The sequence below is a fragment of the Abrus precatorius genome, unplaced genomic scaffold, assembly GCF_003935025.1.
Source record: "Abrus precatorius isolate BTA unplaced genomic scaffold, Abrus_2018 Scaffold9, whole genome shotgun sequence".
Classification (NCBI taxonomy): domain Eukaryota; kingdom Viridiplantae; phylum Streptophyta; class Magnoliopsida; order Fabales; family Fabaceae; genus Abrus; species Abrus precatorius.
In genome coordinates this window covers 20,001,857-20,073,945 of record NW_020874439.1, presented here as the reverse complement: position 1 = coordinate 20,073,945, position 72,089 = coordinate 20,001,857, and the positions used below count along the sequence as shown (strand labels likewise).

The 72,089-nt window shown below is 28.7% G+C and overlaps 5 protein-coding genes and 1 non-coding gene across 6 annotated transcripts; 1 reads left to right on the top strand and 5 right to left on the bottom strand.

The window, feature by feature from the left end:
• The first annotated feature begins 5,261 nt into the window (after positions 1–5,261).
• On the top strand, positions 5,262–10,588 carry LOC113849387 (GDP-Man:Man(3)GlcNAc(2)-PP-Dol alpha-1,2-mannosyltransferase). Its single transcript, XM_027479275.1, has 7 exons — positions 5,262–5,615; positions 7,385–7,671; positions 8,211–8,397; positions 8,683–8,751; positions 8,858–9,051; positions 10,020–10,129; positions 10,234–10,588. Exons 1-7 carry the CDS (start codon positions 5,328–5,330, stop codon positions 10,494–10,496), a joined length of 1,398 nt encoding a protein of 465 aa, XP_027335076.1. The 5' UTR covers positions 5,262–5,327; the 3' UTR covers positions 10,497–10,588.
• Positions 10,589–12,348: 1,760 nt separating this feature from the next.
• On the bottom strand, positions 12,349–15,421 carry LOC113849388 (patellin-6-like). The gene is made up of 4 exons (XM_027479276.1): positions 14,380–15,421; positions 14,083–14,207; positions 13,672–13,813; positions 12,349–13,228 (listed from the first exon to the last, which is right to left on the bottom strand). Exons 1-4 carry the CDS (start codon positions 15,160–15,162, stop codon positions 12,968–12,970), a joined length of 1,311 nt encoding a protein of 436 aa, XP_027335077.1. The 5' UTR covers positions 15,163–15,421; the 3' UTR covers positions 12,349–12,967.
• Positions 15,422–31,135: 15,714 nt separating this feature from the next.
• LOC113849978 (dirigent protein 22-like) lies at positions 31,136–31,948 on the bottom strand. Its single transcript, XM_027480263.1, has one exon. The coding sequence runs from the start codon at positions 31,835–31,837 to the stop codon at positions 31,262–31,264; it is 576 nt and encodes a 191-aa protein (XP_027336064.1). The 5' UTR covers positions 31,838–31,948; the 3' UTR covers positions 31,136–31,261.
• Positions 31,949–40,202: 8,254 nt separating this feature from the next.
• Positions 40,203–40,778, bottom strand: LOC113851451 (dirigent protein 22-like). Its single transcript, XM_027481938.1, has one exon. The coding sequence runs from the start codon at positions 40,776–40,778 to the stop codon at positions 40,203–40,205; it is 576 nt and encodes a 191-aa protein (XP_027337739.1).
• Positions 40,779–54,273: 13,495 nt separating this feature from the next.
• On the bottom strand, positions 54,274–54,345 carry TRNAC-GCA. The gene has a single exon. It is a non-coding gene; the product is annotated as a tRNA-Cys (tRNA).
• An 883-nt stretch (positions 54,346–55,228) lies between these two features.
• Positions 55,229–55,807, bottom strand: LOC113851497 (dirigent protein 22-like). The gene has a single exon (XM_027481994.1). The coding sequence runs from the start codon at positions 55,790–55,792 to the stop codon at positions 55,229–55,231; it is 564 nt and encodes a 187-aa protein (XP_027337795.1). The 5' UTR covers positions 55,793–55,807.
• Positions 55,808–72,089: the final 16,282 nt, after the last annotated feature.

Genomic DNA, 72,089 nt, shown 5'->3' with positions numbered 1-72,089 from the left:
TAGGTTTATTTCTTCATTTCTTTTGTACTCGTCCTTCAAACAAGGCGAGATGGGTGTCGTTAATAAGGCAGCCTGAACTGCTATTATTCAAACCCTATATATACTTCATCTTTCAAGGGTTTCAAGATCGGTTATTTTAAGGTAACCGTGCACCCTGTAGGTAGGAGATATTTTTAGTAGCGAAGACAATCCTCTTTTCCCTTTTCACTGGACCCGGGTACCTTGTCACTACAATGTTTGTCCTGAGGACATGTTATCGGCTGAAGAGTTGTCGGCCCTGGAATACTTGAAGTCTTTTCCTAGAGAGCTTCCTGCCCAGCACCTCATCCTCCTATTGAAGTCCCCTCATCCTCGTTTGGATATGGATGGTATGTTTTGATTTTTTACTTGTACTCTGAATATTGGTTTATATTGATTTAACTTCTTATTTTCATTGTAGGTACAATGGCACAGAGAGGATCCGGCTTGGGCTACCGAAAGGGTCTTAAGTTGAAAACTCTTGAGGGCACTTCTGCTGCTGATCACCGACACCTGGTTATAGATCGAATTCTGTCTATAACCAAAGCCCGCTCCCCTCCTCAGTATCTCTCCCTTGTCGAAGGCCGACCCAAGAAAAAGAAGGACAAGGGTAAGGAGAAGGAGCCCGAGAACGAAAAGAGGTACAAACATGCTGGTTCAAGTCGTTCGGGGGACTCCTCGGTTCAAACAGTAGTACCCCCTGCTGCTGTGTCCGAGTCCTTCTTTGTTGAGGGATTTCGGGTCAATCGAGTGATTTGTCCTGACTCTTTATCAAAGTCAGGACGAGCTCTTGTAAATAATCAAAATCACCAGACATGTTGGCAGTGGTATTGCGAGTTTCAAACCCAGGCTATGGTGATGGCACACAGTTTTGCCTTGGAACCTTTACAGGAACTGGAAAGGGTTTAAGGTCGACACTCCACCACCAAACAGGCCCTAGCAGAGAGTGAAGAGGTTCGGTCAAACTTTTTTTACTTGTACTTTGAATATTGGTTTATATTGATTTGACTTCTTGTTTTCATTGTAGGTATAATCGCACAGAGAGGATCCGGCTTAGGCTACCGAAAGGGTCTTAAGCTGAAAACTCCTAAGGGCACTTCTGCTGCTGATCACCGACACCTGGTTATAGATCGAATTTCATCTATAACCGAAGCCCGCCCACTCCTCAGGATCTCTCCGTTACCGAAGGCCGACCCAAGAAAAGGAAGGACAAAGGCAAGGAGAAGGAGCCCGAGAAGGAAAAGAGGCACAAACATGCTAGTTCAAGTCGTCCAGGGGACTCCTCAGTTCAAACAGTAGTACCCCCTGCCGCTGTGTCCGAGTCCTTCTTTGTTGAGGGATTTCGAGTCAATCGAGTGATTTGTCCTGACTCTTTATCAGAGTGAGGAGGAGCTCTTGTAAATAATCAAAATCACCGGACACGTTGGCAGTGGTATTGCGAGTTTCAAACCCAGGCCATGGTGATAGCGCGCAGTTTTGCCTTGGAACCTTTACAGGAACTGAAAAAGGTTCAAGGTCGAGTCTCCACCACCGAACAGGCTCTAGCAGAGAGTGAAGAGGTTCGGTCAAACTTGTCCGAAACTAACAAGTTGTTGGAGGGAGAAGTTGCTAAAATGAATGAGCACTTCCATATAGTGAAGAGTCGAATGCGTGCAGTCGAGGAGGCGTTGAAGGCGAAAAACTTGGAGCTGGAAGCCAAAAGTTTGGCGTTAAAGCAAGAGAAGCAAAAGTCTGGAACTGAGTTGAAAGCTTTAACCGACGAGTGTAATATAAAACTTGTAGTGGAGCATGAGGCCGGTTTCAAACATGCCGTCTGTCAGGCTTATGAATTCTGCCGAGTCCCTTCCCACTTCAACTTCGACATGTCCAAGGACTTCTTAGGTGAAAAATTTCTACCATATGAAGAGGTGGATGAGGAAGTATAGCTCGACGCTGAGGCATCGAGCCAAGCACAAGGTGCAATCGAGGAGGATGCCCCTGCGCAGCATGGTCCCAAAGGGGGATATTAGTTTTTTCTTTTTCACTTTTTGTATTTCACTTTTTGTAATTCATAGGCCAATAATGCCTAATTTTTGTACACCGCTCGGCTTTTCAATACAATTTCTCTTCGTTTAACTTGTGTCTTTGCAATTTTAATTATATTATGATGCCAGTATCCGTAATGTAACTTGAACATGTCGTTGTTATAATGTAAGCCAGATAGGGGGTCATCGAATAGAATCATATCATCCTTAGCCGAATGGGGGTATTCGAGAGGGTACAGTAATTTATGCATCCTTGGCCAAGTAAGGGTACTTGGGAGGGAATAATATGATTAATTCATCCTTAGCTGAGTGGGGGTAATCAGGAGGATACAGTAATTTATGCATCATTGGTCACGTATGTGTACTTGTGAGGGAATAATATGATTAATTCATCCTTAGCCGAGTAGAGGTACTCGGGAGGGTACAGTAATTTATGCATCATTGGCCAAGTATAGGTACTTGGGAGGGAATAATATGATTAATTCATCCTTAGCCGAGTGAGGGTACTCAGAAGGGTACAGTCATCCCAATGTTGGCGTGATAACTGTTGTACTTGAACTCTATCAACGACAGACATTCTTCCCAAGTCTCCTGCTACTCAATCACACAAACACTCAACAAGTCTTCTAGGGACTAGATGGTCCTCTCTATCTGAACGTCAGTTTGTGGATGGTAAACTAAACTAAGCTTCAACTTAGTTCCTAACGCCCTGTGCAGACTCTTCCAAAACCTTGAGGTAAACCTTGGATCTCTATCAGATATCACATTAGTTTATATGTAAAATTGACTGCTACTATTTATTATTGTATACATTTACAACAAAATTTATCATTACTAAACTTTAGAATACTTATAGTTACTTATAATATTGATAACTGCAACTACTTATTACTCTGTATATTTATATCAAATTTTATGATTATAAAGATTTATAATATTTAGAATCAGTTATATTATTAGTGATATAAATGTTACATTATTAGAAATAAAATATTACCTCCCACCTACTTATTGCTATATATATTTATAACGAATATTATAATTATTAAGATTTGAAATGTTTAGATTTATTTACATGGTTAATGATATGAATGGTCACAACAAATGTTGGTAATGCCAGAAACGAAATTAACATATTGACTATAAATTATATTTAATAATCATTTATTAAAATTAATTATAATATTTTACATAATTTATGAATTAAAATTATCGTTGATTAATAATTATTATCTTTAAATTATATTTAAAAAAATTCTATTAGAATTGATTTTATATAAATATTTTATATGGATAGTTATACACTTTTAAAAAAGACAATAATAAATTTGCTATAAGTGTTATTTAATAAAAATTATTTAAATTTATTAAATATTTAAAAAATAAAATTTATTGTAAAATATTAAAAAAGAAATATTAATTAAATTACATAAAAAAATTTCATAAAAATGAAATGAAGCTCTTAAGTGATATGTTCTTTTTTTTTTCTCTAACCCCTGAACCGATATGTTAATAGAAAATGAAATTGTATCTTATTTTTAAATTTAAATATATTAATTTAAATGATCATCTTATATTGTATATTATAAATTATTAAATTATATTTATCATAAAAAGATAAATAAATTATAATATAAATAAATTTTATTATTATATACAGCTTTTGAACTTTTTAAAAGTTCTTTCTACCATTTTATTTTATTTATGTATTTTATAATTATGTTAACATTAAAAGTTTTCTATTTAATTAAACACATATATTGTTAATATTGATAATTTTTTATTTTTTTATTAAATTATATTCATATATTTTATTTAATTTATTAAGTACGCATAAAACTATATTATTTTTAAGTGATATTAAGTATTAAATTTTATTTTTAATCAATTAAATTATATCAAATCCATCAATATTTCTTTAACTTAATTAATCTACAATAGTATAATTTTACATTATCTAAAATTATATCAAAATTGACATATCATATATATCATATTTTAAAATTTATAAATAAAAATATTTATAAATAATTATAAAAAATAATAAAATCTTATGTTATAAATATAGTTCTTAAATAAATTTTAAACATATTAATAATAAATAAAATTTAATTAATAAAATATAATATTATTTAATTTTGATTATCTTTATAGTACTCATAAAATATTTTTTATAATTAATATTTTATAATTAAATTTAATTAAAATATATAAATTAATTTATATAAAATTGACTGCACCTACTTATTACTAGATATATTTATAACAAAATTTATACTTATTAAACTTTAGAATACTCAAAGTTACATAGAATATTGGTAATATGAATAATCAATTTAGATAATTGGACATGTCAATATTTATTTCAATTCTTAAAAAATAAAAATTAAACTTAATTTAAATAAATCTTACTTGATTAGTTGAGCATAATACTAATCTTCAATGTTTATTAAAATATTTTATTTTATATTTCTACTCATTGGTATATACCTTTTTTTATGTATTTTTATTTTTAATTTATTTTAAAAAAATTATTTTTTATGTTTATATCAACTAAAAATAATAATAATTTTTATTATTAAGAGGATGAAAAATATATAAAAAAATTTATATATAAAAATTTATTTATCATATTTTTTTTAATATAATTATATTTGATATTATTTAATATAATAAAATTTTATTACTAGATATTTTTATATGTAAATTATAAATTTTTTGTTTATTTTAAAATAATTTAATAAAAATATAAATAAATTTGTATAATACACAAATATATTTATTAATTTATAATTAAATTATTATTATTTAAATTAAAATGTTTAAAATTACATATAAATTAAATTTAACTGTTATAGTTATTTTTTATATATAATGTATTTAAAAAATAATTAAAATTTTTATTTTTTATTTTTCTGTCATATTAAAAATAATTATTATTTAAATTATAATTATTTTTAAATTAAATTAACTAATAAAAATAAAAATATATTTGTATAAATCTGTGTAATGTACGGGTACATTTTTTTAGTTTTTTATGAAAAAATAATACAAGAAATACTGAAATAATAAAACTGCAGAAAAACTTTAGTACCATAAAGAAAGTAAATTTATTAAAAAGATATAATTAAGATTAATTTATAATGTAAAGTTTTGAACATAAATACTATTCACCTTTTAAGTCATTAATATTTTTAACCCGTAAAATGGAGTAGAAGTGTTTGGTTTAATTTCTTGGACAGCGTCAAAGCTTGGTACATCTGAAGGAGCAACGGCATCACTGTGATGTTGATGATGATCATAGTTGCGCTCATCACTGCCATATTGGTGGGGTTCTGCGTTGGCGTAATCAATGGAAGGCGACGGAGGAAGAGAGCGGTGGGGTTCTTCCATCCGTACACGAACGACGGTGGCGGCGGCGAAAGGGTGCTATGGTGCGCCGTAAGAGGAATTCAGGATGAGAACCCTAACCTACACTGCTATGTCTACACCGGAGATCACGATGCTACCCCTCACTCCTTGATGGCTCGTGCCCTCGATCGCTTTGGAGTCACCCTTCTCTCTCCTCCTAAGGTACTCCCTTTTCTTCATTCTCTCATCTTCCTTATCTGTTATTTGAAATCGACTTTTGTTAATTAGATTTGTGTTTATTTATGTAATGTATAAGTCACAAATTTTACCATTTAATATTGTGGAGATTTATAAAATATAGTATAAAGTAATGATATATAATTAATTTTTATTACTTTTAATGAATTTGTGTTTGTTTGTTTTTAATGAATAAGAGTGGAGGTATAATTTGAAATGGGGTTTTGTTGATTAGGTTCTGTTTTTTATTTGAAGAGTGGGATGGAACCCTTTTAAGCTTTGTATTTATCTGTGATTATTGGTTAATTTTATATACACTTCTATTGTGAATTTGGCTTTATCCAGCGTTTACCTGAAGGTGAAGCAGGTTCTTCTACTGCCAAATTATAGTAATGGGCAGAGGATACATAAGGAGAAAGGAACCTGTTAGTGTACTTGTCTATATAGATTCACTGGCGTGTTTAGTACATTTAGAATATTTGTAAAAAACACAGTTGTTGTAGATGTTCATTAGTCCTTGGTTTGTTTCTGTGCTTTATCTATTCATATCGTGGTATAAATGAGTGTATGCTAGACATGGAATATATTTAAATGCTTTGTGATTTTGTTAGAATTTTGTTCAGTTGAGGTTTACTGAGTTCTGTGGTTTTTGTTTTATGTTAAACAAGTCCATTAGGATCCAAGGAACATATTGTCCTTCAATAAGCTCCAGTGAAGTGCTGAGTTGACAGGGTCTGGATGTTATAAAGGTCCTGACTGGCCCATTGATGAGTTATCCCATTCTATTCTTAGTATGCTATGGATCAAACAATAGGACTTCACCAAATATCATGAGCGCAGTCTATGATTCTACATAAATTTTTGGTTTCGATTGTAAGGAAAATTATGGGAATAGTTTGGGTAGGTATATGGATAAAAAGTTTGGGTCAGAGGGAGTGCACCTCCTTGGATTAAAAATATATGGAAATCTAATCAGAAAAGAAAGGGTATAGAAGGTACCATTTTTGCACAATGGTGAAGCAGAAGTTATATTCTGAATAAACTGAATCATGTTGAAATTACATAGACTTGCTGATTATAGACCCACCCCATCTGATTCTAGAACTGACTGGAACTTTATGTGGCTTAATCAAATGACTTTAACCCTAATTATGTGATTGAATTTCTAGACTGAATTAACTCACCGAAGACATGAACAATGACTCTTAATTTACACTCACATAAATGATACAGAATTAAGGCTCAAGTATTCAAACTCTTAATTTACACGTAAGGGTATAATCAATTTGGAAAGGAAAAATGGTGATTCCATAATGCTTGCCTTGTTGGCATAGACCACTACTAGATAGCAATATTCAAAGGTGAAGAAAGCCAATAACTTTTTATTTATTACCATAAGTAGCAAAAGACTGGTCTGGGGCTTTTGGCTCCTGAATTGGATTCCCCACTCCAAGTGAAGTGAGCCAAAGAAGGGCAGTAGAACATGACATTGTTTGCTTAGTTGATGGACTTGATGGGAGTGTTAATAGGATGGACGAGATGAGGAATGTTGAATGCTATGGCCTGGTGTAGAACAAGAATTTGGATGACATTTACCCTTGTGTCAAGATAAATATGATGATTATTTGCTTATATGAAGTAATGAATACTGTTCCAAGGGTGAATAGATCTTCTTTTATCACCTATTTGCTAGAATCTATTAAATTTGTTAAGAAGCCTGATAACCTGTGTCTTCTGTTTTCCACAATTCTCAGGTGGTGCATTTGTACAAGAGAAATTGGATAGAAGAAGCCACATATCCGCACTTAACGATGATTGGTCAAAGTTTGGGTTCAATGTATCTTGCTTGGGAAGCGTTGTACAAGTTTACCCCTTTGTATTACTTTGATACGAGTGGATATGCTTTTACGTATCCACTTGCTCGGTTGTTTGGATGCAAAGTTATTTGCTATACACACTATCCTACTATCAGCTCAGACATGTTATCTCGTGTTCGTCAACGCAATTTGATGTATAATAATGATACCTTAATTGCAAAAAGGTTTGATTTCTAATTAATGGATTTATTCTTTTGCCTCTTGGTTTAGTCATACTTCATTAGTTTTCCTCGCCTGTTAATGATGGCATTGGTTCTTTCTTTTCTATATTTCATAAATTTGAATATTATAGCTTATCCAAATTGTTTTGAGGGTGAGGGTAGATTGGAAGTGAGTTTCTCTAAAAGTAGTTGCACCATATATCTGGTTTACATTTGATTTTGTTTTTTAAATAATCTTTTCGTATAGAAATTACCAAAGGCCTAGCTCGATATACTTCTCAACAAGTTCTTGTAAGTGAAGAAAATATTAAGGTAAAATGAATTAAACTTTTTTCTCCTTATTTTATTCTTCTATTAGTGCCGTTGAGAAGTTTATTTAAACTGAATTCAAAGTCAACGTTTTTATATGTGAAAGTTCACATTTCACATACTTCCCTTTACCCCTCAATGCATGTGCACTTCTGTTCTATACTATGCAATAAATTCACGCTACATTTTACTTCTTTTCTATTTTAGGGAATTTGACATTTATTTTCCTGCAGTGCTTGGCTTTCTAGGTGCAAAATAATCTATTATACATTCTTCAGCTACTTGTATGGGATTGTAGGATCTTTTACACACCTAGCTATGGTCAATTCATCTTGGACCAAATCCCATATTGAAAAGCTCTGGAGAGTTCCAGATCGTATAAAGCGAGTCTATCCTCCATGTGATACTTCAGGACTCCAGGTATGCAATTTGTTCTTTGCAGTCCTACAATTGTTGTATTCTCAAGTTTCTCTCTTCCGTATTCTGCAGTCAGGTGGATAACTATCCTGTATTGCATGTTGGTTTGTGGCATTGAAGGCTCTCATGGCCTGTTTCTCCTATGTTTCCTCCTGGCGTAGTATATTTGCCAAATTTTTTAAAACTTTAATTTAATGTGACCACTCAATATGAGGATGGTGCTTTGTGTGTGCATGTTTTACCTAGTTTGGTAATCATTGATGGATTCTGACTTGGCAATCTGGGCAGGTACTTTCCTTGGAAAGATCAGCTGAAATTCCTATAATGATATCTGTTGCACAATTTCGACCAGAGAAGGTGGGCATACTCCTATCAATCTTGTGAGCAAGAGGTACAATTATTTTTCGTGGCTCATTTGAGCCTTTATTGATTATACCAAGTTGACATTTTTTTTCAATTGTAGGCTCACACTCTCCAACTAGAGGCTTTTTCAGCTGCCGTTAAGAGATTAGATCCTAGCTTGCCAAAACCTAAGTTCCAAATTGTGGGTAGCTGTAGAAATAAATCAGATGAGGAAAGACTTCAAATGTTAAAAAAGAAAGCAATCGAGCTGAATGTCAATGAGCTCGTGGAATTTTACAAGAATGTAACATACAAGTTAGTACCAGTGGCTTTCCAGTTTTGTTGTTCACTCCTAATGATCATAAGTTTCTCTGCAGAATTAAATGTTTAAAAAAAGTTATATTCTGTAGAATGCATATCTTTTATTCCTTAGTTAATGGCAGATGATAGTTGTCAGTCCATCTAGCATTTTAATTTAGTAATCAATTGGATTATGTATTGATTAATTAAAGAAACTTCTGTGAAACTTAAAAGTGTTTCAAATTTCTAATGTTGAAATGACTTGCTTAGCTCCCAAGCCTATGTACACTGGGTTTTGGAACTATTGATTAGTTTAGGTATAAGCATGTACTTGGCATTAATTACTAGTCTAACTTGTGTGTGGCCTGGCTTTTCCTTTTAAGGTGGAAAAAGGCCCAAGAAGATCTGGATCTGGGTCAAACATTACATATGTAGAGATATTATGCTCAAACTGAGGAATTAAAACTTTAGATTAAATACAGAAAGATCAATGACATTATCCAAGTCAAGTGCTCTTATGGTATGTTTTGGTACATTTCTTGAACTTTCTTATGGTGGGGTGTGGCTCTTATAAAGTGTTCTTTTTCACTTATAAAGATCAATAGCTAGTTTGATAGGGATGTGACAACTTTCCCAGTAAGTCCTTTAGTCATGGTGTCAATGGTCCTTTGTAATGCACAAGAATGGATGAATGTTGCAAGAACGCACCTAGATTCAATGAAAGATGCATGTAATATAGCTTGGAGACCACCAGACCAAACAGGGAAAAAAGTTAGTTGCATGGAATGTTAATTGAGATTTGAATTAGTTAAGTCTGGAAAAATGACTAAAAGGTTTTTCACTAAAATTATTTTATTACTTTTATTGCATGAATTCATTTTTGAACTTTGCCAATCAATAGTTCTAGGTTATATTTATACTTCAAAAAACTTAATTTTAAAGGTTATCCTACTAACATATTAGAGCATTGTCTTAACCTGCAGAGATTTAGTCGGACTTCTAGCAGGAGCTGTTGCTGGCATCCATTCCATGACAGATGAGCATTTTGGCATTAGTGTTGTAGAATACATGGCTGCTGGTGCCATCCCAATTGGTGCGTATGATGTGCAATTTTACATTTCAGTAAATATGCTTTTCATTTTCTCTATCGTATTGCTTTTACAAGTATTGATTATTCTTGCAATGTTTGATTGTCAGCTCATAATTCTGCTGGCCCAAAAATGGACATTGTCTTAGATGAAGAGGGACAGCAAACAGGATTTCTTGCTTGTACTGTTGAAGAATATGCAGATGCCATGTTGAGAATTGTAAGGATGCCAAAAGCAGAGAGACTTAAGATGGCTGCTGCTGCCAGGAGACGAGCAAGGAGATTTTCCGAGCAGAGGTTTTATGATGACTTCAAAGCTGTGCTGCGGCCTATTCTGTGTCATATTTCCGGGGATGGTCTGCAAACTAATTAGCATGATTGTAACTTCAAAATATAGACCAAGAATTTTGTTACAGAAATAGGTGTACTTCAAAATAAAACATTACCATTTCTTAGTTGATGTATCTCCATGCTTGTGATATATTGAAATGATGAATAACATTTTTTTTTTAAATTGATATATATATATTTGCTGGTACTGATTATGAGTAAATATTGAAAAATTATTAGATATTGTAAATATTTAAGTTTTGATTTTCCTTTGAAGGATGGTATGTTGTAATTAATTATAGAGGAAGATGGCAGATGGTCTTGGCCTGGTCACTAAGAAAAAATTAAATGAAGGAATGATATATGTATCTATATGCATTCTAGACCATTTAGATCTAGGAATATATAGAGAGAGCGAAAACAAGATGAATGTTGTTGTGTACGAAAAGAGTGTGACCTAGATCTTACCGTTTAGTTCAAAGGTTGCTTCTTAATTTTTGTTAGAAATATCGGACCCCCAAAAACAAAATGTTTGAAACAACATGGACAATACGGGCTCAATTACTCACTTGAATAATATGTTGGAAAAATTGGCAATGTTCCACTAATATGCAACGAATTTGGATGCCACTCTCTACGTTACGAGAAAAGGACACAACAGATTTAATACACACTATACAAATACTGACGAGTCCTATCATAGTTAATTTATCAAATCCATTTCAAAACAGAACGTGATTGATCATAAAGGGCCAGTAGTACCACTTTTTTCAGTGATAGAGGGAAAATTCAACCAAAAATGAAGTTTATAACCCTTGAAAGACGGAGCATTATGCATTGGTGCAGTTGCACATGGGGAAATCGTCAAGGACCATGCATTAGTCTTCCATTCTGGCGAAATATGTGATACTTTCCTTGCTTCTAGAGAATTGTGTGGTACTAGTTAGCAGATACAATGAATGACAATTTTTTATGACTAGCTCCCTTTCCAACATTCATTTGTTAATGCTGCCAATACTGATTTGATTTAAAGTTGTACAATTGTCCCAGCAAAATATAATCAATGCAGTCTATGATGTGAACACATTGTGTACTATTCCTATAGCAAAACTACATGTACAGGCTGCACTACCCAATTTGCATATACATTTTATTATTCAAACTCAGTTTGCATATGGTATTTAGGGTAAAATATGACTTTAATTTTTAAAACCATACTTATACTTAATGTTAATCCACCAAAAAAGTTTATTAATTTTTTTGTCATAAATTTGAAGTTGTTTGCCTAATTTTTAATATCACTGCTAAATAACACACCATACATCTAAATATGTCACATCTCGCATGTCACTTCAAAATTATCACTACCGTGACAAAACTATATATATACTATCTATATGTCACAATATCATTAACAAGATTCATTATTAATAAACTACAGACTAAAAACTAAATTTATTTTTGTTCACGCATGCTAATGCAATCATATTAGGGTCGTCCATTATTTACCTGGATATTTACTCTTTAAGCAAAACCTTTCAGCACTGATACTACACTGGAAGGCAAATGTTTATTGTAACATTGAAAATTAAAGTCTCATTAGGGGGAAGAAGACAACATAACAAACACATTAGTAATACTAACTATTATAACCCTCAGCCTCAGGGCAGACAATGGAATATATGTATAAAAAGTAAATGAAGGGTAGATAAGGGAATCGCAATTTAAAAAGAAAAGGGAAATGCCTAAATGGTTCACTTCACCAAACCACAACAGCCATCACTCTCAAAAAATTAGGAAAGCAAGAAAAGAGGCTCCACTACCTAATTTTAACTCACTGCACACGTTACCAGTTACTGCCCGTGAACTCTTCCCGCTTCTTTCTTTGGAACTCTCGTCACCATCATGGTCCATACATTATCAAATCTATACAAAAGTAAGCAAACCCCTCTTACAATACATAGTCCAGTCATTATCTATCACCCCCACAATTTTTCTTTGCATTTATGTGGACACATCTTAAGTACTTTTTCCTTCACAACACAAAAACAGAAACTTCAAATCATAAAAACTATTGATTGCACCTTCACAAAGCGATCCCTCTATAGATTGCAACATACACAATGCCAAATAGCCACTCTCTCTCCCTAGATTGACACCACAACTATTCCCAACTCTCAATAGCCACGTGTTCCAAAGGTTAACAATGGTCACATTTGAAAGATTCACACCACAAACAAAAGGCCAAACAGTAACATGGTATGCTATATAAGCAAACTTAATTGCCTTTCTTCTATACCAAGCCATATACTACCACCATTTTTCTCTTTTTATACATTACATTAGTAGTACCACTACTAGTTAATATACCTGTATGTAAACAGGCTTTAACAAGTTCAAAAGCATAAATGAGATAAGACCCACTAAAGATTAACCAAAAAAAAAGTAGAATAAAAAAACATCACAAGCAAAATATTAAATAAAAAAGATCCTAAAAACTATTTGATGGTCATCTCAAGTGGTGCTGCTTTTGCGGACAACATAGCGATATGCAGCAACCTTTTTCCTCCTTGAGGCAGTGTTATCAACAGAGAGGACCATTTTGCCAGATTCTTTTGATGTGAATGAGTTGTGGATTGCTTCTTCTGAAGATCCAATCTTCCTTGGCTTTTCAACTGCTATGGTGTAGCTTCCTTGAGCATTTGGGACAAACTCAGCACTGTATTCTAAGTCCCACCCTCCAACCACAATGTCCCACGTGATAGTGGCACCAGCCTAATGCACCCAACAACCAATCTTTCATTGGTATCAAAATCGTTAAGCTTTAAATTGAAATAAAAAAAACAATAAAACCATTTGCATGACATAAGGAGCAAATAGCAATCATAATTTGCATATAAAAGATTAGGACTGTTTGGTTTGAGGAAGCGTTTTCCGTTCTAGTTTTCTATCTTTACTTTTAATTACAAAAATGCAACTTTATTTTCTGTTTCTAAAAGTTTGTACAGATGTGAAAACAATTACATTGTCTCAAACCAAAAAAAAAATCACTTATTTTTAAAAAATACTAGATTTTTAGAACAAATTGAACTAAATATACGGTTGGAATAAATCATTTGGAAAATAATCCTTTTTTTTTCCCAAAAACTCTTACGGAAAAGTTGACAAGAAAAGGTTGTTCTAATCATGCAGTATATAGAAAGGAGGTAAATTATCACCTCAATTCCTTCTATTTGTATGTTCACTCTCTCGCCTCCCTTGACTGTGAACTCAGATGCAGGTTTTGGGGGACCATTCTGCAAATCACTGGGTCGATTCAGTCCTCCATACTGAACAGGAATATCTTCAGGCCTCATAAATCTGAACACAAGAAAACAACACCCTTCAGAAAACAAACCCAAAATGGAAATAGAAAGAAAGATGAAATTATATTTGCTACCATGAAATGAAAGCCAATGAAAGATAAAATTAATGAACAAGATCCCAGACAATAGTAGAAAGCTGATAAGGGATTTCAGAGCCATTTAGAAATCCTGATATAGATAAAAATGGAGAAGAACAAGCTCAACCAAAATATTCCAGAATAGTGGATTCATGAACTCCATAAAGTTAAAAAAAATTAGACTCACTTATAGAGTGTCTCTGCAGCATTTCCTTCCTTAGAGATCACGAACTTGCTCTTAGTTCTTTGAGTCAGAAATGGACTGAACATGGAATACAACATGCTGAAGTACCAAGGCACGTTGATGAAAATCTGAAGCACCCCTCAAACCATCACCACCAAAACAAAAGCAAAATCAAGCAAATCAGAAAAAAAAAGTGAAAATTTGAGTCAGTCACATAAATGACGTGACATTAAGAAACAGCCAACTTCACAGTGATCCTATTTTGAAGAAAACAACAAAATCCCAGAAACAGAAAGATACCTTGCGAGCCACCATTTCAGGGTAGTTGTCTTGGAAGAGTGAGAGGATCTGGTTGGAAGCAACTCTCAGCTCTCTCTTGGGCATGTCTTTGAGGTCGGTGACCTGAATGAGAGAGTTGACCCCACCAGGCTTGAAATGTAAAAGCTTGATGCCTCTTTCAAGGACTTGAACCCTCCACCTAAGGAACTTCTTCAGCTTCTCTTCATCACCGAAGACCCTCTCATACATGTCCTTGTCCCTAAACACACCATAAGCATTGTAACACACAGGGTGTCCCTCTCTATCATACCCTTGCATATAAGCTATAACTCCTTCAAGCTCTTTGAACCCCAAATCCTCTTCCAAAATGCTGTCAGCACCAAACTCCTTCCTCCAAGCCAAGCACTTGAGAAGCATGTTAAGAGCATCACCAACCCTGAAGTCCCTTGCTCTAAGAAACTTCAAGAGAACAACATCCGCTTTATCATCACCTCCAAGGAGAGGAATGCCCCACATGGAGGCATCAGAAGGAGCCTCATCAAATGAAGCTTTGAGCTTGTCTTTCAGCTCCTGAAGGGCTTTTTTCTCTGAAGACTTGAGAAGGGAAACAAAGTAGTTATCTTCTTTGAAAGAAGGGGTTGAAGCTCCCATTAGAGTGGCCACAAAGCCCTTCTTGTAAGGCTTTGGAGAAGCTTCTGGAGGGTCTTGGAAGGGTGTTTTTGGGTTTTGGAGAGACAAATGGGATGAAGCTGAATCCATCATCAAAGGGAGGTTTTGAGAGAGACCCAAATGGAATCTCTGCATGAAATGGAAAATGCAGGTTGGTTTGAGGGATTAGAAGAGGATGGGGTGGTGATTCTATGCAAAAGCACAAAACTTTCTCTCTCTTTCAATGGTTACAAGACAGAGAAAAAGGAAAGAGTGGGGAACAAAGACAAGGGATGTGAAAGAGAGTTTTAAGGCGAGATTTGAGTAGAGTTAAGGTTAAGGTGGCTCGTTTTTTTGCTTCTTGTGTTAGTGTTTGGAGTTTGAATGAGTGAAAGTGGGACGAAGAAAGAGCGAATTTGAATGTGGTTTGAGGGAGTGGAGACAGTGGGGGTCGTGGCAGGGAGTGAGGGCACGCGCTGTTTTGGGGCGAGTGTGGAGTACTCGAGTGCGTTGCTGCACTGCACAGCTTCAGAGTTCAAACCACACCCCCCCCCGCCCCCCCCCCGACAAAATCTCATAGTTTTTACTTTTGGAATTAATAGTTTATATCTAACCTCTATTTACGTAATCTATGTTAATGCTATTAACCGTAACTTCCATTATGTTTTCTATTTTTAATATGAATTTCAATATAAATTTAATCTTAAAAAAATACAGTTTGTTCAAGATAAAAATTATTTTTTCCTAAAAATAAAATTTAATTAATTTAATATTTTTATACTAATTTACGTCTCTATTGATTTATATTTTTATTCTTTAAAAATAAAAAATGGTGATTTTCTTAAAAAATAGATAATTTCATCTCTTTTATTCTTGAATTTCTCTTTCCTTAGGCTACCAAACATTTTCTGTGAGAAAAATAATTGAAGATTGAGATATGGTAGCAGCAACCCACGACACGGGTATGTTGGCTCCGTTACGGGACCACCGTTCCCTCTTTTCACCTTTCAAAAGAACAAAAGGAATGGTTTATCCTTAAGTTCTTCTTTTACAGAAAATTCAGAATTTTGAATTTTATTTTTCTTTTTTACAACAATTTACATTTTACCAAAATAATTGACTTTTCATATTTAAGTTCTAAAATAATTTTACTATTCCTTTTTTCTACAATTTATATTTTACTAACAAAATAATTTTTTATGTTTAAGTTTTATTACGTAAAATCATAAGCCCGCGTCATATTTATGCACTGTTAGACCACTCCACATGGGCTTGGCCTTCCAATTTCAAAATAATACAATTTATTTTTTACTATAGCTATCTCTTGCTTGACATAATTTTATATGTGGTGAATTTAAATATAATATATTTTAATGAATTAATTGACATATGAATACAATAAGTTTTTATAGAACTCCATCTTTGAGTTCCATACATATTTAAATAACTTAATTATTTTTACCTTTTTTTTACAAAATACTTTATTGATGATTTTATAAGTTGGTTTTATTTTTAAAAATAGTGTCATTTATATGATTAAAAATTAAAAATTTATTCTGTGTAAAATTTTATTAGTAGTCATTTTTATTTTAAATTATTAACATAGTCAATATTAATTTTTTTTATTTTTTAACGAATTGATATTTTAAACTTTAATGTGATTGAATTTATTTTAAATTTACTATATTAATATTTTGTATTTTTAACACAAATATCACAAAAATTAAAACTAAAATATAATACTTATAAATGTAACGTATCAAAATGAACTTTTTGTATAAGTAAATATAAAGAGGAAAAAAAACAAAACTTAAATAATTTCATGCAATGGCTATTGAGAGTTTTTAAATAAGAAAGTGAAAGTTTATAAATTTTTTTAGTCTCATGTTAATGGAAATTTTGTATTAACTATTTTTTTCTCTTTCTTTTTTTTTCCCTTACACTTTAAATTTCTTTTTTTTTTCCTTTCATCTCAAAATTTTCAAATAAAACTTTAAATTTTAACTAAGATAAGGTCATCATTCGCATTAGATTAGATTAAATTAGCTTAATTGACCACTCCAAAATAGGTTGAGTTTGTTTTGTGTTAAAAATCACTCCCTCACATTGTGCAATAATAAAATACAAAATTTATTATTAAGAAAAATTTAGACATATAACTATATTTAATAATGTTAAATTAATTTTTATCTATCGTTATAAATAAATATATGTAAGAAATAGTCGAACGAGAAAAACAAATATTAATTATTGTTCATATTATTAACACATATAAATTATGTAATTTTTATAATATATAATTTTTAAAGTGAAAATAAAATTTTAAGAATTTTTAAATTCTAATTATTCATGTAAGTTTAAATTTATTAAGCCTCACTCTCGCACATAAATAATTTTTATTGATTGAATTATATTATTATAAGTTACATCAATAATTATATTATGAATTAATAACTTTATATAGAATATGATTTTCGTCTATTTAATTGTCAAATTATAAATATAGATTATATAAACAATTTCTGCAATATTTTAAAAAAACGAACTAAGAATGTAACTAAATATTGATTTTATTTTTATTGTATACAAAATATTTGTATTTTTATATATTTCAAGAATATCTATTATTATCATTATTTAAGACCTACCTTAAGGTTGCTTAGTTTAAATAAATAGAAAATAAGACAATGTTTTATAATTGTTCAAAAAAAAAATTCAACGTAAACTGATTATTATTTTTCTAATTCTCTGATGTCATCAACCAAGGAATTTGATTTATTTATTGAGAGTGCATGAAAGTGTGAGAGGAAAAGCTTAACAATGATAAAAATACAATGGCAAATGAAAGAAGCATGTGAAATATACCTCATAAAAATGAATAAACTGTCAAAGAAAAAGAAAAAAACATGAATCTTATTTTCAAAGCAACTTTGAAATTGAAACCATATGGAAGAACATTATGTATATCGGGTAGTGTGAGGGTCAAATGCATCATAGTATAATGTATAATCATATGCTTAATGGTCCTAAAATATAGTAGTGAACCAAAAGTCTATGAATGGCATTGGAGGATCTTGCTCTAATTACACTTTGTGAAATGAAGACATGTGTAATGAATAATCTGAAGCATGTATTTCAAAGTGAATTATTTTGGGTATGAAGGAATGCATTAGATAGCATAGTTTGGAAATAAGATTAGTGTAAAATATGTGATGAGAAATGGTAGGAGAGTGGCATAAGCTGGCTTTACAGAGTGTTTGGGTCCATTATCGTATATTTGTCGGAACACTTTTGGCCCACAGTTCTCATGATTTGGATGATATGAGTAATATCAAAGTTGTTGATGGAGGATATATCATATTATCATATATCACTTTCGTTTTATTGTCTTTATCCACCGTTTCTTGTATTACCTCATCTTCAAACCCAATTTCCAAGCCATGCCTTTGTATTTTGTGTTATCAAATGTCATTTTCCCTATCTAAAATAAATATTATATATATATATATAATCAATCCTTTGATATTTGAAGTTTATTTGAAAAGAAGGGTTTAAGACGAAAGAGGAGGGGTTAATTTTTTTATTTTATATAAAAAGATACAAATTAATATATTAATCATGCATTTATATTATAAACTATATGTAATTCTTAAACATACCCTTAAGTATTCAATTTAAACTCTAATAAATTAGAATGATTTATTTAAGGAACTAAATTCTTTTAATATTTTTTATATTTATAAAATTCAATTTGACTTCGTTTAGAAGAAACCTACCAAATTCTGTTCATGGGTCAGACGGGTTTGGTCCAAGATTCAAGAAGCTGCTAGCATAAGCATTTTAGACCGACGGGAAGAGAAAGAAAAAAAAAACAAAAAACAAAAAAAAAGAAGAGAAAGAGAATTCCCTGAGAATTTCTTATGTTTGTTTGTTTTTTAAATAATTTTTTATTTTTAAAACTAAAATATAATATAAATATTTGTTATATTTTATTTTAAAATTAATTTTTTTAAAAAATATACATATTCTTAATTTTTGGGTTTTTTTTATATGAGAAAAAATGAAAAATTTATTAAATATAATATTTTAGAATAAATTGTAAAAATGAGATTTAAAATTTGTTAATGAAAATTTTTAAGAAATTTTATTTATTATTTTTCTAAAAATTTGTATTAGTAATTTATTATTATTTTTTTAAAAGTTGTCAATTGTTACCGGTGACAGCTTTAAAATTTAGTAACTTTTTGTAGTTCTATCAGCCTTTATACCAAAAATTGCAAGCGGTGATTTTAAATTTCTGTAATTTTTTTTAAAAATATCATATTTTGGTATATATTTTTTTAAAATTCTATAAATAAAAAATTAAATTATTTCTTATTTTTTATATGTAGAATTTAGAAATAATATATTAAAAAAATAATATTTTTGAAAAGGTTATGAAAATATATGATTTAAAAATTGCATAGAAAGTAAGAATATAACGAGTAAAATGGGATAGTAAATAAAACATTAGTAAGCTGAATCAGATTATTGACAAAATTAAAAGTATAAAAATATTTATATCCTTAGGAAATGAGAATGACATGGCGAAGGCTTTGACTTTTGAGAAACTTTGCTTGAAAGGAAGAAGCAATAGTAATTGCTCCAAATGAACAAGGTTTTTTAATTGTTTCCTGTGGGGGGATTGGGAACATGGCCTGCTCCTGTGGGCTTCTGATTTGTGCCCCTTAACATATTTAAATTCAATTAATATTAATGTCACTCTCATTTTCTATTTAAAATCCTATAATTATTATTATTTATTTAAATACTTAACTGTTTATGATAAATTTGAGATATAAAATAGTTTTGAAGGTTTCAAATTTAGAAATTTAGTGAACATTGATAGATTTTGATGAGAGTTTTTGTAGAAGAGTTGAAGGGAAATAAAACAAATTTTTTTAAATTTTGGATGAAATTATATATCTTAGAAATAAATAATAAGCAAACCGCTGATAATATAATTCAATATTTTTCAGATAAATAGTTTGAAAAATAAATGGCATCTACTTATTATGAAGAATATCATTTATATATACATATGTATGATTGAAATCAAAATATATTATAAAAATATAATAGTTAATACACTATTATTATTGAACATCTAAATGCTAGTAGAGACAAATTAATTGCTAATATCTCAATATCACTGATATAGACGTTTTAAAAATTATTGTAAAATAGGTTTGCTTTAGGTGATTTGTTTGGTGAATTGTTTTATATGATTTTGTTTTCTTGTTCGAGGTAGGCAACAATTCACGTTTTTTTCCCCTTTAACAAGTTATAAGTGTATGGGAATATTAATTTATTAAAAAAATTCAATTTTAATTCTTATATTTAACCAAAAAAATGTAAATTTATTTTATGATAAGGACAAAAATCAAATACATTTTATTTTTCAAAAAATAAAAATAAAATAAAATAAAATAAAAATGTTACTGAAACCTAAACAAAAAATTATAATATTTGGAGAGATTATTAATTAACTTATTTAAACCTTTTATTTTTCTATGCGTTCACAATTCACATTAACTGTAGGAAAAGGAAAACAAAGGTATGGGGGAAACAAAGTTAAACTTTGGGTCCCACATTTAGACGAAAAGTCAGAATTTGTGTGTGCATTGGATTCTTAAAAAATTAAAAAAGAGAAAGAAAAAAAATGCAGGTGTTCAAGCCAATGAACTAGAGAAATTTGTGGGAATATTTTGGGATCTGATTATTTAACTAAACAAATAGGAAGTGTTAATGCTTTAACATAGTTAATGAATAATGATTTTACCCACATAACCTTCACACTTGAATTTCCTAATTCAAATTGTAAACGTGCATCTATCCTATAAGATAGAGATCAGGTAACTATGATGAGAACAAGTATCAGCTAAAGTACATGCTTGGGAAAAGCAACCCTTAGATTCAAAAAATTATCAATGCCTTTTTCTTTTTGTACCCTTCTTTAGTTAAATCCCAGAATCACTTTTGACTTGCTCACTAGCATCATTCCATCAAATACCCTTTAATCATCGACCTTTCAAAAGGCTTTAGGTGTTCTAATTATCTTTATCTACCTTTTATTTGTTTTCTTTATTTGTTTCATGATATTTCTACTTGAGATAGAGCATTTATCCAACACAACTTGGGTTACAAATATAAAACACTTTCTCTTACATTTTAAAACAAGAAAGCCTCTGCAGGCCACTTAACTATTCTACATTCTTTCAAGTAATGCCTTTTAACATACCATTTAAATCAAAATGAAAAGTGAAAAAAAAAAAATGCACATGGCACATGGAATTTTGCAGCAATCCCTAATATATATTCTCCTAGAAAATTTTGTACCCTTAATTGCCTATAATATCACATTGGTCATGTTCTAACTTTCTTTTGGAATTATAAACAAGTACAGCTTTGAGATCAATGTTAACAAAGTTAGCTTTAATTTCAGGTGTTTAGTCTCTATAATTGAGTTTAACCACATGATCACTCTAACACTTTTCTTTTTTATTATTTTCATCAAAAGGGAAAAGAGAGATTGCTTGTTTTTTCATTTCTTTTGTATCAATTATCAAATAAAGCAATAACTGATAAAAGAACAAAAAACAGTGAGTGGCAGAAAAGAAAAGTCTTATACTAGAAGTGTACATAACAGTATAACACTGTATCCTGAAAAGAGTACCTCCTTAATCAGAGGAAAATTAAGTGACAATCTGTTCAAGATTCTTCCAAGACTAACATCTTTTTGTCCCCACCATAACCACTAAGCCCAGAAACACATGAGGAGTACAGCTTATGCAGAATCGTAGATATAAGAATCTAGACTTTTACAAAAGCAAACAAATTTGAATTCATTGAGTTGTGAAGCATTTTTGTTTTGGCTGATAAGATGTGGAGCATTTAAAAGTTTGGAGTATCTATAATTCCCAGGGCTTTATATAAGGCCAGGCTGTATAGAGCAAGGAAAAATTCACACCAAGAAACAACATGTGAAGTGGCTAAAACCTGTGTAATGTTAACTTACATTTGTTTAAAAAGGTTATTAGGAAATTATGAAAATTTTGAAGGTAACTAGCAAACAAATTAAGGGGTTCTTTCAATTTTTAAGTATCAATCATTGAAAGAGAGTTATGAACTTATGGGTCCATCATTTATTGAGCTTCTCATTTGTCCACATATAACAGAACAGGGTGAATGGAATCACTACCGTAGGAAGCAAAATTCAGAGAGGACAAAGTCTCATGTAGCTTAATCATTAAATATTCACAATAGTTTTGGTTTTGAAACTGATCAGATGTGAACAGAATACAGTCTCCACGTACAATAACAACTTCTTTCCCTCCCAAAAATCCAACGTGCATTTTTGGTCCTTAGTCCAATAAGTCATCAAATGGGTATAACAATTGGACCAAGTTGGACAAAAAAAATGTAGTGTTCCATTGGGTTTCAGTATAGTGATATGGAAGGAGCAGAACCTTGAAAAGTATTTATATTTCTTTGTTTTTTTACTTTTTATTATTTTGTAATTTTCTTAGAAAGTGAATATTGAGTGACATAGTATCTGTTTGGATGAGCAATGGATGATTCTAAAATCACCTTTGAAGGTATAAATAAAGGAATTTGTTAACCTTAATCTTAGGCTGAAGCATCCATAATTAGAATTTTTTTTATAAAAAAAGTATATATTTATTGTATTAAAGTTATAAATTATTTGTAAATAAATTTTTACTATTATTAGTGACTTATTTTTTCTCTAAAAGTTAAACTTAACAAAATCTATAAATATATAATATGTTTAGTTTTACATTTGAATGCAATTAGATTCATGTTTACTTCAATGTTATTAGTTATAGTTACATTGGATCTATGTTGAGGTTTTCTAATCTGTTTTCAAACAACACAATGTAATTCATACTTAATAACTTATTTATATCTCTATAATCACGTTAAATAAATGAAAACATACTTTGATTAACATGTTTATTAGATTTGGGACAAAATTGATTTTAACTTTAAATTCACGTTGGAGTAAACATGATAAATTGTAACTTTTGTATTAAGTTAAAAGTTTTATACTAAATTTTATTATAAACTAATTTAAAAGTTAATTTTTCAAATATAAACATAAGTTTAAATTCACTCTTTAGCTAAATGAATTCTACAAAATCAAGTTAAAGGTGATAAATGATAACTTTTGTGATAATTTAAAAACTCAATACCAAATTTTATTGCAAACTTAATTTTAAAAAAAATTAAACATCTATTATTTTACTTCAAACTCATTTTTAATTTAAATTAATTTTATAGAATTAAGTTAATTCAAAATAAATTTTATATACTTTTACCAAATGCTCACGTAATCCCATAATTAATGATAATATCTAGTGTAATGTCAAGCTATTTGTAGCAACTTGCTCAAATAGAGTTGCAGATTTTGAGCAATTTTAGCACCAAACAAGCAACAAAATTAAAAGGTGTGGAGCAGTGTGCAACACACATCACGATCATGGCGAGTTTGGGTGCATTGTATTTTCTTTCAACAATTACGGTATAAAAAGTTAAATTAATAACTTCTTACAAATTAGTTAATTTCCATACCACTAATTGGTTCGTACTCAGTACTCGAAAAGTTTGAATATCACCTGCATATAATCGCACTTTAAACAAGAGAAAACAACTTTTATCATAAATAAATGTTAACTTGATTTGAGTTTGGATGACATGTAATTAGTGATTACGTTTTGCACCATGTTTTATATATATATATATATATATAGAATTTAAATTTTTAAAGTGTGTTAAATATATTTTAAAAAGTAAATTCTGCAAATCATTTGTAAAGAAATTCTAAAATTTAATTACTTTATTCAATATATTTTTAAAAATTAAATTTTAAAAGTAAAAAAAGAAAAGAAATACTACAAACAAAATAAAGTAATACAAATAGTAATCATTCATGCAATTAGAATTGTCACATTAAAGGATAAATTCAGCGCATTTAGCAAGCAAAACAAAGTTGAAAATTTTATCAGGTACACGTTAAATAGACCTCATTATATTTTTTAAATAATTAATTATGATAACTTGTAAGACTTTGTTTAAGAGTTTAAAGTGAGAGTGATGTAAATGGTTTGAAAGATAAAAGAGAGAAAAGAGGAAGTTAATACAAAATTTCTCAAAATTAAAAAAACTTAAAAATATGTGATTATGAAAATTTATAAATATCTTATTTTTTATTTTAAAATTCTTAAATGTGATTAAATATCATAAAAATTATCTTCTTTTTTACTTCCAAAATAATTAACTCTTAAACAAAGTCTAAAAATAAATAATTCAGCCTTTTGTTTGGGCTAAGCTCCATTTACTAGGAAAAAAACGTTAGCTTTAATCATGATTTATAAATTTAATTCATTGTGAGTTACGGCCAAACTATTAGCCCGTAGACCCACTTCATTTAAAAATTTTAATTCTCATAATATTTTTATGGATAAAAAATAAAAATTTTCATTTTCATTTTTTTTAACGCAAATTCAAGTTTCTAGCTCATGTTTCGTTAGTTTTGTCCCAAATCCAATTCTTAAAAAGGAAAAATCGTTAATTTTCAGTTGTGAATAAATAAAAATAAATAATTATTTTTTGTCACCAAATAAATAAATTAAATCATCATAAAGTAAATAAATAAAATTTGGACCATAAGTTGGCCCAACCCACTATGAGCTAACCCTCATTGGACCAACTAAATTGTTGTTGGTTTAAATTGGGTCAAAATAATGAAAATTTTAAACCCACTTCGTGGAAATGTTTGATGAACTTCCTCAATTTCATTTTTACCTTCACCCGATTTCTCAATTTCTATATCTTCTCTACTACTGTTATTATTATTATTATCCATTGCTATCACTTCAATCTAGACGCTTGACTTCAATACAATTCTTCTTGCCTCCACAATATGTATTATTAAGTGGGTGTTGATCTTTTTGCCTTCACTTCAATATGACCCTTTGAACCTAAAATTATCACTCTTTTGAACATTTATTTTTTCATTTGTTTCATTTTTCATGTTCTACATTCAATTGCGATATTTCTAGTTATCTTCTTTTTCATTCTATAAGCTCTTGGTGAGTAAACTTGAGAAATTGTTTCAGCCTCATAAATTATTTCTTATTAAAACACTTGGGGTGAGTATAGCCAAAACAAACTTAAAGGAAATAAATACTTGAACTTTGAGCCCAAAATAGCTTATAAAATTTATTCGAGGAAGAGTGATCTTGAAAAAGACTTAATTTTAAAGAAGTGTTTTAATTATAATCAAGAACAAGATCTAACCGCTGCTGTTTTAGTGAACTAAGATGCTTTATTTTCTTTTTCAATCTTTACCATATCTCTTAATATTGTCTTCTTATATCATCTAACAGAAGGGTTAAATTGTGTTTTTATAAATCCTTTTAACAAAGGTTTTAAGTGTCATACACATAGGGTATTTTTATTATAGTACAGTAATAGTTTCAACAACTTTTCTTAAAACATCTTAGTACTTTATTTGTGACAAGTTTCGGCCATTTTCACTAATTGTTGAAAAACATAATTCAACCACATTTGATATTTTCTAACCAAACTAGTTTTGTATTCTAGTTATTCCTTGATCTATATAGAGTTCTAAATGTTTGGGCTAGATTTGGATGTTTAATGGGCTTAATTAGGCGGGGACTTCAGAGGTTAGGTTGATTGATTGATAACCAAAGTTATTGAATTGCACTTGAAATCAATGCAAAGTTAAATATAGATTGTAGGTTTAGCTATATTGTCACTTGATGGTCAAAGTTTAGGAAATTATTTACTAATAACTATCAGTTAATTGCACTCAAATTAACCTCTCCTACTCTATGATGAAACTCTCTCATAAAAATTGGAACAAGTGAATTGCCTTGATAATTGAATTCACTTTTCTTTTTTATTGTTTGTGCTTTTTCTGCATCACAAACCCCTCCATTCAATTTCTCTAACCTTATTGGAAGAATTGAATTAGGTTTGCCATATATCACAAGTATTCACATAGTTTAAAGATAGGTTTAAAAGAGTTTACAAATAATTTATAATTTTTTTTTTCATATTTTAATAAGTTTTTTCATAATCTTTTCAGTTTATATCAATAAATTTCATAATAAAATTTGATTTTAACCTTTTATGCAATAAAGTATTATTAAATAAATATTTAATTAAACTAATATCTAAAAATATCCTAAATTTTGTTATCGTAGTAGGGCTCGACACCTTGTAACTAATAAAAAATTGGAGAAACAATGGTTATGAAAGGAACGTAGTGAATAAGTTAAGGCAACAATTGCATTCATTTGAATAGATGGGTTCTGAAGAGTGAGATTCAAGTGGCATCTACCAAAAACTATGATATCAAGCAATAATACTATCCTATCAGATATTACAATAATAATATTCTAGGGTATAACATGCAAGCACATATATTCTTACACTTGAGAAACAAGTCACCCAACCTAAAACCACTCCATATGAGTAGCAAAAAAGCAAGAGCAAGTAAGCATGAACCAGGTAGCACATGGTTCCATCTTTTAGACATACACCACTCAGTCTAAAGTTATGCCAGTTCAATCTCTAACAGGGTATGAAAAGCCTCTTGCACTATACACAGTCAATCTTAAATTTTGTTTGGTACAACTTATTGAAAGCTAATAATTTTATAGCTAGTCACAAAAAATTTATAACTAACTAATTGAATTAGAGTTATTTTGTAAAATTAATTGAAATGTGTTAAATGACTAAAAAGATAAGATAAGGTTATTTTGTGTGCATGTAAAATATTTTAAAAATAAAGAGTAAAAATAGAAGAAAATATTAATAGGTAGCTTTAAATAAGTTGAAAGATACTTGAAATAGCTTTTCATAAACTAACTTTTAAAAGTTACAAACTCTTTATTTTTTATTTACCAAATATTTCTACTAATTTATAAAAAAGTACAAAATCTTAAATAATCTATAACACAATCTTTGAGACTTCGTAACATACACAAACTTTTCAGAGCAAATGTATCATATAACATGCTATAAGCAACTCTCACATGGCACTTCTGCTGCAACCTCATTAGAAAACCCTTCTCTACCTCGAGAATCAATGAGATTCAATGGTCATGCCCAACATTCATTTTCACCCATAACAAGAACAATTGCCTTTCAACTTTCATCTCCCTCTTCTGAAGAACACCATGAATCATGACTCTGCAAGTCACACAAGGCATCATACCATTGTCACTCATTACATCTAGAACCTTTTGCATCCCTCTGCAAACCCTGCAATACCCTTCATAATAGTGGTGTGGTGGTGACACAAATAGTATTTCCGCAGTTTCCTTTACTCATCATATTGAGAAATTTTAAGGAAATTTCAGAGAGATTGGGTTGGGAAAATGAGCATAGCTGATCCATCAAAAGGTTATAATTAATCAAGGAGGGAACTCACTTGTGCTAGACACTAATTAAACATTAAATCACATGCAATGTGCTACATATAGAATGCTAAAATATTAAGTAAGCTAGACAAACACATTGCAAATTCAACAACTTTATTTAGTGAAAATCTACCAATGTCACAAATTGTATTCATGGCAAGTGTGGCTAAAATTATTCTGTGCCTCGTCTCCAATCAATGTGTATAGAACGAATAATTTGCCTGGAACATGAATGTGTAGAAATAACAATTTTTTTAAATGTGTATGTAAGAACATAAAATAATAAATTAATAAATAATATTTTTTATTAAAAATTATAACATTTAATATTATTATTATGTACCCACGTTAAAAAAAATCGGAGAAATAATTAGCATGTGGCTACCATCTTTCTGACTCTCCATCTATTACCAAAAGCAAATAAGAGAATTTCGTTGTACTTGATTTCAGATGGGAATAGTGCAACGAAGTTAAAATGCACCCAGCACATTGATGAAAACTGGAAGGCTATACAAAGTTTAAAGTCAACAATGACTAGCCTTAAAAAAACTTTAAAAGAGCGTGAATGCAATAAATGCTTACTGGTGGAACCTGGAAAGCATGTAGCTTCTGCGTCAAACTTGGAAGCAAAGATTAAAAAACTTACCAAACAAATTTAAAAAATGGTGGATTCTAGAACCTTTGAAAAACGTCATACATGAGCCATGAATATAAAAACATGAATGACAACTTTTAAGAATTACTTACTTTAATTTTGCACTATCACATTAACATTAAAAATTTGAATTGCAATACTCTGGATCACATTAACATTGACAATACCTAATCCACCTTGTAAAGTGACCAAAGTTTGCAATTAAAAACATGAAAAGGCATTGTAAATCAGTCAAACGAAACAATTTAAATGATATATAAGATAACACCAATCTGATGTCAATGATTACATGAGTTTAAATCAAACTAGCCACTTTCCAATTTAACAACCCCACATAACAAGTTGAGATACTAGACATTCATGCATTTGAATGTGTTGCATAGCCTGTGTAAAAGTGATAAAACATTTGAAATTAAAGCATATATACGACACTTAGCAAGAAGAAACTCGTGCCCCCAAAACTAATGAAACCTTCGAGTCTCTGACAACATATAAGATTGAACTCCAAATTTCATTTAACTTGTTAATGAAATGCACTAAATAGGGAAAAAAAAGAAGAAGCTTGAATGAAGCAATTCCTTTTCCTCTCCTTTCCATCAAAGATTAGAACAAAATGTTGTAGGATCCAGTTAGGAAATTTTTGAAAAATACTTACAAGAGAAAGAAACAAAGAGGTAAAATAAATATTTTTTTTTCATGAGTTAAAATCAACTTATTCATCTTAAGTTTGGGGAGAAATTTAATAAAAAAGCTTCTTAAAAAAATAAATGAACATAAATTAATTTAAATTTATAAAAAAAGTATGATTTTATTTTTTTTTATTTTGCCTCCTATAAATAATTAGCAAAAAAAAAAAAAAATTCAAAGTGGGCCTAAGTTTACTTCTCAACTTCCTACAAAGACAAAAAAATATGTATGATCTTGTGTTTGTTACATTTTACTTTCTTTGTATTCCACCTAATATAATTGATATGACAACATAAATTTGGCTACCTCTTGATCTCGTCTCCTCTTACCTATTACAATTTAATGTTCTTACTTGCTCTAGCGGCTGATAATGATTTTCCAACGAAGCTATGGCTTTGTATTTGTAATTGTCATTCTCTTGAAAAAAAATGTTGGAAAGAATTGGCCTCAAGAGCTATAATTTTCAACCCAAAAGCACATTATATGAGCCAGCTAAACCTTAGTAATTTGAGTTCATGTATGGCTAACGTGGGGGCAACCTTATGTTTATTTTTTTCACGTAATTAAAAGAATTTGGATGCGTGAGAAAATAAAGTAAAATAAACAAATATATATATATAATATTCGTAGATCAATGATAAAGGAACCGCAATTATAAAATAGATTTATGAAATGAAGAATATATAAATGAGTTAAATGCACTCTTAATCATCTGAAAAAATTTAATACATAATTGATATTATAAATTAATGTAATATTTCTTTTTCCTAAACTTCTCATCTCTATTTTTTTTTTCCGTGGAAGAAGTACACTAAATGCTCCACGCAAACTCATCGTTTACGTCTTCGTGGGGTTTGCTTTAAAGAAAGAAGCAATTATGGTAGTTTGGTCTTGCAAAAGCTAGGGGCATGTTTCACGTATGTTGGTTTGTGGTGTTCAGACGTTTGTTTTGGAACCTTGTGGCTTGAACGTCTCTCCTGGGCTTGTAACGGCTCTCGTGGACTATAGGGAACTTATTTAGATTTATTTATCAAGTATTTACAGGTTTAGTGGTACATTTAGACACTCAAATTAATTAAACGCTTATTTAATAATTTTGTTTATAAGATGGTTTACGTCATAAATTTAGTGATAACATTTATTAAAATAAGTTAATAAGAGCTTATAAAAATTAATTATAAATTATTTTTATAATTTGTTTATAAATTCTTTTAAATAAAAATAAATTCACGTAATAAGTTTTTATTAAATAAGTGTTAAATTAAGTTATGTAACCAAACATGTCCCTATTTTTAATGGTTTACTTACATCCTAGGAGATTATTTGTACTTTATAGAGAAAAATAATCATAATTTAGCTTTGTAACATTGAAAATGTCAAGCCCATGCTAGAAACATATCACCCCTGTAACCTAAAAAATGAAACATTCCATCTCTTGCAAAAGTGACAATGCAACCTTCATATCAATTAAGTGATCAATTGATCTGGTGACACCATGATTCTTAATTAGAGAAAGAAAACTAGAATGGGTAGGACTAGGAGATACTCCACACAGGTATAGCATATTAGCAATGAACACAATCATGTGAAAATTCTGGTATGGCTTCCCTTTCTCTCTCTCTCTCTCTCTCTCATTTCATGTCTTTGTTGTGAAAGAATTGAAACTCAATTGATGAGAAAAGTGAATAATAACGACTTTTAATTTAAAAATGATTATATTTTAGCCACCTGAACTGTATCATAATCAGAAACTCTAGTGTAAGGTCTGGTGTCAAAGGTTCAATACCAAGGACAAATCTAAGGTTCTATTAATCAATTCTTACAAAAGAAACAATAAGATCCATACATAGTTTAATTAATATCCTTAGTTTTCCAAGATTAATCTAATCAGAAGAGAGGTTGAAATGCACTTTCGTTTCATTAGAACCACAATGAGCAATATGGTGAAGGATTGCATGCATACTTAATAGATTAAAATTAAATTTCTTACATTTTGGATTGTTAATGTCTGTCTATTGCAGAATGAATTCAAGACAACATAATTGAACAAATGAATTGAATGCTTTTCCTAATAATTTTGCAAATTTTACAATTGCAAACATTGGAGAGAGCAGCAAAAGTTATTGTTCTAATTTATCACACCAATCACAAATACACCATATATAGTCAAAGAAGGGGCGAATATGGGTCCATCAGAACAAAGCCCACCTCTAGAAAAGGCAACTTAAGCTAAGCATCACAAGCAGCTGCTATATGACCCCAAAAGAAGGCAACTAAGCTAAGCATCACAAGCAACTGCTATATGACCCCAAAAGGGAAAAAGTGAGAACAAGAAACAAAAAGCATCAATTGGCCAACGTAGAAGCTAAAAGTATAGTATCCTCTCCTATAATACAAACCATCAATAATGCATAACATACACATTATACTCAACAATAGCATCCCCAGTCTTGAGATCAAACCAATGAGTCCTAGCTTCTCCATACCCTCTAGCAAACCTGAAAAGTCCACTGCCACCAATCACAGGCATCTCCCTCACCTTGTTGAAAACCGGGTTCCTACCCAAGATCGTGATGGTGCTACCATTGTACTTCCCGTCAATGAAGGCAAAGTTCATGGCCATAAGAAGATCAATCTCACTTTGTGATGCAGAGGCATAGAACCCTTGAGCCTTCCCCACAAGCTTGGAGCTCAATTCGGGTCCCAAAGTCAAAGGGTTGTCGATCATGTTGACCAAACCAAAGGCTGTGGTGGTGTTCACCTTAATGGGTGGTGGAACAACAGCAACAGAAGTTGGGTTGTGTCCACTCACTATATCATGCCAATAAAACTTGAAATGGCTCAATTTTTCTTTTTTCTTTAGGCCTAACATTTTGCGGTCTATTGGACGACCAAATTCACTCTCCTCTTGTGCATTTAGGGCATAACAAGAGATTAGAAGGAAGAATAAGAGTGTGAGGAAATGATGGGTGGGCATGGTTTGGTTGGTGTTGTTGAAATCCTAGTAACTGTTATAACAAAAAAAATATATGACTTAGAAACTAAAATGAGAATGAAGAGTGTAAAGTTGAGGAATGGTTAGGGGGTTATAAGGAGACAGGGGAAATGGGGAAAGTGAGGAACCAAATTCCAAATGAATGAGTGGGTGTGGTTGTTGGAGGCATCATTTCATAGAACACAATAGTGACCACTTTAATTACTTTCCTCCACAAAGAATTATTGGAAACCGATTCTCTTTTCTTCTGTCGGTTCCTAAGAAGTCATTGTGATGAATATAATGGCCCGCGTGCCTCGTGTATACTAATTTACAGTCAGGGTTGTTAATTCTCTTAAATTAAAAATTACTTTTTTTTTATCGATTGTCCAATAATACAGTATAATGCTAAAATAAACATTTTTTTTAATGAATGCATTAATAAAAAAAATGTTTTTTTTATGTGCCTAAAAAGAAGAGCTACTAAAATAGATTTGTTTAATTGGCTTATTCGAATATGTGGTGAAAATGTAGTAGTTGATTCATTAAATTAAAGATTTAAATAAATTTATTTATTTTTAATCCATCCAATTAAACTCGGGTAAAACTGGGCTCATTTGATTTAATTCACACAAGTCTATTACTTGTTAATATAATTATTGTTGTAATTAGTATATGTTTTTTTAGATAAAATTAGTTTTTTCATTTTTTTAACTTTAAAGTAAGTTTTGTTTTAATTTTTTATTTATTTTTGTCTTTAAAGTTTTTAGTTTTTTATTTTTTCACCTTATCTTTTTTGTTACTTCTGTTACATAATCTAACAAGAGATATCTTATATGATGCTGAAATGGTCTTAATATTGTTTATTTAATTTAATTTAGGCCTTTGAATTGGAAGTCATTGTTACATGTGGAGAGATCAGTTACTTAAGGCACACTTAAATGAGAAAAATTGTCACTATGTTTTAGAGAAAAATTGAGAGATTAAAAGTGAAAAATTTGTTCATAAAACAAAAAATTTGGTGTGATAGGAAGTTTTTTCTGACAAAGAATTGAAGTAGAAGTGAACATCAAGTTTATAAGACATGTTTCTATTTTTGAAATAAATTCTCTACATGCATTAGGTATAATATTTTTTTCTAGGCTTTTTGAGCTTATAGTAATGATGACATTGTTGAATATTTGAAAAATTTTACTTTTTTGAAGTTTAAGTTTTTTTGTCATTAAATTTTTTGGGTCATAGACGATGAATATATTTTGGATAAAAGTTCACTATAGTGGCAAGTTTGAAAAGTCATCAAAGACTAAGTACATTAAAGGTGAGACATGTATATGAGACTGTGAATAAGATTTTTTAAATTTTTATCAAGTGTATAGATAGGGTACGTGAATTTAGACATGATATGATTAATAATATGTGATACGGAATAGGTGAAAAAAGTCTTGATATTGGATTGAGAAAACTAAAAGATGATAAAAAAGCTACGGAGATGGTCAAAGTGTTCAAATATTCTGAAAAAGTAGAGTTGTATGCAGTATATACAATTTCACAAGTTGAGATATGTATTGATACTCCATTATTTGAGTATTTTTAAGGGTGGTCAAGAGTTTTTAGGGCCTAAAGCAAACTTAAGAATTACGCTTTTTTTTATGAATAAAACAATTTATTAAAATGATTATAATTTTATTTAAAATTTATTTTTTAAATTTTTTGGGATGCAAAATTATTTACAAAATTGTCATAATTAATTTCATTTGATATTTCCTCTTCAAATATGTCTAAAATAAATATTATTGTATAATTGAATTAAATTATGCAATCATTTCAATTAGTCTTAAAAAAATTTCATTACCTTCCTAATAAACCTTTTCATTTATCGACAACCTCCCACCGGCACACACCCACAAGATAAATGTAAGAACTAAATAAGAGATGAAAAATTGTTCAGGTTCTTTTGCTATTCAACTATTCTCGTTTTAAAAAATAAAATAAAATCAAAAGAGATAATTATTTATTGGTTGAAAGTTACTACTTATTAAATATTATTTATAGTATCAATAAAAAGTTAAGTCATAGACTATTTTAATTAAAAACTATTTTTAAAAATAATTTTAATTTTTTAAATTTTTTTAGAAGTATATTTGTAATAAAAAAATATTTTTTTGGGGCCTAAAGCCATTGCCGTAGCTACTTGAACATTAGGCGAGCACTGAGTATTCCATGAATGTTGGTAGAGAGAAAGTTTATGAGATGAATATTGAAGGATGTAATACCTTAATTTAATTTTTTCAAATAAATAAATTTTGTAAAATTGAGAATAATAAAAATTTTCATTCAAATGGTTCTCAAAGCATAATTTAATAAAGTATTTCAAAATAAGAGTAAATTACAATTTGAATTAATAATTGCTACAGGACTTAATTAATACATCAAATTTTTAAAATAAATTCTTAAGTCCTATAGCAGTTTCATATATTCCTTTACTGAGCCCGATACTAATTGTCTTAGTTACCTGACAAATTAATGTAAAGGTGAGTACTCTGTACTATCACACACAAGTACAGAGACTCACCTTGCATATTCCACAAATTTACTGCCACAACTCAGTCATGCATTAAACATGCATAAAACAATAATTTCAACATTTCATTCTCATTCACACACACAAGTGTGCTCATTGCACTATCAATCAATTCACACGCACACGTGCACTCACTACACGTTAGTCATGCTCACTGTAGTACTGTGATCATATATTCATGATGCCCTCAACCTCAGGGACTTACTTAGTTTCACACCATGGATGGTTGCTGGATAACCCCCGCCTCACGGATACAATGTGTGCGGTCACAGGTCTCTTAGCAAAAGTGTTAGTCAGAGGCCAAGTCAGGAGGCGAGTGTGTGGCCTATGGTGTACCCACACTCACTGTTGGTGTTACCACCATCCTCTCTTCTCCAAGGTATTTCTACTGCTCCCATATTCTACACCCTAGTTTATCGCTGAACTATTCATAGTTTCTAACCATTCCAAACACATTCACATTCGCAATTACATCCAACATGTCATTCACACACGTTTCTAACCATTCAATTTTTTCAACATCCATCAATCGCATATTCACACGTATCAACCGCATTGCAACCAAATATTCCACTACACATCATAATCAATATTAATCACAGAAGTCCCATTACAATTCAATTATTATCAAACCATTCCATCATACAAAATACCCAACAACTACCATATCATATTCCACACGAGATTTCTATCACAATACAATCACAATCAAGCTATTTTCATTTAATATACATCTTCGTACATTCTATCTTAACCGCATTGCATTATCTATCAATATAAACTAATTTAAAGACACAAAAGATAAGGTAGAGTCACCCCTTACCTCAAATTGAAGACCCATAACGTAAATCAACAATGAAAGCGTCCTCCACACAGATTTTGTTCTAAATATATGAAAAAATTCTATGAGAACTCAAAGAGAACCAAGAAAACAGGGAAGAGGGACAAAAACTAAAACCTTAGCCATTGAATCGGTAAGAATAGGTTAAGAATCGAGAGAATAGAGAGAGATCTCGAAGGAAAAAGTGAGAAAATAAATTTTTCAAACTCTAAACCCTTCAAATATCTCTCTGGTTGCGACACTCTCACTGCAGCAACACCATTTCTCGTTACAGCAAAAATCTTAGAGGAAATTACACTTTGGTTTCTGTAGAATTTTGCTACAGTGAGATCCTCTCGCTACAGCAAGACCGTACCCATAAATGCACCATCTCTGTTGCTCTCTCGCTGCAACGAGGGACTTCTCGGTACAGCAAAAGTGCAACAGATTCAAACCTTTTTTTTAGGGTCTTCTCGCTACAACAAGAACACCCCTGCACCACACATTTAGCCTATATATTTAAACAATTCCAGCCCATACACAATTTAAACACGTTCAATCTCCATCCAAAATCAATATTCCCATCCATACTCTCACATACATAGTCATACACTTCCACGTCATCGTATATATTCAAACCATGCATCTAAACATAACACACACACACACATATATATATACACACACACATCCAAATAATAACTCGCGTATTTACATTAATAATCAACAATTTACAAAACCTAGGGCGTTACAAAGGAGAAGTAACACAAAAAATATTGAAGTTGATGATGAGGTTGAGGTTAAAGTGGAACATGAAAACAAGGACCAACCAAAACATGTTTATGGTAGTTGGAATGAGGAAAAGCATTATAAAAGTTTATATGATTATTATAATGAAATGTTAAGGTCAAATCTTAGTTCAACTATAAAGTTGACTGTTGAGAAATTTAATCTTGCAATTCAAAAAAATGCAAACCCCTAAGACAACTTCTTCCTACTTTTCACAAACTTTATGTTTGTCTTCGTGCTTACAAGAAGAATATTTGAAGTGCAGACCCATCATAAGATTAAATGGCTATTTTTTGAAAGGATATTATGATTGACACATTTTGGATGTTGTAGGGAGGATCCCAATAAGCAAAAATGCTGATAACAGTTGCAATCGTAGAAGTAGAAACTAAGGACTCATGACAATGATTTTTGTAGTTACTGGTTTCTAATTTAGGAGGTGTGGGAGTGTGTAACACATTCATCTTTATGTTGGATCAATAAAAGATATGATCATTGCACCTTGCGTTTTTCTAATAATTTCATTTCAGTTTGATTAACTTATGTGCAAGACATTGACTTTTTTTTTTTTTTTTTTTTCTGATTTTAGGGATTATTGCCAGCTAACAAGAATTTATTTCCTAGAGTGGAACAAAGGTTCTCTGTTAAAGCTAATGTGAAAGGCAGCAGAAGTAACTTATTTACAAGAGTGGAAAAATATATGAAAAAAATGAAAAACATTAATGAATGGGCATTCAAGCACCTTCTTAATATTTTAGAAAAATATTAGAGTAAGTCAATGTTTTCTTCCAAATCTAAGACTAAAATGGTTGTAAAAAATAATGAAACCTAGATAAAAGCCCATTGTCACAATGATGGAAGACATAATAGTTTATTTAACAGAAAAGTGGGTTGAGAATAGACTTTAGTAGATTGTTTATTTAAAGTCACATTGTTCATTAGAGACATACTTCCAAATACACATAAAAGATTATAAAAACTGCAAGCAGGCTAAAGATGATAGTTGTCAATGTATTACTTTTATCATAACTTTACTTTTTAATATGGTTCATTTTAGTCTTCTATATTTTTTATTTGGTTTAACTTAGTCCTTTAACTATTTTATTATTAACTATAATATTTTTCTAATCTAATCCCAAATTACAACTATTTCTATTTGCAAGGTTTAATTTAGTCCTTTAACTATTTTGTTCTTATTATTTTGTTATTGTCACGACAATATATTTTGATAGTTTTTATATCTTTCAATAATTTTTGTAACTCATTTATATAATAAAATTGATTCATTTTCAGTTTTCAACAAAAGCTAGTTATTCTAGAAGTGGTTGATAGATTTTGATAATAATCATTTGTCAAGATACACAACAAAATCACATAGCATTCAATTACTGCTTTGGTAATCCATTACTAAATGGTTCTATTTAAAACTTAAATTATTGTCAAACATACTTAATTGGTAGCCAATTCTTAATCTTAGTAATTGAATATTGAGTTGTTCTGTATCAAGAAAATAATTTTTAACAAACGTATTTGTTTATTAACTATTATTTCTCTTGGTATTCAATTATTGAATAATTTTGTATTAAGAAATTTAATTTTTAAATTAATTGAGTAGTGTTTCTGTTAAAAAAATACTAGTTTTCAAGTTTTTACTCTGAAACGGTGACGTCCTTCTAACTGTCGCTGACGTGGAGAGAGTACCTGCAAAAAACACTCCGATGCTGAAGTCAGGATTCGTATTTGAGCAATAAATACTATTTAATAATGAAAAGTCAACCATTTACCTGTATTTCCTACATTCCTTTTATAGGCATTGTTATGAGCTAATAGGTCTGCTGAGTCAGTCTTTATTTTGGCCTTTTACTTTAAAGTAGATAATGCCCTGATTATTACCCTTAATTGGGTTAATTACCTTCTAATTTTGACGAAAGGTGTTTGGCCAAACTAGGCCGAATAGGTACTCGGTTACCTTTTTCTATATATAGGACTGAACAGTTCCTTATCCAGTACAAGTAGATTGATAATCAATTATTTAGTATAATAATTGATTACTAAGATAGTATGTCAAATAAATGTAAGTTAATTAAATATTTAAACATTAATAATAATTACCCATTCTTATTTTTACTATACTTTCTTACTCTCACACTCATATTTTAAGATAATATATGTATTAAAAAAATTATTTCATTAAAAATAGAACAATCTATATTCAGCGTAAAATAGTAACAACACCATGATTTAATCAAAATACTATTTCACAGAGTATTTACAAAAATTGCATCTTTACATTTTCAAAAGGCAATAGTTTTCTACTGAAAAACTTCATTACTAATATATGAATCACTATATTAATATTTTACTTCTTTAAATAATTCTTCTTATATTTGTAATTAGCAATTGATAAAGAGTTCTGTTATTTCAACAGTTTTTTTTTAAAAAAAAATACTAACATAATATTTTTTTATTTTATTACACTTATTTATGTTTCTTTTTATATAACAAAATTTAAAAAAAGGTACAAATACCGTTAGGTTCTACGGAATAATATATACACTCACATTGAATTTTTTTTTATTGTAAAAGAATTTCTAATTTAGTTAATTCTGTAATTACTTAGTTTACCATTGTAATAATTTCTAAACATTCATAACTAAATTAGGTTTCTAAATATACAGTCACATTAAGATCTTATGTTTAAGTGTTTTTTTTTTTAAATATTAACATATGATCAGATTAATTATCAACCCATTATTTTATGTTATTATTTTAATTTGTATGAGAATAAATGTGATATGTTTTATTTTTTAAAGGAATAATTCTAGTGATAATTTTTCAAAAAAATTAATACGACTGCGTTTAAAAATATTAACTTAATAACAAAATGACTCAAACCAATATACAGAGAAGAGATTTTTCTAAAACTTGTATCTTTTCTAACTTAATGGTAGGAACACCTATTGTTAAAATATCAGTGAGACCTTCCAGCACCTTCAACCACAGCAAAATACCATCTGTACAGGAGGAACTACCAATCCCTGTCATCCAGTACATAACATACATATTTTAAAATTTTAAAAATCTAATTATTTTATTTGAAAATATTAACATAATATAATGTAGGCTTTTAACTAAATTTTAAATTTATATTAGTTTATGTTTATATATAATACATATATACGATGATCAGCTTCGTTCGCATGAGATAGAATGTTTATTATCAAAATAATAATTTAAAATTATAAATAAGTGTATATTATAAAATCAAAGGGTAGATATAGTAACTAGTGGTACACAACTATTAAAAAGTAGGATTATTTAAATTTTATAAAGAGTATTTAATCACATATTTTTTAGTTGATATCAGACTTCTTAACATAAACTAAATTTATATTAACAATGCATTTTATGTAAAATTCAGCTCATTTTCACTCTAGAGATGATGAAGCATAGTGTAACGTCCGTTCCAGACACCTTTCCACCTAGCCTAGGCGATCAACTCATGACACCAATAGTTGTAAATAATTTTTAAAGAAGGTGAAGTATCGTACAATATTCAAACAAGATGAATGCAAGATATATAATCTATCAATGCTCAAACAAATTGAACATATGAAATGAATGATTGCCTTACCCTTTTAGCTTTGACATCAATTTCAATAACAATGTTATTTCTATATTCAAATATTCATACACCTACCTTTTATTCATCCCTTTTTATATAATAATAATAATAAGTTGATATAAATTATTAAAAAAAATTTAAAATATTAAAAGAAACATTTTTACATGGTTGATATAAAACATTTATAATAAATAGTTAACATAACAAAAATTCAAGAATATATCTAATATATAACCCTTTATTTATTTTAAAAAATAAATAAATAATTTTTCCGAAAAAAATTAATGTAAACCTGTTCAAGCTTACATCTGAGCTTTACCAAGTTCAACCAAATGAACCAATCCATTTTCTAAAACTATACACGTTACCTTGTAAGTAAAGTCCAATTTTATTTGTACCCAATATACATGATCAGCTGAACATGCTAAGAATGTTCAAACGTGATTTTATTCCATCATAGTAAATGACAAGACAAGATCAATAATACAATAAGTCAACAGAGTGACACACCAAAGCCAAAAAGTATGAAGTTCCTATAAGCCATCAACAATAGTTAATAGTAAACATAAATGTTAAACTCAATTGTATTATCCCTTGTTTGGGGATCAGTAGAGAGAGTCCTAGATTCAATATACCCTCTAGCAAATCTGAAAAGACCAGTGCCACCAATAATGGGCATTTCCCTCACCTTTTGCAAAATGGGGTTCCTTCCCACAAACGTGATTGTGCTACCATTGTACTTCCCTTCCGTTAACACAATGTTCATAATCACTACAAGATCTAACTCCGTTTGAGACGTAGCGGCATATATCCCTTCAGCTCTTCCCGCCACCGTTGAGTTCAATTCGGGTCCTAATGTCAAAAGGGTATCGAAGACATCTAACATACCAAAGGAAGTGGTTGAGTTGTATTTTGGGAGTGGTGGAATCACTGGAACCGAAGTGGGGTTGTTTCCACTGAAAATTTCATGCCAATAGAACCTGAAATGGCTAATTTTTTCTTTGCTTTCTAAACCCAATAACTTGCGGTCTATTGAACCAAGGTAACCTGTTTTTTCTTCTGCTGTTGTAGGGGTGAGAGCATAGTAGGGTATGAGAAGGAAAAGTAACATGGAGAATTGGGTGGACATGATTTTGGTGGTTAATTAGAGCAAGTTCTTGGTACTTAAACAAAAGTGGAGTGATTTTGGAGAGTGGAAATCGAATTGAAGAGTTTATAAGGTGAGAGTTTATGAGTTCTAATCAGATATATAACCATGCAAACTTGACCAAACTCCCTAGTTTGAAGATCGTTGGTTCAAGACATAAAGTTTGTAGACTTTACATTAGTTACTTCGTCAAGCAAATCATTTTATTTTAAACAGACTGATCATGTATATTTATAAACAAAAATATTTTAATTTTATTAATTCACATAAAATAAAAATATTTATCTTATAAGATAAAATTTGGACAAAGTCAATATTTATCATAATTCATAATATATATCTTTGAATTCCTGACCGTCCTGATGCTTAAATAATTCTATTATGTGAGTTTTAACAAGCAAACAGAAGCGTTGCGCCAAGACTATCTTTAAACTACCATGAAAGAGAAAAAAATAAAATACTATCTTTAAACTACCAAGAGAGAAAGAGAAAAAACTATCTTTAAACTAAGCGAAAGGTTACATATTTTTTTCCTATACTTTTTTATTTTGATTTTTCTTCTTATATTTAAAATTTATTTTTCTTACAATTTTTAAATTTAGGTTTTTTCATCCTTATAGTTATACTTTGTTTTACTTTTATTTTTATACAGTTTTATTTTGTTTAAGTTTTGGTTTCTCTGATATGTTTAACATGGTCTATTTGGTTATATCTTGCAAGACATATATTTTGGCACATTGCTAATCGTGGGATTAAAACATAATTTGATAAGATTATAAAAATCAAAATCTAATTTTTTTAAAAATATTAAGATTGAAAAATTATATGAAGAATAAAAATATATTTAAATCTTAAATAAATTTAGTTTAAGAACAAGAGAGACAACTTGATTGAGTCAAATTTCTAAAAAAAAAATCTGGAATATTTTTTATACAAGTGTGATTCGAATTCAAGTTTTGTTTTGTTTTTTTTAAGAATTAGACACATATCCATATCACCTGAATCAACTAAAGGTGATAAATTAAGTGAATTTAAATACACGAACATAGTAATAATTTGAGTTATTATTCACACATTTTAACTCTAAAGAATTTTTACGTGAGGGAAGATATTGTAGATAGACACTTTTTTCGGCTTTGTTTCAGAAGGGTTTTCCTCCAATCTCAGAACTCTTGATCTCAAGTCATTGCGATGACCATTGACGAATTGCGCCTCATTTGTTTGATTCATTCCTTATTTGGATTTTCATTCATCGCCGTTCGTTTTCATTTCTTCTAAATTAATACCAAATTATGAATTATGAGTATAGATTATAGAGTAATTAATTCGTTAATGGGCCAATTCAAAGATGTAAGAACCAATATTATGATGACATCGCTTTTAAAAAATTGGAGCCTTTTTAATAAGGAAAAAACCCCCAATTGACTATTGAACGTCATATCCTATTTTATTATTACTTTAATTACGAATTGCTTGACAAAATTATTCTATATATATATATTGATAAAACATCAAAGGTATTAGGTATAAAATTTATTAAAATAATACTTTTAATTTTTTTTTGTTAAAAATAAATATTATCAGTCAAATTGTTCAATTTTAAATCTTTATAGAATAAATCACGTTTACCGAATTTTACACAATTTAAATATTTAAAAATGTATAAATACAAATATTAATGATAATATATATTAATAAATAATTTTTTAGGCTTATAAAAATTGACTAGAGGATTTCCAATCCTATTAGCCGCCGGTTATAATTTGTTAAAGTATGGGTCAATAGCTAACGTAAAAAAGAATTTTAAGACTAAAACATACTTATAGTTAATTATTAGTTCAGAGTTATTAATCTTCATCTTTGCACATATAAAAGTATTAATAAGCGTAAAATTACACATCAATTTATTATACTTAAATACTCAATAACTTTAATATTACATTTTATAAACACTGTATTAACATTGTTATAAATAACATTTTTAATATAATTTTAAATTTTATTAAAGGCAATTGAATATGTAATTATACATCTGATTAATTAAGAAACACAAAGTTCATGCATTAAAATTGCAGCTGCTTAAGAATGACATTCATGTTTCTAGGATTAATTTTAGTTAGTGACCTATCAAGAACAATCCTCCATGAAAATGATAAAACTTTCGAAAGAAAAAGACTCTTCTAGCTAAAAGCTCCTGAAAGAAGAAAAATCTGAAGAAAGCCCCTCCACCTGTACACGGTATATATGATGAATATTTCGTAATTGCTATTGTAATTAATGTCAAAGCTAAAAGGGTAAAGCAATCATTCATTTCATATGTTCAATTTATTTGAGCATTCACCAGTATATATCTTAATTAGACATAATTATTAAAGTATAAATTGTCATAAATATTAATAATTTAATACACATATAATGGTTATGAAATAATGTTAATAATTAAATTTAAAATTAATAAAATATTACATAAAATCAATAATATATATTTCAACACTAAATAAGTAAATCGACTTTAATATTAAGTAAAAAATAATAAATAAAATTTATTACAAAAGTTTAATAATAATTTTGTATCTTAAAAATATAAAATATAATAACGATTTTAACATATTATTTTAACTATTTTTAAAATTTTAGCCTGTACTCATCCAGTTTGAATATTCTATGATAGTACACCTTTAAAATATACTTACAATTATTGGTGTCATTAACAATTCATAATGCTAGAAAACTAAATTTTGGTTAATTCAGTTTATAATTAATTTGCTTCATCATGTCTAAAGTGAAAATAGTGAAAATAAGCTAAGTTTCACCAAAAATAAAATGTTAGTATAAATTTAGTTTCGGTAAACAAATGTACACTGACAACTAATTAATATATCTACGATTTAATTTTCTAATACACACTTATTTATAATTTTTAATTATGATTTTGATAATAAATATTCTATCGCGTACAAAGCTAATCATAAAACTATATGTTTTAACCATGATTGTGAATGTGGTAAAGTTAATAAGCTAATTTTTAACTTATTTGATTAATTTAAAAGTTTATTTGATCAAACTAGAGTTATTTGATAAAATAAACTTATTTTATTAGCTTTCTCATTTTATATTACTTTATGAATGTGCTTTATACAAATAGTACTTGAGAGCTGGATGTTGAATAGTTAAATAAAATTTAAGAGTTTGGGAAATTAAAACAGTTAGGAGATTAATATAATAACAAGAAAAATGAAAAATGAAATATGTTATTAGCTTATAAACTCAAATGCTTTACGAAGTAATGTTCAAAAAGATACTACAAATAATACAATCTACTTAAATAAATTTATTTTTTTAATATATATATATATATATATATATATATATATAAGTTAGTTTTAATTTGATTAAACAAAATTTTTAAACCAACCAAACAAGTTAAAATTCGATTATTTATTTTATAAAATTAATTTATATAGAAAAAAAAAGCACTAATTGAGTTAAAGCTTTAATCATAAATAAATAATAAGTTTAATTATGTTTTTTTTTATCTTTGTAAAAGTAGTACCTTTTGGAATTGTTAAGATTTAGTGTTGATATTTTCAAAATGCAAGATTTATTTTTTTATTGTCAACTATACTTTGTTAAAGACAAATGATAAATTGAATACGAAATTTAACTCATCACTATCATGTAATAATCATTTTTTATATTTTATTTTTAATAATTAATATTTATAAAAAAAGTCTCTAAATTTTGTATATTATTTTAAAATTAATATTTAGTCTATCTTCTTCAACCTTTCTCCATTTCTCTCTCTCTCTCTTAATCAATCTTTCACGAACTCTAGCAAACAACAATAACTTTTCTAACCCAGGAATCTTATTGAAGATGTTGCCAACCATGATCAACAACGCCTGCATTACAAGTAATCATTAGTCCCCTTTCCTTTAGGTAATAGGAATTGCACTGCCCTACCTAGTTCAAACATCTAGCCAAACTAAGGGTTCTACCTAAACCTCTTAGACTCCCTGAATTGTACCTATGTCTTACTATCTCACCTTGACATCAATATGATTTTCTTAAACAAGCTTCAACTAGGTTAATTTATCTATGTGGAACGCTTTCACTTCAATTTTCTCTCTTTTATCAGCTAGGTCAATAGGTTAGGATTAGGGTTCTCTCATCCAAGTGTTTCAGTAACAAGTTGTATATCTTGTTACCTTGTTTTGCTCCACTATCTAATTTTGAATTTTGAGAAGAATGACATGCTATGTTACAAAAATGACAATTTAAGGAAATTTTAAAAATTAAGGAGACAGAGAGATGTAACAATTTTTTTAGGAGTGTGTTATATTAAACATGCTCTTGGAGACATCATAGATATGACCCTTGATAGCCATGAGCTAGGGCTTCTCAATATTAGAGGTGTTGTAGGCCTTGAGATCCTCGGTGGCATGTTATCCTTCATACGGCAGTGGTGATTAGAGGAAGATTCAAAGAGACATGAAACGACGTAGTAAAGGAAAAAAAAAAAAAGAGTGAGGAGCATGAAGAAGGTAGCAAGAGAGAGGCTTGTGTAGGTAATAACGATATCCTTGAGAGTCTCTTACAGTTACAAAGTCATAACCACATGATTGAGAGAGAAGAATAAAGAAAGAAGATAAATCATCCAATTGTAAGAACTCATTTTAGTAGTTGATTTTAAGATTTATGGTGAAAAGGATTAATGGACATAAAAAAAAAAAAGAAGAGTAAGAGGAAAGTATTAAGGGAACTACTCAAATTATGATATCCAAAACTAAGTATTGATTAGATCCTGTTGAAGAGAGGTTTTGGCCTAAAAATGAAATTCCAACCATGAGAGAGAGTGATGAAGCCTCATGCAAAGAGATATGGAAGTTGAAAAAGAAATAACTAAAGAAATTTTTGTAAATTTCAATATTTAAATAATAAATATTAAAAATAACATTAACATGAAAGTGATGAACTAAACTTTCATTATCTATCTCAATATTTGATATAACACAATTAATGTTTGGACTAAATCCTTTCATTTTAAAATTTGTTAAAAATTTTAAATCCTAACAATTTTTTTTAAGAAATTATCTCAAAATATACTACTTTTATAGGGATAAAAATATAATTAAGACCAAATAATAATACAAAAAATATGCAATATTGCACCTAATATTATTAACAAAATAAAATAAAATTCCAAGAATTGATCTACATGATGATTAAGTTTTGGTTTTACACTTTTACTTATGTCTAATTTTCAAATTTTTAGTTCTTAATGTCACATTATATGAAAAATAATAGTACATGCATCATAAGCACAATTATTGAAAAGCTTAATGCTTCACAAATTATATATATTGGTAATTATATATATATATATATATATATATATATATATATATATATATATGGAGAAAGATTTTCTTACACCGGTGTAAATCTAAAAATTTTTACACTCAATCTGAGTCTTTCATTTAATTTAAATCTATCGGCAAGTGAAGTAATAAATTATAACTCGTTAGATTTAAGTTAAATGAAAGATTTAGATTATGTATAAGAGTTTTTGACTTACACCAGTGTAAGAAGATCCTGCCCCCATATATATATATGGGTTACGATTCATTAACATCAGATGTAAGTCTTACACCAAATCTCAACCGTACAAATAAATAATTTAATGGTTGAAAAGTTACTTGTTATTTGATCAAACTAATAAAGTTCAAGTGCATAAAAAGATGTGATTTTTTAACAGTTAGATTATTGATTTATACGATTGAGATTTAGTTACACCTAGTGTCAATGGAACATATATATATATATATATATATATTCGTGTTCCTCATCCTGTTCCTTTTCTTCTTTCTTTTCTTCTTTTTTGTCTTCCTCATTTTTTTCTCATTTCATTCATATGACATAAATTTGTTTATTCTCTATCCTCCAATGGCAACTAAGCAATTGAGCAATATCACTTTCCATTTTGCTCCATGATTATAGATTATGATACACATCATCAACAATTCACAAATAACAGAACTTTATATATATATATATATATATATATATATATATATATATTACTAAAAAAATATTAAAATTTTAGAATCTAATTTTTACAAACTTTTTTCTAGTGTTTGAGTTGGATAAATCTTGAAAAGTTATATAACATAAAAATATAATTTATATAAATTTGAGTTATATGCTAAAAGTTATGTCTCTTTTAATTACAACGTTAAACATAATAAAATTTAAATTCTTTTATTATTTTGTATATTAGTTCTTTGAGAAAATAATATCTTTTAAAAAAGATATACTTTATACCTTAGTTCTCTAAGAGAATTGACGTAAAAAATAATGTTTCCTACGTTAATACTTTCTACATTTATCATAAATTAATTTACTACAAAATTCTAACTTTCTTTCGATAATATTAACAAATTTAAGTTTTACCCATTTAGTTTAAGAGATTCAACCAAGACAACGACAACAAATCTGATTAAAAGTAGAAGTGATGATAAAATTCAAAATAATCACTTAGATTATTGATATTAGTGTTATAATTTTATCTTTTTATCTGAATTTATTAACAACAATACTTCTAATTTTAAACTTTTTTACCGATTAATCTTAGTTATATTTACAAAAATCAACGGTACATTTTTAATTTCACTATGTTTATTAAAAAATATTACTTTCACTTCGTGCAACCAATGAAGGCTATGGTCAATGTATGTTTGCAAATATAATTCACTTTAACACGAGCCATCAAAATAATAATCGAATGACCTGCGTTCTTCGATCCTCAGCGTACCTTTTCTTCTTACACGCAACATTTGTACTTCTTTTTAAAGACAAACCAAAGTTCAAAGCAAACCTTTAACCTGTTCACTACATGTAGCAGTAGTACCTTCTCCTTCCACCCTGTTTTCATACTACATTCATAATGTTTCAATATTTCTTTCTTTATACTCACTTCACATTTCTTTAATTTTTCACTTAACATGTTAGGTATTTTTAAATGAAAATTATACAACATATTCTTTCTAACATACTTTTATTTTTTAAAATTATAAATAAAATATAATTAAAAAATGTATTGCTAATATTTGTTTTTCAAATATATATTTCTTTCAGTTGAGTATAAATTGTGTGCAAAATACTGCTTTCTTGTTCTCTTGCAAATGCAACTTTACACGTTTTTACTAATACATACAACCGCAACAACTATCCAAAATCTAGAAAATTAAAGAAAATATTACAACTCTGAGTTGTCACAAACTCATGTTCTCCAGCATAACCCATGAAATAGTAAGTGGAACTTTTGATTTTTGGATCTTCATTTTTTGTCCCTGCTTGATTCGAAGAAAATCTTACCACTAAAAAGAAATTTCAAAGTAGACAGAGTCCCAGTTTGACTAAGGCCAATGCACCCACCAAAATTTGATTTTAGAGGTGATCAAGATTGTGATTTGGCGATTATGGCTACAATCAAAAGCTTGCTACCAAAATAGAGTTGCTAATTAAACAAGTGGTTGCATTTTCTTGCTCCTTATATTTAGCACTTTATTCCTTCTGAAGATTACTAATTTTGAAAGATTAGTTCTGGTAGTTCAGTTGTATTCTGCCGACAAAGATAAACTTATAGATATCATATACTTTATATTAGTTGCCCCTTCCTCATAATCAAAGAAATTATAATCTAAAATGGTTAGAACTGTATCTTTTGATCAATTATTTGGACAAATAGCTTTCTTTTTTCCTTTTTTAATCATAAAAGCTGTTTTCATACTGTTATCGTATACCCACCAACTACTATTCTTAATTTTAATTTATCTTAATTTTGATTTATTACAGAAGTCTCACTATTATCCTCTACCTACCAACTAAGGTGTGATTTTGTCCATTGTTAAAGACACCCAATGGATCTTCATTGACTTTTCTAATTCAAACGGCACCAAATAGATCCTTATTAATAATTCTAGAAGCATGCTTTCTAGCTAGACGGCTAGGCCCAGTGCCAGAGCTACCACATTTCAAAATCATTGACTAGGAAATTTAACATTACTCTAAAGACCCGTGCAGCATGGGCAAGTTCCAGAGTAACACTAACCTAGCAGAATGTAAATATTAATTATTAATTATAAGGATTTTTTTTTATTAAAAATCACATAATAGATAAATTAAAAAATATAATAATAATATTTTTACAATTTTTTAATTATTATTACTATTATTTGTTAAATTTTAATCATTAACTTCAAGAGAATCAAGACATCATTTAGAGCAAAAGAAATCGATTGGAGATCGATGGGCCGAATATCAAAGTGGGCAAAGATTTTTTATTGGGCCAGCCCTATTCAGACATGGTAGATACAGTAAACTGCATACACACAAGAACCTGCTTAAATTTATTACAGAAAAAAAAAATCAAAGAAAATTGACCAAAATTGTTTTATATAACTTTTCAAAAATTTAAAAAGTGTAAACTAATTTTAACTTACGAAAGAAATATTATTTATTTGTACTATTTTTTGTCACGATACGCGATTTTGGTTTCTTAATTTTAATTACTTACATGCACGCAACATTTATTTGTGTTTGTTTGCATTTCTTCTTTATTTGCTTCTTTGATTGCCCTTTTCTTATATATATATATATATATTATACATCCATGATCGTTACTGAGAATGGACTAGAATACAAGACAGAAAATGTTTGTGCATGATTACTGACTGTTATTTTGTTTTTAGATATTAATGCAGGATAAATAATGAAGATTAGAATTATCTCTTCTAATTAGATGGTCCAGTCAATATATTTTACACTTTTACTTAAACAAAAATAAAACAGTAAAATTTTATTTGATTAGACCGTTTAGTATATGCAAAAAAAAAAAAAAAAAAAAAAATCCTGATCCCAAATAATGCACAGGAAAGAAAAATAAAAAATCCAAAAGTGTACCTAAAAATATCCTACCGGATGTTAATGGCCATTTACTCTGTCCTTCCTCCCTCATCATGATTTTAAAACCCATCAATAGGCTAATATTCTTTGGGATATGTAACACCCCATATGCATGACCTTTAGTAAATAGCTGTTTTTTGTTTCTACTAATGCTCACTTATCTTCTAATTAATTTACAATGGCTTAAAACAATATACTTCAACATAATATTCTGATCATATTTAGCATGTCTTATTAGTCTCTAATTGTAACATCCTTATTTTGTAATTTATTATTTTTGCAATTAATATTAGTTATTTGTGCATGTTATTTGAAATTAGAATTGTTTAATTGATTTGAACTATGGGATATCTCGCTGTAACGAGAATGAGGCGGTGAAAATGGAACATTCTAGAGCCCTCTCGCTGTAGCTAGAATCTCTTGCTGTAGTGAGAATGTTACTCTCTCGCTGTAGCAAGGAGCTCTCGCTGTAGCTAGAATGACAGACAACAAAGGAAGAAAACTTCTGATTTTTTCGATGTAGCGAGAAAGTCACGAGTTTGAGAGATATTTAAGGAACTCTCGCCCTAAAATCTTTATTTTCAACCAAATCACATATCCCTCTCCATTCTCTTCGTTCTCTCTCTCTCTCCTTTCTTAGAGAAAACCTCTAATAACTCTGAATCTTCTTCAGATTTAAGCTCAAACAACCGTTCTTCTTGGATCTAAGTAAGTTTCTCGGAGCTCAGATCTATATTTCATTCCTTTTCTTTGGTTCTCTTCTCATCTTAATATCTCTACCTCGAAATACTTAAAAAATCTTATCTTTTGGAAGATCTCTTCGTGGATAGTGTGGAATCTCTCCGTAGATCACTCAGAGAACTAGTTTAAAGGAACCGTTATTAGGTAAGGGGAGTATTTTCTAGCTGTAGTTATATATGTATATATAGATCTAGTGGTTCTTTGAGAAATATGAGTATCTTACATAGTAAAGTTTTGTAAATTTTGATAGTATCATATGACAAAGGTGTATTTTGATATAAAGAGAGTTTTGAGTTTATTTTAAGCTGATAATATCAGATTTTTAGAGAAAATATAGGCTTAAGTAGTATTAAGAGATTTTAGAACTGAGTTCCTTAAGATGTATATGAATTAAGTAATAAAAGATATACTATAATGAACTTTAGGTTATGAGACTATATATTGAGATTATACGAGCTGGGCTGAGTCCGAAGGTGTTCGACCCTCGACATATTGTATTGATTGTATGATGTGATATTGCGTGGTAGTCTCTGTGATAAGTTTGATATATTGTATTGGTTGCGTAATATGACTTTGTATGACAACTTTACATGTTGAACTGGTAGAATTATGGAAATGAATGAAGTGTTGAATGAAAGTGAAAGCATGTGATGTATGAATGAGAAATGAGAATATGATTTAGAAAGAATATGAGGAGTGATTATAATGCATGAGTCCATGCAACTTGAAACAGAGTGATTATGATATAAATTATAGCACATTGAAAAGGGTGTGTTATCATATATATTGTAATCCATGAATTTATATAAATTATGACTCATGAATCATGACATGCTGATTGATATATAGAATGTGGAATGAGAAATATTGAGAATGAGAAAGAGAATGAGTATAGATAGTATAGAAATACACTGGGGTATAGAGTTAAGGAGAAGATTTGGAAAATCTTGGAGAAATGAGAATGGTGAATGTTAACAATGAAAATGGTGCACAATAAATGATTGAAAATAAACATTCACAGGCCACACCCTCATCTCCCGACGAAGCTCCTGACTATACTTTTGCTAAAAGGGGCCAGGTCGGCACATGTGTATCCGTGATGTTGTGGCCAACTAGCAGCTATCTATGCTAGAAGTCCTCAAGGGATCCCAGGGGCAATTATTATGATAAAAAGTGATATAGATAAGATGTGGTAAAGAATATGTATGATATGATATATGTATCGTAGCAGACCAGTTCATGTTGTTATGATACGTGTGTTGTAGTACATCGACGGGTGTTACTGGGATAGATGTATCGTGACACATGAATTGAAATAATATGATACATATATAATAACATACAAGTCAACATAGAAATGTATGTATAATGAGTGAAATGTTATATGTGCTTGATGAATGATTGTATGATTATATGTATTTGAATGAGAATGAATTAGAATAAAGTATTAAGCTACGACTCTAATTATTATTATTAGTTAAGATATACTAAAAGAAATTTAGTGAGCGGAAAATACTCACCCTTACTGATTATTTCAGGTAATGAAAGAGAAGAAATATAGACAAATGATCCGTTCTAGGGTTATACTCATCAAGGAGTTGTAGGAAAGGAACTGTTTGGATATAATAAAATTTTATGAAATAGATGTATAAATCTTTAATGTATTTTCATTTATTTTAAAAGAGAAATCTTGTGTTAAGAATATATTTGTATATTTCTGAAGAAATATTGTAAATTTGTCAGATTTTCTAATTCGTGTTCCCATACTGTACTATTTAAACAAAATATACAAATTTTGCTAATTATATTTTAATAATATTAGTGTTAAATATAAATTAATTTCAATATAAAAGAAGGATGTTACACTAATTCTTTTCGTGAACCCATGCAGAGGAATTTGGTAGCCATGGTTTGTGGTTAGAGTAAGTTAAGTCTTGCTGCTACAAAGTTGGAATGAAGATAAAAGAGAGAATGAATGAAAAGATTTATGAACGGTGAGGGCTAGTGGGAAAAATTTGGACATGGCTAAATGGAAAATAAGAGAAAGTTGATTCATGACAATACAAAATATATACAATGGGATCGACAAAAGAATAAATTCGCATATGTTAAACTAAGGATTACTTTTTTTTTTTTTTTTTTGCTATTAAAACTGAGGATTACCTTTAATATGCCTAAAGTTATTCTCTAAATATCTACATATTTTTGTCCTAAATAAAATTTAGCTACAATTAGGTGAATATATAATTTCATAATTTTATATATTTTTATTTATATATCATTCTTCTAAACAAGTGAAAAATTGTACTCTCAAACACTGTAAGGTCTCATTTGGTAGATATAATAGAATGAAATAGATAAAATATGAGTCATTTATAAAATCAGGATAGAACTATAAAATATACTCCTTAGTTTGTATTTGATGTATATTCAAATAAAATAAATTAATAATGTCATCATTACTTATCTATTTCTAACTTAAATTATTTTACAGAATAAAATTTATACTTAAAAAAATGAAATAAGACTATCAAATAAATTTATTAGATAAAATAGAAAAAAGACCTTAACGTTAAAGCAAAATTTCTTCTAACATATTTTTTAGATAGCAAGTTAAACTTAAAATCCACAGTTATTATTGTTTAAATATTTCAAAAATTAAAAAATATTTATATTTTTTTAAAATATACTATTAATTGTATTATTTATTATTCATATTTAATATAACATTAATAGTTATAATTAGCGCATATACAAATAGTATAAAATGCTTTTTTATCTTTAAAGTACCATATAAATTATCATTTTTTAGACTAATACATGATAAATTTAAAATCATCCACTTAAAAGATTTTGCACTTTATACTTTGATCAACACGTGTAGGTTTAAAATTTTAAACATTTTTAAAATTTTAGTGTACATAAAGACTGTGAAATAGGTGAGATGAATTAAAAAATATATATAAATAACCGTAGTCTAAGGGTACATAAAATAAAAGGTAAATTCATTTACTCTTTTGTTTTTCAGATACGTTCTTAATTTATTCCTAAGTAAAAATGTTACATTTTCTTATCTTTCTTAATTTAATTATGATCTTAGTCTTATTAACTTGTTAGAGTATGTTTACTTTAATCCAAAATTTATGGGAGTTTAATAATAATAATAATAATGAAAAACTATAAATTGGAAGAAAATAAAAATATAATTAACTAACAAAGAGAAGTAATAAATATTTCTAAATTAAAATGTACAGATCTTAAGAAAAAAATTATAATTACTACTATAGTATTTTATTTTGTCTTATATTCAATTTTAGTCTTTATATTTAATGTGCAATTTTATTTTTTTTATCTTAATTATTTATATTTAGTATTTTTTACTTTTTGAATGCTTAAATTAAATAATTCATTCTAAAAAATTTATTCAAAAATTAATAAAATTATAACGAAAAATATGATATTTTATTAATTTATACAAATAAACTATATATATATATATATATATATATATATATATATATATATATATATATATAGAGAGAGAGAGAGAGAGAGAGAGAGAGTATCTAAATAAAAATATAAAATATATACAATATAATAAATGTTTTTTTATTTGAGTAGGGAGATTGAGCCTTCTATTTTCTAATTTGCTGAGTTATCCTTATCAGATAAACCGTCGCAATCTGTTCAATTATGTGACTTCTGATTTTTGAAACTATTGCAATTTGCAAAGCAAAAATATAATAAGCAAAATCTTTAAAATTATTTCAGGGCCCAACCGGGTTCGAACCGGTGACCTCTTGATCTGCAGTCAAATGCTCTACCACTGAGCTATGGACCCAAGTTGTCGGTTAAGTTTGATTATTAATAAATAAAATCATTTCAACTTCAAAATCCTCTGTTGTAATTTCTTACCCGCCACTAACTACCAGTGACAGAATTTCACACGATGAAAATCCGTTAATCACTGTAAAGAATCTCCCTGTGAAAATTGTAGAATAGACATGACAATAATATACATGAATAAATAACGTAAGGAGAACGATGCTAAGAAATATAATTTGGCTTCTGAACGCTAAACCGTTGTAATTACTCAATATTGCTAGTTGACTTAGCTAAAAGTTTATAGAAAAGAGTTTATAAATCTCACAAATTATTTTTAACTTATTAAAATACATTTTATTATTAAATTTATAAATACATATTTAATGTTTAGGTGCAGCTGTATTAATACCCTTTCATTTAACCATTTTATCTTGTTTTCTAAAAGAAAAGATTTATAGAAAAACAAATAATCGTACATGTTGCTGTTATATATAATTTAAATTTCCTTTAAATACTCGTCCTTTACTCTTGTACTCCATTCTTTTTATATTGCACACTGTTTCTTCTTTGACCATTTCAAAGAAATAGAAGTCAAATAACTCAACTATATATAGGATTCACTGAATCACAATAATGATAACACGTTAAAAACAAATAATGAAAAAGTAGGTAAAACTCTACCAATACTTAATCATAGAGCTAACATTGAAATTTGAAACTGAGTCTGTCACATTAACAAAATGAAAAATACATGCAATAATATTATTTTAACCACATATTCTCGTGACGCTTATTATATTAATTTTTTTACTACACATTCTCTTTTCTATTCATGAAATGTGTCACGAGAATATCCTATTAAAATACCATAACTCAAATGCATTTCTCAAAAAACCCATTCAATAATGGGAAACATAAATGTTGTACTCAATTGTAGACCTTGTTTGGATATCAAGAAAGATAGTATTAACTTCCACATATCCCCTAGCAAACCTAAAAGCCCCACTACCACCAATCACAGGCATCTCTCTCACCTTGAGGTTGATGAGGTTCCACCCCAACACGGTGATGTAGCTACCGTTATATTTTCCTTGGGATAAAATGAAGTTCAAAACGGGAACAAGAGCAACCTCCGTTTGTGAAGTTGCAGCATACAACCCCTGAACTCTTCCCACAGCCTTCGAATTACGGTCGGGTCCCAACGTGAGAATGTTGTCCATGACGCCCACCATACCTAAGAAAGTGGTTGTGTTGTATTTGGGTAAAGCATCAACAACGGTAACTGAGGTGGCATTGGTTCCATTGAAGATTTCATGAAAGTAAAACCTAAAATGGCTCATAGTTTGTTTCTTTTCCAACACTGAAGGGTCTACTGAACCCACAAAACCCGTGTCATCTGCTTTCACTATGGTTAAGGCATAGCAAGAGATCATGAGAAGAAACAGCAAGAATTGGGTAGCCATGGTTTTATGGTTATGTTTTGCTATGCAAAGTTGGAATATGAAGGAAAAAAAGATTATCAATGGAAGAATTTATAGGCTGGGAGGGGAAGTGGGAAAAGTTTGGATTTGGTCAATTAGGAACTACGGGAGAGTTTATTAATGACATTACGTTACGGTTTATCATACCCTTTCCTTGTTTGAATAAATTAAAATTCTCCCATTAAATAATTTTGTGTAAGTGTATATCGAAAAAAATATTTGAAATAAATTATTATAGAATATAATATTATATCTATAATATCGAAAGCATGGGGCTATGACTAAAAAGAATGCTGCACAAATTTCAATGATAATAACCATTAAGTAATGAGAGAAACATGAGCAAAAGATAAGTTATAGTATTAAAGTAAAAAGAAATAACAAATAAGAAAGAAAGATTATATATATTAAAATGGGTGAAAACAGCTTTCAGTCAAATTAATCAAAAAGAGATTTTCTTTGCACAGGGATACAAAATTCAATGTGAAACTAAATATTTATTTGGCAGACAGATCTAGATAATATTTTATATACAACGTAGTAATGTTTCTATTTCATAATTTATTCGTTGGATAAAATTATTGTGAGTGATAAAAATATTTTTTTTATAAAAATATAATAAATCTTCAATTAAATATAGAATCAAATAAAAATATAATAACATAAAATAATATATTTTTTATATTATTATATATTTAATAAATAATATAAAAAATGTTATTATTAGTTGTTTAAAAATAAATTTTTAACAATTTTTAAGAAAAGTTTATACTAAAAACATATAGTGAATTTTATAAAAACGTCATTTTATAATAATTATTCACACAATTAAAATTAGTGATTTTATTTATTACAATACCAAATTAATAATTTGTATTTCCCACCGCTTTGATTTCTGCCAAGAGGAATAATTTTTTAAGAGGCTTATCCGAAGTCATTGCGTTGACCAGGTATGCTTAATATGTTTACGATATTTTTTTAATATTTTAAATTTTTTATAATATATTTTTATTATTAACTAAAATTTATTAACAACTATAAAAATTATTATTTTAACATATACTCTAGAACATGTATTAAAAAAAAATCACATCGTTAACATGAATCAAATAATTATTAATGGGTCATTGATGATGTAAGTTCCGTTATTACAATTCTTTCCATTGGAAAAAATAAATAATTAAATAGTAATTCAACAAGGAATGACTAAATTATAGGTAAACCATCGCATCAAGTTTCCTATTGATTAAAATCACATAACTTGTTGACAAAACTACATGAGTGTATTGAATGTCTTGTCAAGATACAAACACAAATATTTATTTTCTCTTTTAAAAATAATTTTCTATTTTTAAAAATAAAATTAAATACAAATTTATATTAAATTTTATTTAAAAAATAAAAAGTTGCTTTTAAAAAGGAAATAAACATGTTCTAAATATTCTAATTTTATTTAACAACTTCAATCGGTCTTTAACGGTAGAAAAACACCTCCTTATATTTAAAATTATAAAAAGTGTTTATAAATTTTTTTTTCTCCTTGTTTACTTGGAAGAATAATCCTCCCATCAAAAGGAAATTTCAAAATGACAAAGTCCTAGGCAACTTTTATATATACTAGTATTTTATCCGTGTATTGCACAACATTTTAATGAGAAAATAATAATTATTAATGTAAAGAAAATTTATTAAAAAAAACTTTTGTAATTACATTTCATTAATTTGTATCAACCAACTAAGCATTACAAAAATTTATTTAAAACTTTTTTATATAATATTTACAGTTATATTTATAACAATGTTTTTTTTATAGTATGTTAGAATCTTAAGACTTTTTATATTTTTAAGGTTTTAATAAATACAGATCAACATTAGATAAAGTTTAACCATAGGTTTTATTCATGATCATTACAAAATTTATTGCAATTAGAAATTATTGACATTGAAACTTGAAAGGCATTCTTATGTAATAATTTAGACATTTAAATTAACGAAATATTTAAATATATATTAAAGGAAAATCAAAATTTTCAATGAAAGCAAAATTATAAACAACTAAGGTTAAACAAAAAACCAAAAGCACATATTCAATATCCTTAAGATGTAAAATCAACTTCTTATGATGCACACCATCTGTGCAAGCTTCTTTCGAATCTTTAATCCCATTAACTCTTCTTATGACATTTAAATGGTTAAAAAATAATTATCAATGACCCTACAACATTATATGAATATCCAAAGCACTATTTATCACATTATTATAAGTATCATAGAAGGAATGATATACAAACCAAAATTTGATCATCAATTCTAGAAGACAACACATCACCAAATGAGATAAATGTAAATCTAAATTGATGAATAACATTAGTAGGTTCATAAAGACGAACGAAAGTTGATGTTGAAAATGTGACTAGTGCAACGATAATCTCTTGTATTTTGTCCCACTTCAAACAAAATATAAAGTTCATATTCACGAAGCATGTCTTTAAATTTATTTATGAATATTTTTCTTATAGATGCTTGGAGTGACCTCACTTTGAGGTTGTTAAGAAAAATAAATTAGTTCAAAATATTATGATTATCCCCTACAAAGTGATGACTAATTCAATAGTAATATAACTCACATGTACATCGAGCAAAACCATTTCAATAGAAATAATATCGTGTTCATTATCATATCTAGTCATACTCCACTTGCGAATTATCCGTGCCTTAATTTTCTATGTTGATCTGAGTGAAGAAATGTCAGAAATCTTGTCCAAACTGGGAGCCATCTTCTATCAATAAAAGGAGTACCAAAATTACTTTCCAAATTAACTTTCAATCATTAAAACCTTAAGGGACAATGAAGAACCTAACCAATTGTTAGTGTTTAAGAAAAAAAATCAAACAATATATTTAAATAAAATATATGAAGTATGAATGAACATGTCTATTCTGAAATAAGAGGATAGAAACATTATTGAGTATTAGATATTATAATTCTAAAATAGACTGAGTCAATTAGTACAAATAAGCAAATAGAAATAAATGGGAGATAGGAAAAACAGAACACTCTATGGAAATAGTTAGACAAACTTCTTAAAATTATTGGAAAGTTGTGAAGAAGGTTTGTAGTAACTATCCATCAAGTACAAATACACTATTTCACATAAATGTTGGTCCTTTAATAGCAAACCGTGCAAACTGAGTTCTTAGTTGGAAATGATTACAAGAAATATTTTTAAAATTATGGATAATTATTTTAAATATAGTAAATATTATTATTCTTTTTTAAAGTATTTTATTTTAATTTTATTTTATTTCTGATTATGCACTGTTAGAGTAATTATAAGAAAAATATTCAATTAAATCAATTTGCTCATTTACTATTGAGAAAATTAAAACTAAAGGATATTGTAGAATTTATTAATTTCCCTTGATAATTATTTTTTATTTTATTGTATCTCTAATTTGAATTTTTTTTTATTATTAGAAAGTTTTTTAAAAAAATTATAGGATATACTATGATAATTAGTAAATATTATTATTCTTGTTTAAGATATTTCATTTTGATTTAAGTTTATTTTTTATTATACACTATTAAAGTAGAAAAATACTCTCTCGTGTTAAGCCTAATTATTTTATTTATCTCTAATTTGAAGATTTTTTTATTATTAGAAAGTTTTCAAAAAGAAATACTAACGATTACTCTATAATTTTCCTAGACAATTATTTTTAAAACATTCATTGAAACCCTTACCACCTTTTGTTCAAGGTGAAAAGAAATTTTCATTATGAAAATTTTAAATTTCTTGTCAATTAGTTATTAGAAGAATTAATGCAATTAAACTAATTTACTCATTTATTATTGAGAAAATTAAAATTAAAGGATAGTGTAGAATTTATTATTTTTAAAAACTCTTCAAAAATTTTCCTTATGCGACGTTTATAGAGGTGGATTAGATTAAAAAATAAAGGATTTGTCGTCAAAATTTATTAAAAAAAACTTTAGGAAAATTGTAAAAAGTTATGTTTGAAACAAAAAATGAGTTTGAAAGTCATTGATGTATAAGAAGGTATTAACACCCTACAATGTCTATCTAAATAAGAGTTATGTGCAAATTTATTTTAATTTTGAAAAACATTTATTTAACCCTTAAACAAAAAGTGTTGTTATTTTTATTTTTATGAGAAAAAATTATCTATTGAAATATTATTTTTAAGTGCTCCAAGGAAGGAGACCTCTTGTTTTGCAGCAAGAAGAAGGTTAAGAGAGCCTTAGTTTCTCTTGAAGCTGCGTTGGAAACCAAAATGCAAGAAGATTCCCTAGATGAGAACGTCTCGAATCAAGTACCTTCTAACCCCCAATCGTTTCTTGGCATTATACAAAGATAAGATTCTTGCTAATAATGACTTAGATCTTGTATTAGTGGATGACAAGATTATTAGTTCTGTTTTAGAAGACCTTAATATTTCTCTGGAGTTTGAGGAACTTGTAATTGACAATAAGAATGTCCAAAACCTCTGCTCTGAACTTAAAATCCCTCTGGAGGACTACGAAAAGTGGTGTAATCTTTGAAAACATACGCTAATAATGAAACTCTTAGGTAAATCCATTAGTTTCAATTTTCTGAATAAAGAACTTAATATTTGGGGTAAAAATGATAGTCTAAGAATTTTAACACTACAAGAAAAATCAAATTTAGCTACGAAAATTAGTTATGGAATTATTCCGAAGAAAATCCCTAGCTAATTAGCTAGAGATTAGTTAGGGATAAAAATTTCGTAGCTAAATTCACAAAAATAAGTTGCGCTTTATGGTGAGAAAAAATTGTTTTGATTTAGCTATGGATTAGCTACAGGCTTTTGTGTAGCTAAGAAATTTTTAATTTACCGACGGGTTAGCTAGAAAAAATTTGCATAGCAAAATTAACTTATGGTGGGAATAAGTGGTGCCTTATAGCAGGAAAAATTTGCTTAGGATTAGTTACAGACTTTTGTGTAGCTAAATTTTTTTTAATTTAGCTACCAATTAGCTATAGAAATTTTTGTAGCAAAATAAACTTATAATGGGAATAAGTGGCACCATATGGTAGGAAAAATTTGCTTGGAATTAGCTACGGATTTGCTACAGACTTTTGTGTATCTAAGAAATTTTTAATTTAGCTATGAATTAGATAGAAAAAATTTCCTAGCAAAATTAACTTATGGTGGGAATAAGTGAAGCCTTATGATGAAAAAAATTTGCTTGAGATTAGCTACATACTTTTGTGTAGCTAAAAATTTATTAATTTAGCTAAGGATTAGCTACAGAAATTTTTTATAGCAAAATAAACTTATGGTGGAAATTAGGGATAGAAACAAGACAGACCAGGCCATACTTTATTCTAAACAGGCTCGACTTGTCACATAATTATTAGGCTGAGCCTTGCCTATTACCTGCTAAAGGCTTTATTTTCAGTCTGACCTGACCTATTTAAGTGGCCTGACTTGACCTAAAGCCTGTAACAAAGTCTGTTACAAAAAATATTTTAATATTAATAAAAATATAAATATTTTATTATCAAATTAGTTTACATATTTTTAAAATTTTCATCTATGTTATTAATAATTATTAAATAATTATAATAATATTTATATAATTTTATAAATAATTTTTAAAATATTATTTAAGCATTAATTATAAATATTTTATATTAATAAATTTTATATTTATATATTTTTTTTGGATTAATTTTTTAAAATTTATTTAAATATTAAAGATTTTAGTTTTATTTTAGAAACATATTTTGTTTGTTTAAAAACATCGTATATTCAACCAATAAAGTTATAGTGAATACCTAAAATTGATTACAAAAAATAATATTCACATAATTTGTTGAATTAATTAAAAGAAAATTATTATATTTTAAAAAAATAAATAAATTTAAACTTAATGCAATATATATATATATATATATATATATATATATATATAATGACAATAATAATAACTATTAAAGTAAAAAATAATTATAAAATAATTAATTTTATTTGTTTCATTAATTTGTTATTTTAAATTAACAAATAAATATAAAATTAACTACACTATAATATTAATGTAATATAAAAAAAATTACTGATGTAATAAATTAAAACACATATTTATATATTACATATAAATTGATAAATTAACTAATAATTTAATTAAAATACATATAAGTTATAAAAATATATATTATTATATAGTTTATTTATAATTATATTATTTATTACATGGTCAAATTATATATATATATATATATATGTATATATATTATAATAAGTTTTTTATATATATAATGACAATAATAATAACTATTAAAGTAAAAAATAATTACAAAATATTTAATTTTATTTGTTTCATTAATTTGTTATTTTAAATTAACAAATAAACATAAAATTAACTAAACTATAACATTAATGTAATATAAAAAATATTACTGATCCAATAAATTAAAACACATATTTATATATTACATATAAATTGATAAATTAACTAATAATTTAATTAAAATACGTATAAGTTATAAAAATATATATTATTATATAATTTATTTATAATTATATTATTTGTTACATGATCAGATTATATATATATATATATATATATTATAATAAGTTTTTTATTTTATTTTTTATCATTGTTTTATATATTTTTACTTTTGATTAAAATATAATTCATATTTAAGTAAGTTTTATTTATTATAAATAAAAAGAATTATAATATAACATATTAATATAATAATTAAATATTAATAATAATAAAATTAAAAATATGAAAAATTTGTTAATAGAATATTAATATTTTATTTTTATATTTTAATTCATTTAGTTTTGATTGTGTCCTATTTCTGTTCAAAGATTTAGAGATTCTTCAGCTTGCTTAAATATAACAAATATAATAATTTATGATTAAATAAATTTATTTTTTAAACATATGTAATCGTGTATAAAAATTTTTGGTTTCAAATATAATATATTTTTTATTTGTTATAAATAAAAAATATAACATAATATATTAGTAATAATAAAATTAAGAATATATAAAATAAATTAATATAATAATCTTATTCAAAGACTTTGCTACTCTTTAACTTGTTCAAACAAATATAATAATTTACCTTATATTTATATTCAAAGTAACCATAGATAATAATAAAATAAAGATAAAAAATAAGTGCATCAATTCAAACAAAGTTCAACAATATAGTAAAATTTTACAATCAATAACAACAATCCAATAATATTACATCACCAAACTAAATCAAATTGCAATATTCAATAAATTAGCATCAAATCTTCAAAATGATCTCATTTTCTTCTTGAAACTCAAGTACCTTGGAAAAATAAAAGAAATTACTCATATTATTATATCATGACATAATTTAACAAATATAAAGATAAAATTACATTTTAATATATAATACAAATGTTTACAACAATGGAAGAGGAAATACAAATAGAAGCGACAAACAGAGGAAGAAGATAAACAACTATGAACAACAAATAGAGGTGAACAACGATAAGCTAAAAAGAAGAAGATGAAGATAAACAACAAATGAAATAGCTACGGACTAAAATAAAACTTTAGTTGCAGATTTGTGGCATGGGGTCGTACACGTGTCAAAAATAAACCTAATTACTATAGCACGAGGCAAGCAATCAGGATTGTTTCCCAAAGGATCACAGAGATGAATTAATCTATTTGGAGAGTATGTAGGACGGGGGAGTGATATAGAATCAATAAAACAGAATCAAAGTTGAAAGGATTAAATCAATTGAAAAAACACCTAATTCAAGAATCAAGAAACAATAAGCAAACATTCAATCATGGAACCCCAAAATACATATTATTCATGCATTTGATTAACACAAATTTAATTAAACTTAGAAACCTAAAAAAAACCTAATCGAACGTGTTAACTTTCTGAACCACTTAATTAACCTTAATTTCTGAAAATCAATTCATGCACTTCAACCGAAACAAAATAATGAATTGAATTGCCTCTCAAAAATAAATCGAACGAAAACCTTCAGTTCATGATATTAATCAGAATGGAGAGAAACAAGAAATCAGGAAACCCGAATTTAAATATAAAATCTACAAACCGATTCTCATGAATGTTGCATTCCGTTGATCCTTGAACTTTATAAACGAAACTAATCCTCCATGGATGGAAGCTCACGAAAAGAAAAATCTCTTAAAAAATGAGTCCAAAAAAAAAACGTCTTCAAAAAGAAAAACTCCCCATCTTTTATTCAAATCTGACTTTTCAAAATCTTCAACAAAAAACTGTAACTTCCTCCTTCCAATTTGGCCAGGAAACGCATCTGTTATGATTTTTGTTGATCTGCCATTCAAGCCATGGATGTTAGCTTTCCAATTTGGCCGAGATATGACCCAAACACTGTACTAAGGTCCAAAATCCGCAAATTGTGTCTTCTAGCCCAGTTTTGGTCCAATTCTATTTCTAGATGCTATGATTCAGCCTTTAAATCTCTATGAGTGTTGTAGGCCCATCTCTTAGCTTTCAAATGCAATTGGAATCACTCAAATCCGATAACTATAGCATGAGATATTCCCTACACAATAAGCAAAGGTCAAAAGGCTCTAAAATCCAAAAATTAACAAAGTTTAACAATTAAGCCCAATAATATAAAACTCAGCCAAAACAATATAATTAAGCACAATTCACAACTAATTAGGCCTATTACAAAGTTATCACAAGTGTATAAAAATTCATTGATCAGTTTGCTATGGAATAGCTACGAAATAATTGAAGACATTAGCTAGGGATGAGCTACGGATTTGCTATGACATAGTTAGAAACTTTAGCTACGGATTAGCTATGAAATAGCTACAGAATAGTTCGAGACTTTCGCTATGGAATAGTTAGAGACTTTTGCTATGGAATAAGCTATGGATAATCCCTAGCTAATTAGCTACGGACTTGTTATTTTATTTATTGAAAATCAGTTAGGGGTTATCTATGGATTACCTACGGACCTAAAAATTAATAGTTACAAAATAGTTACGGATAATCCCTAACTAATTAGCTATAGACTTGTTATTTTGTTTACTGAATAATCAGCTATGGATTAGCTATAGCGTAGAGACGGAATAATTCAGTAGCTAATCCGTAGCTAATTAGTGACCTGTTTTACGTTACGGACAATTCTATAGCTAATCTGTAACTAAATTTATTAACTACAGATAAGCTATAGATTAGCTAGGAAATTGTTTATAACTAAATCATTTTTTTCTTGTAGTGTAACAATAATTTCTTTCTTGTTAAATTTGAAAATATAGAGGTATAAAATTTTGCCCTCTTCGAGGAACCTTGACTCATTTTAGACCATTACTTGTTAGTTTAGAGATAGAGGCCGTTGTTTAGACTTAAAGATTTAACCTTTAGGATAATAACTGCGTGGGTTTGTATACCAGACCTTCCTTTTGAGCTCTATAATCATAAATTTTTGTAACAGGTAGGTTCTTGCTTAGGGTCAAGGCTAAAAGTTGACCCCCACACTTCTCTCCTTGCTAGAGGTAGATTTGCTAGAATATGTATTGAGTTAGATTTAAATAAGAAACTTATTCCATCTATCAAAGTCTTAAGTCAAGAATTTAGGGTTGAGTATGATGGGCTTCATCTCATGTTTTTCCTGTGGCAAGTATGGGTACAAATTGAAATCCTATATGGACATTCCTAAAACCCCACCAGATAGGACAATCTTTAAATATAAATCCAAGGTATTTAGTTCTAATAATAATGATGAGCCTGTTCCTCCTATTGTTGTCTCTAGTGATGACATTCAGGATATGCTAGAGGATAAGGGTGTTGAGGAACAAAGCAAATTTTGGTCCTTAGATGCTAGTTCATAAACCTTTCAAGAAGAAAATTAGCTAGTCTAGAGTTCCTTCTACAACTACCTTTAATGGTAATGATAAGGAGTCTTCCTTATGTTCTAGCTTTGATATTTTAGGTAAATCCTCTTATGAGGACGATTAGGGACTTCCTTATGAGCAAATAACTCTAACTCTATAATAGGAATAGAGAATTCTACTTTCTTCAAATCTAGGCCTGCTGGTAAAAAATTACTTGACTCTAATGTCCATAAGTTCCCAAAGAAAGGTTCCAAAATTAAAATAAAATCTCAGGCTGAGAAAGCTGGAGGAGAAGGAGCTCTTATCTCTCAGTCTGAAAGACCCCTAGACAAAGAGTTTGGTCCAAGTTCCTTGCCTGTTAATAGTATGAATAAGCAAGTCTTTGCTTTAATGCATCAAAATATAAAAAGAAATAATTAAAAACCTTTCCCAAGGCTACTTCATTAAGGATTTACTACAGATGAACCTCATTAAAGGTTGGGCTCATTAAAATGAGCTAGCCACATCCCCAACAGACAAACCTCCTGATAAGGATCCTCTGATGGACATAATGGTAGGTAATGATACTAGTTTAGGGGCATATGACCTCAGTTGTTGGATTTTAATTTAGAGTCTCCTTTGGATCAATTAGATGCCTAATATTTCCCCTCTATCTTTATAATTTGCTTATTTTGAAACTGCTACAGGGGTGCTACAAATAAGCCTTTTGCTAGACTTGTCAACGACCTCATAGTCATTTATAAACTTAATTTTGTAGCCTTTTTTAACCTTAGGTTAGTCTTGACAAAGCTGATATGATAATTAACAAAATTAATTTAGATAGAACTAAGAAAGTAAAGGGCAGTACTGTTAACCTTCATTCTGTTCAAAATTTTATTGATTGCCTTTTTTATTATGGTTTGCATGATTTATGTTTTAAGGGATCTCTTTTTGCTTGACAGAGGGGTACATTGAAGGAAAAAGTAAATAGAGTAGTTGTCAATGAGGCTTTGCGCCTGATGAGGACATCCAAGCCCATGCCATAGAGGAACTCATGCACTAAGGAAGGCTCAAGATCCACTTAAAAATTTAAGTAGGCCAATGACAAAGTCAAGAGCTAAGAAAGCCCAAGAAACACTAGAACATGAAATATATCTTGTATTGGAAGCCTAACATCAATTTGAAGCCCATGATTTCAAGGAAGATCCATCCATGGAGTTGAAGCTCATCACTTGTCTTGTTTTTGCTGAATTTGAAGACAATGAGTGTAATGACTCAAATTGAAGATTTTATTTATTTTTCTTTCTTTTCTATCCATGATTAATATATATATATATATATATATATATATATATATATATATAGTGCTTGTAACAAGACTAGAACTTAAGTACTTGTGACTAAGTGTAATCTTAATGACCACTAGGACATCTTAGTTTACTTGTACTAAATGTGCTTTTCTTTTTCACTTATTTGATTTTAATTAAGCAAACTCTTAATTTGCATTGTACTAAAAACACTTGAACTGAATGGAAAAGATAGAATTTAGATTCAACAATTTCAGAATTGTGAGATTTTCTCTCAAGGCTAGAGTTCTTTCTTACTTCTAAGGTCTTATCAAGAATTCACATTCTTGTGGCAATCATCTTAGGCTTATCAACCAAATAGGTTAGTAGCACATATCCTTGTTCTTTCTTCTTCTAAATTCTCTGTTTATAATGCGATAACAATGAGAAACCAAAATCTGACATAGGGTTTAAATATATGCCAATTTTTATCTTAATCCTCAATTTTTATTCCAACTTAGTCCAGATCATATCTCTTGTTATATGATGCCCTTTTTGGTGATTCTTGAACCAAAATTACATTTTGAAATGTGATCTTTCACCTCGTTTTAAAAACACTGCAATACGAAATTTGTAACGTAAGATACAGTCCATTGTTATTCTGCTTGCAGTTGCATAATTCTTTTCTTGTTATTGTTTGTTTTCTTTACTCAAGTTAATTTCGTCCTTCCAATTTCTAGGGTTCAAGCTACATATTAGAAAACCTAATTTCCTCTTTTAATTTGAGTGTTCCTAGTCATAGTTAGGTCCTTCCTTTAAAGAAGTTGGAGAAACCTCATCAATTCATTTGGATAAACCTTTTAAATTTTTAGCCCCTTGGCTATCCCACCTTATTTCCCTTATCATGTTAGCAATTCTTGGACTTTGTCTAGTTCCTATATAGAGAATATTAATAGATTTAAAACTAATATAACTATCTGGAATATATCTACCTTTGGAAATATTTTTAATAAGAAAAAGAGACTTTTGAATAGAATTGCTGGTATTTCTTGCAAGCTTGCTACTACTGACAATCCTTTCCTTAGGAACCTTATGAATTCTCTTTGGAAGGATTATAATTTAGTCTTGGACCAAGAAAAAACTTACTAGTTCCACTATTACAGGACTCGATGGGTGTGTTTAGGAGACAGAAATACTAAATTTCTTCATAGGACTGTTATTTTTCGTAGACAGAAGAATATTATTAAAATCTTAAAAATTGAGATTGGGGATAGGGAATATAATCCTTCTCTGATTAGGTTAATAGCCCTTAACTACTTTAAAGACATCTATTTTGACCCCTTCCCTTTGAATTCTAGTCTGCTAACTTGGACTTCTTTTCTTGGTCTTAGTTATGCAAATTATTAGAGGTTATCCTTTATTCCTTCAATTGAGCAGGTTAAGACCTCTTTGTTTAACATTGGTAACTTTAAATCCCCTGGTCCTGATGGCATCCATGCCTTATTCTTTAAAAGCCAATTGAAAATCTTAGCCCTTAATATATACAAGTTTGTCGTTGAGGTCTTTGAGAATCGTAGCAAAATTGCTATTGTGAATGATACAATTATTACCCTAATTTCTAAAATTGATAACCTTGAATTTATTAAAAATTTCAGGTTAATCTCTCTTTGTATTATTAGTTATAAAATAGTTACAAAATTAATTGCTAATAGATTAAGGGAGTATCTTCCTTGCTTAATTTCAGCTAACTACTTGAGTTTCATTTTTGGTAGACAGGACATTAATAATGCCCTTATTCTTCAAGAACTAGTTCACTCCTTTCAGAACTTAAAGGGTAGGGAAAACTATATGATTGTCAAACTAGATATTGAAAAAGCATATGATAGGTTGAGGTAGAATTTTATAATTGACACCTTCTATAAAATGGGTATGAACCCTAATCTTATCAATGTGCTTTATCATTGCATTTTCTCCTTCTCTATGTCCATTAATTGGAATTCTAGCCTTTTAGATTCTTTCTCTCCTTTTTGGGACATTCGTCAAGACGATCTCATTTTCCCTTATTTTTTCTCTTATTTATTAAAAGACTTTCTCATCCCATTAAGGATAAAGTTATGAATGAGGAGTGAACCCCTTTTTCCTTTGGCTTTGAAGGGCCTATAGTTTCTCATTTACTGTTTGTAGATGATGTTATTTCGGTTGCCAAAGCTAGTGTTATCCAGGTTAATACCATTAATAATGTCTTGTCTAATTTCTATTTGACCTCTAGATTAAAAATTACTTATGAAAAATCCTCTCTATTTTTCTTCAAAAATATTGTTGCCTTTTCTTAGTCAAACCATTAGTGAGTGTTTACAGATTAGACCTCTTAATCAGGTTGAGTAATACCTTGGGATTCCCATTTTCCATCTAAAACCTTCTAGAAGTCAATTATCCTTCCTCATCGATAAAATTAGGAAAAATTATCACTTTGGAAAATGAATTCCCTCTCCCTAGCTGATAAGAGTACTTTGGCCCAGTCCTCCTTAATGAGTATCTTTTCCTACTTAATACAATTTCTTTTTATTCCCTCCTTTGTTTGTAATGACATAAATAGAATCTGCAGGAATTTTATTTGGGGTTCCCTAGGCAGCAAGAAATGTCACCTTATTGGGTGGCAGCATATATGCAAACCTAAATCTAAAGGTGGGTTGGGCTTCCTTCATTTGCTAAATAAAGCTTATTTAATGAAGCTATGTTAGAGATTAGTCAATTCTTCTTCTGATCTTTGGGCTCAAATTCTAAGGCATAAATATAACTTTAACCTTAGTAATAATATAGGTTTTAGAAGACCCTGTAAAGAATCCCACTTTTGGAAAAACCTCATAGCGTATTTATCATAGTTAGAAGCTCCAGCTCCATATCAAGGTCACGGTCGATACCATCACTATCATTAATATCGTCACTATCATCAATAAGAAAACCCTTAGGCTTGTTATCCAGGAACTTTTTCATAAATACTGTATCATAGATCTTTTTCTCTCTTTCTTTCACCCTTTCATTTATCTGTATATTTTTATTTTATTGCTTTACAACTCATAATCATATTCTTTTTTTTTTATTTTTTATGCAATATTTGAGTTGCTATAATTATATCACTAATATATCATATCTTTATTTAATTTTTTTGTTTTGACTATTTCTTTAAATCTAGATAATCCAAAGCAATGAGTTGGTTATTAGTTCTTTTTAATTAATTCATATTATGAGTTGGTTTGGCCTCAGTTTGCTAAAGGCATGGGTTGGTTGATTAAGGATGGTTGGTCTACTAAATTCTGGACTGATTGTTGGATTCCTAACTATGATAAGTTGGTCAATCTTACTAGTGTTCCCATTTTTGAGTTGGATCTAGACTCCCCTGTAGCCTTGTTCTCTATTGGGGGGCTGGGACTGGGAGAAAATTAGGTCTGTAGACTTAGTCTCTCAGTCAATAGTTCAAGTAAATCCTCTTGTGAGAATGGATGATTCTGATTTTGTTTATTAGAATATATCTAATAATGGTATTTTTACTCTTAAATCTGCTTGTCATTTGCTTTCTCAATCAATAACTATCATAATTTATTTAAAAGTGTTTGGAGTTGGAAAGGGCCTCCTAAGTTTGCCTTTCTCCTCTGCAAAATTGCCCATGGTAAACTCCTTACAAATGAGGAAAAAGTTAGGAGAGGTATGGCTGAGTCGTCTACTTGCCTTGGGTATGGAGAAAGTTCTGAATCCTTTATGCATGCTTTAAGAGACTGTCATTTTATTCAATCAGTCTAGAATCACTTTATTTTCCCATATCAATGGGTTTAATATTTTAACTCTGTGTATCTGCTTGGCTTTTTTTCCAACTTATCCAATAGTTGCATGAGAAACTTTTATAATTGGTCTATGCTGTTTGGTACTCTTATTTGATATATCTAGAAAGACAGGAATGAATATATTTATCAACATCACTTAGCTTTGCCTAGATCGATAGCACATAAGGCTTTATTTGATGTTGTTTACTTTTCTAGTTGTTACAGGGATAATTCTTTGGCCTTGTCTAGAGTTGTTGCTGATCATAGGAAAGTTAGATGGATCCCTCCTCCTGCTAACCAACTAAAGCTTAATGTTGATAAAGCGGTCTCTATGTTTAGTGGCTTTGTTGCATGCGGAGGTTTTATCCATGACAGCCATGGCAACTTTATTATTAGGTTTCACAATAATCTCACAGCTGGTTGAGCAAAGGAAGCTTCATTCCATTTGGATAGAAAGCGATTCCAAGGAGGCTTTATCTCTCATCTTAAGTGTTCAACCTTCTTCCCATCCTCTGTATTCTCTAGTTTCTTGTATTAGAAATTCTCTACGGGATATAAATTTTGTTAGGTTTGCCCGTATTTGTAGAGAGACTAACAAAAGGGCAGATGCTTTAGCTAAAATAGGGTTAGATCTCCTATCCTCCTTTCATTAGTTTGAGGACCCTCCCCCCTCTTTTTTTCCTTTCTTAAACCTAGATGCTTGTGGTTATTGGATTTCTAGACCTTTTGTTTGAGGTCTATTGTGTGTTGGGCTGCCAAGCCCCATTTATCAACAAAAGAAAAAAATATGATTTAAGAAAATTTAAAAAATGAAATTAATTCTATTTAATGAAAGGAATAAATATATTTAAATTGATTAAAAAATATTTATTTAATAAAAAATTAAAACTTCGTAAACTTACAATAACATTGATACACATGAATTTTGACAATTTATAACGCATAAAAATATAGACGCTACGCATTAGTATTATAAATTATTTTATTAACATTGTTTCAACTTAGTTAATAAATTTACAAATTAATGATAATTAGAATATGAAATACATAAAAATATTTTTTTAGTTGACAACATAATTATTTAATTAGTCAGAGATCATCATAAATTTTATTATAAAATAATATAATTATAATAACTCAAAGAATCAAATATTAAAAACTAAAAAATTTAGTAACTAAATAAAAATTTAAAATAAAGCGTGAGATGATACATTAAAAAATTTCACTATTTTATTATTATTTATAGATTAAACAACATTTAAATTTATAAAACTAAAACAAAATAAAAGATACTAAGAATAAAA

Coding starts and splice junctions, on each gene's coding strand:
- LOC113849387 (XM_027479275.1), top strand. CDS start 5,328: ATGTTGATGATGATCATAGTTGCGCTCATCACTGCCATATTGGTGGGG. Junction 7,672..8,210: donor GATACCTTAATTGCAAAAAG/GTTTGATTTCTA, acceptor ATTTTCCTGCAG/TGCTTGGCTTTCTAGGTGCA. Junction 8,398..8,682: donor GTGATACTTCAGGACTCCAG/GTATGCAATTTG, acceptor CAATCTGGGCAG/GTACTTTCCTTGGAAAGATC.
- LOC113849388 (XM_027479276.1), bottom strand. CDS start 15,162: ATGCAGAGATTCCATTTGGGTCTCTCTCAAAACCTCCCTTTGATGATG. Junction 14,208..14,379: donor CTGAAATGGTGGCTCGCAAG/GTATCTTTCTGT, acceptor GGGGTGCTTCAG/ATTTTCATCAACGTGCCTTG. Junction 13,229..13,671: donor TACAAATAGAAGGAATTGAG/GTGATAATTTAC, acceptor TGGGTGCATTAG/GCTGGTGCCACTATCACGTG.
- LOC113849978 (XM_027480263.1), bottom strand. CDS start 31,837: ATGCCCACCCATCATTTCCTCACACTCTTATTCTTCCTTCTAATCTCT.
- LOC113851451 (XM_027481938.1), bottom strand. CDS start 40,778: ATGTCCACCCAATTCTCCATGTTACTTTTCCTTCTCATACCCTACTAT.
- LOC113851497 (XM_027481994.1), bottom strand. CDS start 55,792: ATGGCTACCCAATTCTTGCTGTTTCTTCTCATGATCTCTTGCTATGCC.